The 72,089-nt window shown below is 37.0% G+C and overlaps 1 protein-coding gene across 1 annotated transcript; it reads right to left on the reverse strand.

Annotated features, from left to right (window-relative positions):
- Positions 1-7,461: 7,461 nt before the first annotated feature.
- Positions 7,462-57,578, reverse strand: LOC147503325 (golgin candidate 1-like). The gene is made up of 8 exons (XM_086604788.1): positions 57,219-57,578; positions 56,421-57,094; positions 55,671-55,744; positions 55,338-55,504; positions 55,037-55,240; positions 54,662-54,715; positions 11,068-11,130; positions 7,462-7,647 (listed from the first exon to the last, which is right to left on the reverse strand). The coding sequence occupies exons 4-8, from the start codon at positions 55,419-55,421 to the stop codon at positions 7,462-7,464; spliced, it is 591 nt and encodes a 196-aa protein (XP_086460914.1). The 5' UTR covers positions 55,422-55,504; positions 55,671-55,744; positions 56,421-57,094; positions 57,219-57,578.
- Positions 57,579-72,089: the final 14,511 nt, after the last annotated feature.

A 72,089-nucleotide genomic window follows, 5' to 3' on the forward strand; every position in this document is an offset into this window, starting at 1 on the left:
CCGTATGGATTATGTATATATTTGTATAAGTATATGTTGTTTTTAGAGCTACTCACACCAGCATTTTTATAATGCTGACCCGATTTGCATGTTTGCTTATCGGGTGTGTTCATTCAATGAACATAGTTGATAAGTTTTGACGGGTTTAGTGTTGAAGAAGAGTGGTTGCTGCTTGTGGTTTGCGTTAGCGTTGCATCTCAGGATTTGTTTTGTTTTCCCTTGAGGTGATATAGAATTTCAGTCTAGACAATGTTTTTGTATTTTCATTTGTAAATTTTATTAAAGAGTTATTGAAAGGAGAGTTGTAACCTAATCTTATTTGTGAATCTTTGTCATGAAGAAGACTTTTGTTTAAGTTAAAAATTTTATTGGTTTTTATTATCCGCATATTTAAACTGCTTATGGGTTTTTGGGAGTTGAGAGTGCGTCACACCTCGGAGATCGAAGAGTCGGGAACAAATAATATTTTTCCGAATTCTGTCGAAATTCGGGGTGTGACACTTAGCCACATGGCCGGCTTGCCACTAATGTACATTGATTTATGTCCAGATTCATTTCTTATCAAAAAGATAATTATCAGTTGACAGTTATATTCTATCACAATTACTCAAGCAACAAGATTACTTGAGTTACAAGGATTCTCTACTCTACCTATATAAATACCACATTATTTTTCATAAGGAACTACGTTGAAACTTGATCCCTAGAGAATAGATCTTGGTTACATAGGCAGCCATTATTTGGTTCAGTTTCATCTCCCCCAACATCAAATTCCTCTGTTTCTTAGTGTGTTCTTTACCATTGCTCTCGTTGTGTTGAAGCAGTTTACTGCTGAAACACGGGGCTAGGGTGATAGTTTAGAAAGAAAAAGGAAGGGAAAAACAACAACTGATAAGTTAAGAAACTGGCTCTTCAAGATACGTGTAACCAGAGAAGAACCTCATTTTGTTCTTTTGCTTTCGAATTGTGATACATTCTTTTACCCCTTTGGCTTTATGACTTCATATAAGTTTAAATTTTTTGGTAGTTCTAACTTTGCTTTTTTTTCTTTTTGTTTATGATATCGTCTCCCTTTGATTTTAACTTTTGGGATATTTGATATATGATTCCTTTGATTTTTTTTGGAGTTTTGGTTTTTTGATCTGAGCGGTCGGGTTTGTCTTTTCGTTTGCATTTCAATAAAATTGCAAAAGTTTATTTATAAACAAAAACTAATTTGATCACGTGATGTTTGTGAAAGTGAATTTAGGTGAGAAAATGATGAAAATAAAAGAAAATAAACTTTGATTTCAGAGATAGAAAAATCCTTTTGAGCGAATCATATCTCTGTTAAAAGAGTTAGTCTCGATTTTTAATCCCTAATAACAACTCTTCATCTCTGAATGAGCGTTATTAGCATGTGGAATTGATTCAGAACCCCATCTCTGGGTGAACTAACTCGGTTCCTAATCATTATAATTATTGAAACACCCCTAACTTAATATAATCCTACTCGGGCGAAAAATAAAAAGTGTTATTCTAATTAATAGAAAAATAAAACTGAATTAAAAACATTTTAATTAAAAACTGGAAATGAAATTCTTCATTACACTAGGAAAGCAGTAAACTACTCTACTCTTACTGATGGAATGCTAACCATTCCATCCGAAAAACTGAAACTAGACCCTTCTATTTATAGTTTTTTAGACGGTCTAGATTCAATTTATCTAATCTAAATCTAACGGTTACAAATAAAATATAATATCCCAGGGAATATTCTAGGAATATTTTATAGAATATTCTAGAAATATTCTAGGGAATATTCTAGAAATATTCTCTAGAATAGTAATAGGCTTGGACTAAATAGTAACAGGCTTTGGCTTTATCTTCATATTCCAAACCGTACGACCATTTTTTGAAAGCTAGATACTGTTGCGTAGAGTTTTCTGCGCTGATCATTTTAGCTGGTCAAATACTTGAATTAGAGTTAAGAGACAGAAGATATCGCCGTTTGAAGTTTTCTCCTGACTTTTGTAGCTGGCTTAGGGACTCAAGTTTGGATTCTTCAACTTGTTTCATGGTTCTCTGAGTCCATGAGCTTTGCTGGCAGTTTGGAGCTTTAAATGAGCTGATATTGAAGATTTCAAGTTCAAGCTTTATTCGGCTGTATTTCTTGCTAAAACGCAGGTTTTGTGTGTATTTTAATGTTGACTGTCGAAACCTGTGAAAACATGAAAATACAATTAATTTATATTTATTAAACACATAATTGACCCAAATGTAATGTCTCTACGGGGTTTAATACACAGTTTTGGGTACTTATCAACCACCCCCAAGCAACATTTTGCTTGTCCTCAAGCAAAGAAGAGACACTAAAACAGATAAGTGGCCAAAAATGTGTAGTCTTAAGCTAATTCTCGTTTTGCAGAGTGCGATTGCATTGACCGTATGCAACAAGGCCTTAAACCACTAGGAATTCCCTAATGGACGAGTATTAGCCTCGTGAGAGTTTTCTTTAGAAAATACCTACAAACTTCACCTATATTATAACGACTCAGTAACAAAGGCTTGTTCTCTAAATTAGATATTAGATATCTATACATCTCACTAGCGGGGAATGAGGATTAATTCATTTGAAACCTACGTTAATAAATGTACAATAATCAAAACATCTACATATGAATATGTATGCAATGAACTTTACAATGAAATGTACAAGCAGGGCCGTTTCTGGATCCTTTGGAGAGCATCCTTAAGTAGGTTCTCACAGGTATGTGTCGAAACACAAATTCTCTCATAATTTTTACCACTCAGGTTTTGCTTACTCCAGTGTGCAGTGGGCACACGTGTCCTCGCATTCTCAATGACATCCAAGAAAGCTGGGGTCGATCAATCACGTCTACCACTTACAATCACACTAACCTATCCTAATTGAGCTAGAGGACTTTTATTAGGTATTACGGGGCTTAGGAAGTGGTTTAGAAGGAAAGGAAGGGATAACAAAATAATGAGTTAGAGAAAATATAGTTTTCAAATATATAATTATTGGAGAAAACCTAGTGTTCTTCTGTTTCAAAATTGTTCCATACTTCGCCCTTTTTGGCTTTTCTACTCCAATTTATTTTAATTTTGGAGTTTATAACTTCTGATTTTTTTTTTTCATGGAATTTACTTTTTTCTTGGTTTTGATACAACTAACTGGATTCATCAATCGGCGCCAACTGATAAAACGAATTTTCGTATTTGTATAGGTCTTTCTCTTCTCTTTTATGCTCTTCATCATATTTCTCAAACTCATCAGATATGGATATGGGTAAGGAAATAATGGTTGAAAAATGAAATGGCTAATATGAAGGCTCAACGGGGAAAACTAGGGGAAATTTATTATTATTATTTTTTTTGGTTTTGTATATTTTTTTATTTGGTTATATCGGTCCAAAGAATGCCTAAATTCTCGCCTAGAATATGGTATAGTGATCAAGTAAGTGGACGTGTGATTTCTTTCTACTCGGAATTGCTTCATCCTTGGGTCATTACTCAGATACACTTATGTTGAGGCTTTTTGGCTAGATTCTCACTGGATCTGGAAATTAAGTATTCTAACCATGGGTCCCAGAAAATTACTACAATGTACAGTCATTGACACTCATTGCATGAATATTCATGAAAAGATGTAAAAATTATTGCGTACCTATTAACATAAGTTTCTAAGAACCAATCCTAATTCTAATGCTAATGTGAGATTTCTAGACAATTTTCATCATATAAAAGGAAACAAGACCTTTATTACTAAATACGACTAACTAATTTTTTTTTTTTTATTTTTTTGAATTTTTTTTAAAAAGAAAGAAAAATGAATAACTTGAAAGTGCCTAATTTTTACAAAATGTTTCTCTCTCACCCCCCAAACAGATGGTTGCTTTGTCCTCAAAGTATTAAGAGAGATAGGGAAAGAAATTACCTGAGAAACGTGAGAAAAAATTCGGCTGAAAAAATTACAGCATGCAACAAGAAAATTCAAAATAGGAAACCAATCAAAGAAAACAACCTAAATACACACATATATAGACATAATAATTTAGGTCGTTTATAGTCAGATTCCTAAGACTTTTATCAAGCATAAGGGTTTGTAGAAACTCTTGGCATTCGCATCCAGATGGTGGAATGATTTAACAAATACAGATTATTCGCTAATATGTTGAACAAATAAACTAACATCGTTGATAACCATTACCTTACCACCCATCAAGTACTAAATTGGAATACACGAGTTATTTGGATGAAGGAACTGACACTTACAACTATCTCTCCAAATAGAATAGCGCGGTTACCTGATTGTGGCATTACTTGAATGTAACAGAAAATGAGTCGTTTAAAGTCAGATACTCAAGACTTTATGTTGGGTCTTTTTAAGTCAGATTCTCGAGACTAGGTATGTGTGGTCTTTTTACGTCAGATTCCCCTAGACTATGCACACCCCCAAACAAGATGAAATTGGGGTGGCATGCTTCTAGATCAACTATTAGGTAATAGTTGAAAGATTTTGGGGTTTAGCGAGTACCCCCACAAAATGGTATTTTTACATACCCGTGTCGAGATAGAAAATAAAAAATGCATCAGAAATTGTCCTTCATGAGGTTTAGATGTAAAATAGGACAAATTAACATTTTTTTTAGATACTCATTCGAGAGATTGGTCACAACAACGGAAATTATGATTTATCTCTTGTAAGGGTAAAGGTTTATTACTCTTAGGTTGGTCTACATTTTGATTTACCGTGATGGTAGGAAATTTTGCATGTGGTAGATTCCCTAAAAGTATGTTTCATATACATGATATAAAAGCATGTGTGTAAAGTTGATCATGTTTGCAAAATTATTAATCATTCATAAAATTTGAATTCTAATCATGTTTGCTAATCATACGTTATAAACATGCATTAACGTTAAATCGCAATTCTAAACATGCTATCATATCATTTCCAAAAGGCTAAAATTGATTTTCGTTTAAGTAGCCTAATCATGTATGGAAATTGCATATAACCCTTTGACAGGAGATTCAAGGGGGAGATAAAAGAAAACGTACCTTCCCAAGTTGTGCTGACACGCACTTGGGTCGAAGATGACTAGAGTGGTCATTAACCTGTTTGACAAGTCGGGGTCAATACCACTCACCTGTTTTAGAAAATTATTTACAAACATATAGAAGCCCACAACTAGGCCGAAATGATAGCACAAGGCCAATAAGTTACAGAGTTTGCCTTCGAGGGCTTGATTATACGAATATATTTAAAAATAAAAACAACAAAATTACAAGTAAAAAATCAAATAAAAACCTAATAATTCTACATCCTAATTTATTATTATTATTTTTTTATTATTATTTTTTTAAATGTGTGGTGCTTGGACGATGAAAATCGGGGTCTACAGTCCTTGTGCGTTCAACACAATCAAATGTGAGAGGCATTAGAATCTGGCGAAAAGGCATTAAGTTTGAAGTCCAAAGTCCATTTTTCGTTGGCCCATTAGGCATTGTCTAGTGTCCTCAAAGATTAAATCCTAAGCACACACAAAAAATATTTATTATTATTATTATTATTATTATTATTATTTATATTTTATCTTATTTTATTACAGTTATTTACAATAATCCATAGGCATGCGCTTATAATTTGGTCATGAAAAACCGGCGCACGCTCTTCATATTAGGCCGCAGCCATGACAGTTGTAGGCAGGTGCTAGCACTAGTACACTCACCACAAAAAATTTCCAGCACGCACTCTAGCTTGCACTCACTTGGCATAGACACATATCCATTCACAAAGCATTACACTTGGCAGTAGCACATTCACAAACACAGCCACCAACACTTCACTCACTACCGCAACAGCCATACAAACACACACTCATCCAGTCTACGCACATGTATCAGCAACAGCAACATGAGCGTAGCACTTCACCCATCCTAAACAACACCTTTTTCTCTTTACAGAACTTCACTATACCAACCACTCTCCAGCACCGTCAGAGAGTCATTTCAACAGGCGGACCCATCATGCTCACACGCACTGCGCACACAAAGCTTTGCAGCAGCAGCAACACTATGGCGCAGTCCTTGCCGTCACGACACAAGCAGCATGCCTTTAACACCAAACCAGTCCATCACCACTAGTAGTTCATCTCTTCTACCTCACACACTCACGCAGTCAAGGAGAGCAGGGCATCCGGCCCTCATACAGACTTCCCACTTCACCACACACAGAACAACCATCACTACACCTCCATCCGTTCAAACAACAGTCCACTTACCATGTACAGTAGCAGGTGTAGTAGTCGCGGGGTATGCGGCATGAAGAAGTTGCAGTAGAAGCAACACCGACCTTCAGTCATTCACCATCTCTTTCGCAGCAACAAAACCGCATTGTTAACATTTTAGCACCTCCAAAATAAAATAAATAACAGTCAGTACTTCTCCTTAACAATCACTCCGCTTCTCACACCTTTATACTAACACACTTTACACTTGGACAAAACCGTAGCACAAACTTAATTTAGAACCTGGACACTGCATGCACTAGTGCACGTATTTGCATAGACAAAACTTCGAGGGCAATAGAATTAATCGCCAGAACAGTCTTGCCAGCCATAAGTAAACTTTGTTCAATTTTTTTCGATTCTAGAACAAGTCGCAACATGTGAGGTACTGGCAGTAGGGACATCTCCACACTCTTCATACTCTCTTGGCAGCACAAACCACCAACATCAAAAGTAGAATTCAAAAGCAACAGCAGGAGAAGGCCCATCAGTCGCGGAGCACCAACATCGAACTTATGTAGGAGCACACAGGCACAATTATCTCAATTTCACTTTCTTTAGCACAATTATGAAGCGCGCAGAGAACACTCTCGGGCGCAGCCATCTCAGTAGGTACACATTCAAGTAAACAGGAGCACCACACCAACCAACAACCATCAATTCATTGAATACTCACTTAATTTTAAAACCCACACACTATCTTTACTCACTACACTTTGCCAATACCTACTTCCCACATTTTCAATTCACCCACGCACACTGACCTAACACATTTCGTCAATCAACACACACTTTCAAACACTCAACATCACTACACCTCACTTCACCTAGTCTATCTTTACACTCACATTTTTTAAACACTCACAGACACACTTTTCAACTTCATCTTAACTCATTCACAACTCCAGCCACCAACCCTTCATTGTCTCCTTTATCAGGCAGCAACCTCCTTCTTCAATTCAGTACCATGAAAATCAGCTTCATCCAGCAGCAAGACCTTCACCTTTTTCTCAAACCAACACCACCAATATAGCACTACGGAAACAACACCGACTATAACAATTCAAATACCCCAAACACCACTACTAAACAGCACCACCGAAACAGCCAACATCCACTGCACCGAACAACTCCTTCACTATGCATCAACATCCCAATCAACAAGCAGCTACCAATCAGCACTACCAACCATCTTCACGTCCAACTCGCAACCAACTGTCACCCCCACAATACAACCACCATCAAACAAAGTCCCACAATCTCCAATCATCAACAGCACCGACCAACCACTGTGACCGCCAACTCGCAACCAATAGCCACCATCCCAACGCCTTTCCAGTTGCAGCAGCAACACCTTCAATAAGAAGAAATCATGATTTAGAAGTAGAAATTAAGAGAAGTTAGGGGCGAGATTAAGTTTATGTGAATAGAAGAAGAAGAAGCAGGATGATGAAGCGCAGAGAAGAAGAGAAAAAGGAAGGAAGAAGAGAAGAAAGAAGAAGAAAGCAGTTTTTTTTTCCCGCTACTCAAGAAGAAAAAGGCAGTGGGTACGATTTTTTTTTTTTTTTTTAAACTATTGTTTAGAGGAAAATGAAAAAATTGTGGAGGGATTAGAAATGATTATGGAGTGTCGTGACCAAATTAATTAATTTTGCTAATTTTAATTTTACTGAAAACGCAGCGGCGCCATTGATCTGTTTGTAAAACAGCGGTCGGGTTTGTCATTTCGTTCGCATTTCAATAAAATTGCAAAAGTTTATTTATAAACAAAAACTAATTTAATCACGTGATGTTTGTGAAAGTGAATTTAGGTGAGAAAATGATGAAAATAAAAGAAAATAGACTTTGATTTTGGAGATAGAAAAATCCGTTTGAGCGAATCATATCTCCGTTAAAAGAGTTAGTCTCGAATTTTGATCCCTAATAACGACTCTTCATCTCTGAACGAGCGTTATTAGCGCGCGTGGAATCGATTCAGAACCCCATTTCTGGGTGAACTTACTCGGTTCCTAATCATTATAATTATTGAAACACCCTCCCTAACGAATATAATCCTCACTCGGGCAGAGTTTCTGCTCCGAGATCACAGAAACTAAAGTGTTATTCTAATTAACAGAAAATAAAACTGAATTAAAAACATTTTAATTAAAAACTGGAAATGAAATTCTTCATTACACTAGGAAAGCAGTAAACTACTCTACTCCTACTGATGGAATGCTAACAATTCCATCCGAAAAACTGAAACTAGACCCTTCTATTTATAGTTTTTTAGACGGTCTAGATTCAATCCATCTAATCTAAATCTAACTGTTACAAATAAAATATAATATCCCAGGGAATATTCATGGAATATTCTAGAAATATTCTCTAGAATAGTAATAGGCTTGGACTAAATAGTAACAGGCTTTGGCTTTATCTTCATATTCCAAACCATACGACCATTTTTTGGAAGCTAGATACCGTTGCGTACAGTTTTCTGCGTTGATCATTTTAGCTGGTCAAATACTTGAATCAGAGTTAAGAGACGGAAGATATCACCGTTTGAAGTTTTCTCCTGACTTTTGTAGCTGGCTTAGGGACTCAAGTTTGGATTATTCAACTTGTTTCATGGTTCTCTGAGTCCATGAGCTTTGCTGGCAGTTTGGAGCTTTAAATGAACTGATACTGAAGATTTCAAGTTCAAGCTTTATTCGGCTGTATTTCTTGCTAAAATGCAGATTTTGTGTGTATTTTAACGTTGACTGTCAAAACCTGTGAAAACATGAAAATACAATTAATTTACATTTATTAAACACATAATTGACCCAAATGTAATGTCTCTACGGGGTTTAAAACACAGTTTTGGGTACTTATCATTTTTTATGGGTCTTTCTTTTCTTTTCTTTTTGAAACAACTAACTGTTCTATTTTTGTAAAAGGTCTTCTCTTTCTTTTTTCTAATATCCATCCATTCTTAACTTGTCAGCTGGGTAAGTTTTTTATTGTGTGTTGTAACGGGTTAGAGAAAAAACTATTTTTTTTGGTTTTTAACATTTACTTGGCTAAATCGATCCAAAAAAGGCCTAAATTCTCTCATATGATATGGCAAAGTGATCAAGCAAGTGGATGTGTGGTCTTTCTATCCGGACATCTTTTGTGTCATCACTCAATAATCATTCAGATGAGGCTTTTGGCTAGATTCTCACAGGATATGGAACTTAATTGTTTTAACCTTGGCTTCGAGAACTCACTGATATATGCAAACAAATGTTAATGCATGTCATTCATGAAAAAATGCAAAAACTATTGTACGTATATTAGTCTAAGTACGAAGAACGAATCTTTACTCTATTGCTATAATGGGACTTCTAAACTTTTTATTCATCATAGAAAAAGGAAACTAGACTTTTTAATACTAAACAGAAAAATATTTTTGGTCTTTTTCGAAACTTTTTTAGAAATGAAGAAATATACTATTATATCTATTATATAGAAAATGCATAGTTTTTGCAAAATGTTACTATACAAAACCCCCCAAATAACTATGCTTTGTCCTCGAAGTATGAAGACATAAGGAAAGAGATTACCATAGAAACATGAGCAAAAACGGTGATACACCTGTATTTTGTTCTTCATGATGAAAATACGCCACCCCAAAATAAGTTTGGGGCGTAGGTTGTTTGATATAAAACAAGAAATACATGGTTTATTATACTAAGGATATTTCTTCTACTATGAATATTTTTGGGTTTTTGTATTTTTGAAAACATATATAAAATGAATGAAAGAAAAATGGAAAATTTTGGCATAATGTATCTGTTTTACCTTCTACTCATATACCAAATTCCACAAAAAAACAAAAAAATAAGCATATAATATTAAACATATAATTAAACGTATACTAACGCCATACACGTAAGAAAGAAAAAGAAAAAGAAATATATCCAACTATACGGACACTAGGGAAATGCCTAGTCAGAATCTGTGCGTGATTTGTCGTCTCGACATCGAGAAGATCCTTCTCCTTGATGACGTCGGGTCCTAGCATGTCTATCACTACGCGGGAGCACGTCTCTAATGCTCTGCAATGTTCTAGTGACACTGCTAAAAACATCGATGCTCCTGCTGGAAGGACCGTTGCTCCTCTCTGATGGTCCCCTGTTCCACTATAATGTTCCCCTAAGTTTCCTTGAGCTGGTGGAGATACAAATGCAGAATCCTCTGGCCGCTATGGAGGAACTGAATTCTATCCATGGGATGAGTGAACTGTCGAGTGGCATCTTCAGCGAAGTAATCCACTTTCTTAGTCGGGTGTGCTTGCTCAGTGACTCTGGCTTCAGGTGGAAAGCATAACTTCAAAATGCAGTGGGCATATATAGGACCTGTGATAACGTCCTTGACCTCCACTAGGGCGTCTGTGGCCTGGAACCCCTAGTGCTGCATGATCCTGGTGACCAGCACTGGTAAATGAGTGGTGGACTTCTTCGGTTTACAGAGTTGCTCCTAAATGAAGTGACGATGTAGAAGTTGTTCTTCTGCTCTTGAAGAATCCATAGAATATAGAGCATCACCTTACCAATATCATAAGGCTTGGCTGAGCCTAGCAGGTTGTAGGTTGTCCATTGAGATACTACCAACTGATTCATTCGCAGTGAACTCTGAAAAATGCAGTGAGACTTGGGGTTTTCCACCCCCTCGAGAAGTGTCTCTACCATCATCACATTGATGGTCTTGTTGTCTGGGGACTGTTCTGTCTAAACATAGGCTTCAGAGGAATCCCCAGAACTCCACTCACCACCTCCTTGGTGAGCTCCAGCGAGCGACCATCCTTGACAATTGTGATGTGGTCATCCTCCCTCTAAGCATACAATTATAAAATGAAAGAGTAAGAAAGGGAGAATAAGCCACACCTTCCAACAAAACCAATGGTTCCCACCCTCTTCTTCTAATCTCAGCCTTGAAGTGCACTTCAAATAGATCAGAATTGAAAAGGTTTTGATAATTTTGCTTCGGCACGATTTTAAAAACTCGAGCCATTTAGAATAGGGATTGATAAAATTGGGGTTTTAAATTGGAATGAGGGTTAAAAATGGAGCATGCTGTGAAAAAAATAGGTGGTGATGTGTATGGGAAAACGGGCGGTCGCAAGCTAGGAAGGGGCGATCACTAGCTGGTATGGGCGGCTATGGTTGGGGATTTTTTGAGGAAGAAGATGGGAAGTTGGGCAGTCGCGTGTGCTAAGTACTTTAATGGCACATGCCTCGCACGTGCCTCTTTAATGAAATTGAAATTTTGGCCCAAGCCTAAATGAAATTAGGAAATTTTGATCTTGTCCTCAGTGTCTTGCCAACTTTAATAGCCGATCCGCGCTTCGTTACTTGTCCAATCTTGACCCGTGAGGTACCAAAACGATTAGCATTGATAATGTAACGTAACAATATAGGGTACACTCACATCCAACGGTGTATGAAAAACAAATGATGGAAAGAACAAAATGGAACTGTAAGGAAATATGTACAGATAACAGAAGGAAATTTTAATTAATTTTTTTTGGGTTTTGAATAAATTTGACTTGAAATTTTAAAAAGGTGGGTCATTTTTAGTTAGATCCCCAAGACTTGAAAGTTTTTAAAACTTGAGTCAATCCCAACCAGGTGGCTGGCACATGAAAACTTTAAAAATTGAATTCTCACTATGAGGTTGAAGACCGGGGCAAGTTGATATTTGACAATTCGAGCACCTGCCTCCTCTCATAGCTCGTCTCTTACGTGCATATGAACTCTTATCTAAACCAGGAATTATTTTTGGTATATGTGTCCATATCTTTAGCTGCAGTTCTCTAGGAAGTGCTTGCACACGATCATTGAAACTGATCCATCTAGTCTTGCTAGGTGGAGCGTTTTTGTTCGCTACAGAAGGCATTTTTGAAAGCTTTTTTAGAAAGAGATAGATTGAGAAGGGGGAAAAATTTAAACGAAAGGGAAAGGTTTTTTAAGAAAAGACTTTTTTTTTTGAAAATTTGTACAAGTTGAGTATTTTAACGTCAAATTCTTGAGATAAAATAGAGAGGTGGAGGCAAAAGATAGAATTAAACAGAGAATAGTATCACTTTAGGTTACTCTATTTGTTTAATTCTCATTTGGAGACGCTTCATTTTTTTTAGTTGGTTTTCTCAATCAAAATATATCTCTAACCATATAGAGGTTTTGACAAGAAGATAAAGTTATACTTGAATCCAGTATTATTTTGGTTACTCCGGGGCGTATAAATTTCATTTTTATATCCTCTGGTTTTGAAAACTATGGAGAGATATTTTAAGAAACTCGTACTCAAAAGCTGTGATTCTTGATGCTACTACTTAAAAACAAACCATAACATATAATATTAAGCAACTTTCATGTTGGTTCTGTGGCGAACCCAATCTAGACTGACAGAGCTTCAGCTACATTAGTTTGGGGATTTACTGTGCGAGACATGGAATGTCTAGATCTGGGCAAATAGCTCGGTGATATAGGCGACCCTTAGTAAGCAAAGCTGATCTCAAACCGCCCCTAGATTGCATTGTTCTACGGGTTGGTCTGTGTAAAATTCATTGCCCGTTTTGTTTTTGAAAAAAAAAATCACTTAACTATTGATGTATTGAGAATCTATCATTAACAGAACAAAGAAAACAAATATTTTTGACAAAAAAAAAAGTAAAATAAAGAAAATAAAAATGGTATACTCGCTCCACAGGTTCACACTTACTCCAACGATGAGTAAAAAGTGTCTTACAAATAATATGAGAGATATATTGTAGACTAAGGCTTCGACACTTACAACCACACCCTCCAAATGCAGAGGTCCGGTTACCTTATTGATATATCCCCTTAAAGCAAAAGATGGAATGGAATGGGAAAGGAATACATCGGAAAATAGGATTCAATCCTTATAGATGGGATGATTAAGAAAGAGTTTTTAGCGCTCCAACTTTATTCACGTCATTTGTTGCTTCGAAGGCAGTGTTTGCTGGTTTAGGATTAGGAATAGCTTGACCTGGGAACAGACCTTTCTGGGTTTTATCTTAGGCTAACAAGTTCAGAGATTGTTGCATGGATGCATGGATTTAAGTTTGTTGTTGCATGACAGATAGCATTATTTCGGTGGGTTTATTTGTTTGGACATTAGTTGATGGTGTAATGAGAACTAGGTCTCTTTGGTTGTTGACAGGTGGGTTTTAGTAGTTCTGGTTAAACTGGGATGGAACCAATGCTCTGTTATGATGTTTATAGGTACCTTGTCCTTGTCCTTGTCCTTGCTTGAATGTATTTGTTGGTTTGCTGAAACCTAGAGGTGGTTGGTTTTGTGGAATGTTGGTCCATGCGAAATTTGGATGTTGTCTCCATGGTGCATTTGGTACATTAAAAGCACATACTTCTTCTGGCTGAAGTGATGATAGGTTTGTGATCAAGGGACAGGTGCCATCTATATGATTTAAGCTTAGACAAAAATTGCTTGGTTGTGAGGGCATCTATCTTTCTTGTGAGGGTTTTGATTAAGGTTTTGATTTCTAGATTTGATTTCACCTCAAAAATACCACTAGCCTTAGATGTACTAAGTTAGGCTGTTCTGGAATTGTTTATATCGCCCCAATGGGTACTCTTTTCATCTTGGTTTTCAAGAAAGGTTAAGGCTTCAGTTGCTCCTCTATCCAAAAGTTACCATTACTCATGATGTCAAAGGTTACTTTTTGTTATGGGAGAAGGCCTATGAAGAAACATTGGACAAGAGTGGATTTTTCTAGTTTATGGTGAGTACATGAATGGAGTAGGTCAAAGAATCTATCCCATGCTTTAGAAAATGTCTCACTCAGACTTTGTATGAAGAAATGTATCTTGCTTCTTATCTCTTCTATTTTCTTCGGCAGAAAATACTTCTTCATGAAGGAGAACACAACATTTTCCCATGTATCGAAAGAGTTGGCCTTCTGCGAAAGAAACCAATCGTGACTCTTACCAGCTAGAGTGAAAGGAGACACTCGTAGCTTAACCTAATCGTCGGTGACGCCTGGATGGTGGAAAGTATTACATACCTCATGTATCCGACGTAGATATTCGTACGATAACTCGTGTTCTAACCCGTGGAAGATGGGTAGAAGATTGAACACGTTCAGTGGCATGCGAAAATTGCTCATGAGCGGTGTGAATCATATACAAGATGGAGGCCCATCTTGCAATGCTGTGTAGAAGTTGGAGAGAGGCTCTTTAGCTTGCACTACTTCGTCGCCCATCTTAGTAGATGGAAGACTAGACACAAAAGATTGTCTAGGATGACGTGCTCTCCTATGTGAGTAAGTTTTATTCTTGCTAATACTAGTAGTGCCTGAACGCAGTATCATGCATTTTTAGCAAGACCCCAAAACTATCCTAACATGCGCAAACGGTGCAATGTATACTCAAGAATTCAAAATTTGTTTTTGCAAGTATGGAGTTTTGAAAACTTTGCTTTGGTCAATAATTTACTATGCCCTGTTTAGGGGAACAATTGGGTGCGAGAGTAAGATGGCTCTACTACATGTCTCAGAAGAGTAGGTAGTTACTTCACCAAGTGGTGTGCTACCAAGAATCTCACTCACGATGAATCTAGGGGAGGGGAGTAGGGAAGGTAGTTGGTCCACTGGAATCTGGTAACTAATTACACTAAATCCTCGTGGCTATATTTTTGTCCTTTTCTGGAGGAGCGTGACTACTTTGCACTCTAGTTGATTGATTTTAATTCATTTTTTTGGTCTAGGGCTTCAAGAATCAAGCAACGTCCAATTTACTTACATTGGGGAATAACTTCCCAATGGTTGTTAAGTGGTCAGGTTCAGCCTTATGCGTGAATGTAAATTGTAGTACTGAAATTAAATTTCAAACAATCACGTAAGCATGCTTGAACACAGAAGGTATCCTCTTACTTGGGCTTCGAGGAGGGTTAGAATTTACCTCTTAAGCCGTGCTTGCACACTGCTTGAGGAGAAAGCGACGTCGATTGGCGCGTGATCTGAGAATCAAGCCCAACCTTTCGAGCTTTACCCTGTTTTAAGTTACAATAAAGGTCCACTGAAGAAGCTCACAAGTTAGGTTTTTGATAATTTAGACAATTTTGCCTTCAACGGCCCAAAACTTAAAACTAAACTTATACTATACTAATCTACTATATTAACTAGTTTTAGATTGATAATCTAGATTAACTAGAGTCAAATGGACTTAAAGTGTTGATTACCAAGTTGATTCAAAGTGTGTGAGCTATGATTCACAACTTACCTCACACACTTGAACTTCCTAAAGCAATGAAAACTTTAATCCCTTGGTAAGTATTCAACTTCAACCAAGTTCAACTCATGTTCATCTACAAAAATCAATCAAAAACCAATTTTTTCTAATTTTTTTTTGTTTTTCTTTTTATCTCTACCTATTACAAACAAGTTTCACTGATTTATCCTACTCTATTACAAAATCCGGGCATGGAGTGCAACTATACATCAAACAACAACTGAACAGGCAAAAAAATTAGATGTTGGTATGCTAACGCAGGCCCACAGTCACCCGCTGACACTCACTCTTTTTTGTGTATTTATGAGATGATATATGGATAATGTAGATAAATGATGGTCGTTGAACAAATAGAAGCATATCAAAACCTAATTATCCCTCAATAAGTAAAGGATGAGTAGGGTATCGTTCCACTTTTAAGTGTATGTTTATATGAAGGACAAGATTGGAGAGGGGGTTTGAGAGATTAAAAACTATGATTATAGATATTATAGATTCTAATGCTAAACTAAACTAAACTAAACTAACTAAACTATTGAGAATTTATAAGAGAGGGAATTCAAGATATTAAAATCCACTGATACTTTTGATCTGTGACCTTATGCTTCATGGTTGTTCTCACAAATAGACTACAATTAGGCAATCGAGCGAGTGTCGATGCCCTCTTAGACAAAACATCGTGAACGAATAATTCTACTTAAGGTTGTTCCTCTGTTTATGCTATTAATATCTTCTTTCCTTTTATGTGAGTTTGGGCAGCTATTCAATGAATCACCATATAAGGCAAACACAAGGAATACTTCTCTTACTCTAAAACAATACACAACTAGAAGAAAAGTAGAGAATAATAGTATAATATTCAATTACAATAAATAAAATCCTATTCTAACATTATATTCAATTGCAATAAATAAAAGCATGTCACTAACAAATATTCAATTGCAATAAATAAAACCCTAAACTAGCATGATATTCGATTGCAATAAATAAAAACCTTAATCTATACTTCCATCCCATGGTCTGGGCAATGGAACTAATAACTAAAAACACAAAGAACTAACCTGATTGAAGAACACTATGAACTAGAAAAACCATCAAACCTTAAGCATCGGCTTCATATCCTCCCTTGAAGGAGAAGATTAGCCTTCCATAAAGAAGGAAGAACACGAAGAATGAGAAGAAAAAGAGTCGAAAAATATAGGACTAGAAAGACTAATTTATTAAGACTCGACTAGTTAAAACCGAATCTTTTATTATTAATCTCTCTTTGCCTCAAGTTCTAGAGACAAGAGTATAAGTGAATTGGCAAATTACATGAGGCACTTAGGTCCTCTATTTATAGGGGTTATAATGAGTTATAGAAGCATTTCAAACCGCCATTTGTTTTCTAATACAAATCAACTTCTTTCAGAGTCCAACTTCGTCTCCAAAACTGAGAAGGAATTGGCTACAGTGTCGTTTCATGCATCTGGACGCACGATCCATGCATCTCAGACGCAAGAGTCACGTCTAGACGCACGATAGTCGCGTTTCAGACGTGAGACTCTATTTTTCCTCTTTTGCTCCATCCTTCTTTCCTCTTTTGCGAGCTTTGGTCCAAGCAACGAATCATTTTGCCTTGGGCTTCCAAATAGGCTTTAAAATAGGTCCAAGTTGCATCTTTAATAGTTTCAATTCTTTGGCCTTCTCCATGATTGTCCACGGACTTCCCATGTGATCCTTAATGCTCCGAATTGCTCCGTTTTACCCCTTTTTCTCTAATATTCTACAAAACTCTCTTTTTCACCTGTAGAATCATAAAACATAACATACAAACACTATTAGTCAACTAAGATGACTAAACAAGAGGCATAATCGAGGGTTACATTGCACTTTTTGAGCACTTATCACCCGCACGGTTTCGTTAAACTTCTGTTGGCTTTTGTCCACTGCTTCAGCTTATCTCCAGCTTGTTGATCCTGAACCCTGATTTGCAAGAAAGTAACTCAGTACTGAAAAACAACAAAATAAAATAATGAATTTAAAAAAAAAACAAAATAGAAACGAAAATATAAGAATGGTGCTTCCTCCTTAAATTCTTAACCAAGCACTCTTGCTCCTTCAATCCATGACGGCGATGCCATTTAAACTGTAAAATATGGTGTAGTCTTCAAAACATTAGAAGTGAGGTTCATCCTAAATTGTTCGGAGTTTGAATGTGGGATTTGAAGAAGAAGGAAGGTAGACTCTTAGTGTAGTTTTAAGCTAATGAAGAACTTAAAAGCATAAGTTGTTTAAGATGCAAATGACATGAAAATATTGAAATAAAGCATTGAAATGAAGATTGAAACAATGAACAACAAGATATGATTGATTGATTGATTGAAATAAGCAAAAACAACAAGATTAAAAAGAAGGAAATAAATAACAGTAAAGTAAAATACTTGAATTGAAAAATAAGACTAAATCCTACAAACCAAATGATTTAGACCCTAAAACAATGGATGCCTTCACTCTCCCAAACTTTTAGATTATATACCCCTACTTTTGCCTTTTACTAATTTGCCATCCTCCACTACTTTTTAGACACCTCACACTTTAGTTTTGCTTTTGCTTTTTCTTTTGCTTTTTGATTTCTTCTTGACTAAGGTAGGTTTTTGAGAATGCCATATTTTTCCATCTCTGGCCATCTGACTTGAGGGCTTTGACTTTTGACTTTTGACTTTGACTTTAACTTTGACTGTTGACTTTTTCAGCACTTTTTCATAGCAGCTTCTGGTCTTCATAATAAGCGTGATTAAGGCTCCTTTAGGTGCTAAGACACAACTTTTTTGATAAGTGGCCTGAAATTCTCCGTAACCTGAAAAAAGCAATAAAAGTTATGAGTTATCTTTTCATTAAACGTAAGACGGGCTGTAATACAGTGATATAAGGATAATAAAACACACATTTGAGAGCTAATTATGTCACCAGGATCATGTAGAATAATTATCCCTAGTATAATAAACCATATATACTAGGGATAATGCAGTGATATGAAAAGATGCTATTAGCTGTAATGCAGTGATATAAAACGCATTACAGTGGAGGTCAAGGATGCTACCACAGGTCCTATCTATGCCCACTGCGTCTAGAAATTATGGCTTCCACCTACTGCCAGAGCCACCGAGCAAGCACACCCGACTGAGAAGGTGGATTACTTCGCTGAAGATGCCACTCGATAGTTCACTCAGCCCATGGACAAATTTCACTTCCTCCATGGAGGCTAGAGGATTCTACATGCGTATTTCCACCCGCTCAAGGAAACTCAGGGGAACATCATAGCGGAATAACAGACTATCAGAGAGGAGCAGTAGTCCTTCTAGCAAGAGCAGCGACATTTTCAGCACAGTGTCACTAGAACACAGTAAAGCATTAGAGACGCGCTCCCACATAATGGTCGACATGCTAGGACCCGACATCATCAAGGAGAAGGATCTTCTAGGCGTCGTAATGAGTCACGCACGGATTCTGACTAAGCAACTCCCTAGTGTCCGTATACATAGTTTATAGTTTATGTTTTATGTTTTATTGTTGTTTTATTTTTCTTTTTTTATGACGTTTAGTATATGTTTAATATTATGCTTGTTTTATTTGTGGAATTTGGTATATGAGTAGAAGGTAAAACAGATACATCATGCTAAAATTTCCATCATGCATTTCATATGTGTTTTAAAAAATACAAAAACCCAAAAAGATTCATAGTACAATAATTATCCCTAGTATAATAAACCATATATTTCTCGTTCTATATCAAACAACCCACGCCCCAAATTTATTTAGGGGTGGCGTATTTTCAACATGAAGAACATAATATAGGTGTTTTGTCGTTTTTGCTCATGTTTCTATGTTAATCTCCTTGCTTATCTCTTCATACTTTGAGGACAAAACATAGTTCTATTTAGGGGTGGTATAGTAACATTTTGCAAAAACTAGGCATTTTCTGTATAGTAGCTAGATATAATTGTATATTTCTTCCTTTCTGAAAAAAAAAATTTCAAAAAAGACCAAAAATATTTTTCTGTTTAGTATTAAAAAGTCTTGTTTCCTTTTTCTAGGATGAATAAAAAGTTTAGAAGTCTCATTATAGCAATAGAGTAAGGATTCGTTCTTCGTACTTAGACTAATATACATACAATAGTTTCTGCATCTTTTCATAAATGACATGCATCAACATTTGTTTGTATATAGTAGTGAGTTTCTGATCAGCTCCCAAATGTGTATTTTATTATCCGTATATTGCTGCATTACAGTCCCTCTTACGCTTAACGAAAAGACAACTCATAGCTTTTATTGCCTTTTTCAGGTTAAGGAGTATTTCAGATCACTTATCATAAAAGCTACGTCTTAGCACCAAAATGAGCCTTAATCATGCTTATTATGAGGACCAATAGCTGCTATAGAAAAGTGTTAAAAAAGTCAAAGTCAACCTGATTAACATATAATTTTATCTTCTTGACAAAACCTCTATATGGATAGAGATATATTTTGAATGAGAAATCCAACTAAAAAGAAGACGAGGCGTCTCCAAAAGAGTATTAAACAAATAGAGTAACCTAAAGTGATACTATTCTCTGTTTAATTCTATCATTTGCCTCCACCTCTCTATTTTGTCTCGAGAATCTGACGTTAAAAGACTCAGAAATTTTCAAATTTTCAAAAGTTTCCTTTCTTAAAAATCTTTTCCCTCTCGTTTAAATCTTTTCCCCTTCTCAATATCTCTCGTTTCTGAAAAACTTTTCAAAAATGTCTTCTATAGCAAACAGAAACCCTCCACCTAGCAAGACTAGATGGATGAGTTTCAATGATCGTGTGCAAGCGCTTCCTAGAGAACTGCAACTTAAGATATTGACACATATACCGAAAATCATTTCTGGTTTAGGTAAGAGTTCATACGCACGTAAGAGTCGAGCTATGAGAGAAGGCTGGTGCTTGAATTATCAAACACCAACTTGCCCCGGTCTTCAACCTCATAATAATTCTGTTTATAAAGTCTACATGTGTTATCCCCCAGTGCATTACGCTCGGTCTAAGAGAGTAATCCAGCCATCTGGTTGGGATTGACTCAAGTTTTCAAAAATTTCCAAGTCTTGGGGATCTGACTTAAAACGACCCACCTTTTAAAAATTTTGTCAATCTTATTCAAAACCCAAAAAAATTAATTAAAATTTTCTTTCTGTTATCTGTACATATTTTCCTACAGTTCCTGTACAGTTCTTTACATCATCTATTTTTCATCCACCGTTAGATGTGAGTGTATTCTATATCGTTACGTTGCATTTTCAATGCTGATTGTTTTGGTACCTCATGGGGTCAAGATCGGACGAGTAACAAAGTATGGATTGACTCTTGAAGTTGGCAAGGCACTGAGGACAAGATCGGAATTTCCAGATTTCATTTGAGCTTGGCCCAAAGATTCAATTTCTTTAAAGAGGCACGTGCGAGGCATGTTCCATCAAACCATTAAGCCCACGCGACCCTACCTCAACACACATCCATCCAATTTTTTTTACTACCTACCCTATTTTTAACCCCCATTCCAACAAGAAACCCCAATTCTATCAATTCCTACTCCAAATGGATCAAGTTCTTAAAATCGTGCCGGAACAAAATTTTCAAGACCTCTTCTATTCCGATCTATTTGAAGTACACTTCAGGGCTGAGATTAGAAGAAGTGGATGGGAACCCTTGGTTTTGTTGGAAGGTGCGGCTTATTCTCCCTCTCTTATTCTTTCATTTTATAATTGGATACTTAGAGGGGAGGATGACCACATCACGGTTGTCAAGGATGGCCGCTCGCTGGAGCTCACCAAGGAGGTGGTGAGTGGTGTTCTAGGGATTCCTCTGAAAGCTTATGTTCAGACGAAACAGTCCCCAGACTGTAAGACCATCGACGTGATGATGATAGAGATGCTTCTTAAGGGGGTTAAAAACACCAAGTCTCACTGCGCTTTTCAGAGTTCGCTACGAAGGAACCAGCTAGCAGTCTCTCAGTGGACAGCCTACAACCTACTAGGCTCGGCCAAGCCTTCGGATATAGGTAAGGCAATGCTTCATCTTCTATGGATTCTTCAAGAGCAGAAGAATAGCTTCTGTATCGTCTCTTTTATCTTCGAGCAACTCTGTAAACTGAAGAAGTCAACCGCCCCTCTGCCAATGCTAGTCACCAAGATCATGCAGCACTATGGGTTCCAAGCCACAGACGCCCTAGTGGAGGTCAAGGATGCTACCGCATGTCCTATCTATGCCCACTGCGTCCAGAAGTCATGCCTTCCACCTACCGCCAGAGCCGCTGAGCAAGCACGCCTGGCCTAGAAGGTAGATTACTTTGCTGAAGATGCCACTTGACAGTTCACTCAGCCCTTGGATGGAATTCACTTCCTCTATGGAGGCCAGAGGATTCTGCACTCATATCTACACCAGCTCAGGGAAACTCAGGGTAACATTATAGCGGAACGGCGAACTATCAAAACGGAATAGCAGACCCTCAGAGAGGAGAAGTGGTCCTTCCAGCAGGAGTAGCAACTTTTTTAGCATAGTGTCACTAGAACACTGCATAGCATCAAAGATGCGCTCCCGCGTAGTGATAGACATGCCAAGTCTCGACGTCAGCAAGGAGAAGGATCTTCTAGACGTCGAGACGAGTCACGCACGGATTTTGACTAGGATTACTAGTGTTCGTATAGTTGGATCTATTTTTTTTTTATTTTTTTTTCTTACGTGTATGATGTAGTATAAATTTAACTTTATGCTTAATATTATCTGCTTGTCTTATTTTGTTTTTTTTCTTGTGGAATTTGGTTTATGAGTAGAAGGTAAAACATATACATCATGGCAAAATTTTCCATCTTTCTTTCATGCATTTCATATATATTTTCAAAAATACAAAAACCCAAAAAGATTTTATAGTAGAATAAATATCCCTAGTATAATAAACCATATATTTCTTGTTCTATATAAAACAACCCACGCCCCAAACTTTGGGGCGTGGTGATAAACGTAAAATGACTATTCTACCTACGATATGAACTATTGATTCAAAACGTAAGTAAACTAGAACTTTAACTTTTTACGTGTCTAAGTTATCAAATATTTCTACTCTCAATCCTATGAGATATAGTGGAGTAGATAAGTTCGTTCCACTCCTAGTGCTCTAGCATGGATGTTTTCTAATCTAACTAGTCGTTTTTAAGTCTATGAGAGTTTTACGAAGGGAATTATACTACGATGCAACTACCCACAAGATGCAACTACCCACAAGATGCAACTAATCGATTATCTAAATAATTATGGGAATGCTACGTTGATTCTATGATAAGGAGTTAGAGGGGGATTGATTCCACCTTAACTCAACTTAATCCACTAACGAATTTAATCGTCAGAATCCGAATCAATCGCTTCACAGAACAACAATTGGTTATTCCTAATCCCTAATTATACATGGCATTTCTACCAATTCATAACTAGCATGTGAACAATTAAACCCATTCTCATGGTGAACTAATCATTTCTAGAGTGGAATAGAAAATACGACGACTCTACGATAATCGGAATCAAGCTTTCATCAAGGCTTCACAACCCCCTCTAATGGAGGTTTAGCCTTGAATCATTCCGCAATCATTTCCATTTAGATTAAAACTAAACATAATATAAAGCATTAAAATTTACTTAATTTAACAATAATGAAATCTAATTTAATGACTAAATTGAAATAAGGACATGAATTGAAATTAGATCTAGAATTGGAATTGACAAAATCGAAATTGATAAAGAATACTACTTTATTGATCTAATCAAATTGAAGAACAAGATCCAAAGGTTTAATCTAATAAAGGATTTGAAACTAATTAAATAAAACAATTAAATCTAGATCTAGAAGCTATTTTAATGGCTACTTTCTATTCTAAGCTATCTACCCTAATTCTCCACTCATTAATCTACCATTAACAAAGAATTAAGCTTTTGTTTTTATACATTCAGATCCAAAAATCGTGCATGGGCTTGGAGCCATGTTTTGGGCCAGAGAATCAGGCCCAAAAACCAATTCTTTCAGTCCAAAAAGGCCTCTTCAGCTGCAGTTGGCTTCCACAGACTTTTCGTCCACTTCTGCTCCTCTGATTGGGTCAAGGCTTGGACCATTGCAAAGCTCTTTCCGAGCCGGTCGTTTTGACATAAGGTAGGCCTCATTCCGAGGTCTGAGTCCAAAGATATGGCATTCGAAGTTCTCACTGACTTTTGCTCCTTTATCTCGCTAAAATGGCACATTTCTCGCACATAATGGACTTTGAAGCCCGAAATGCATAAAAACACTTAATCAAGATTAACTCTTACTTATTATTCACATAATTGGTCTAACAAGATGATTATTAAGGGGTTAAAACTACAGTTTTGGGCTCTTATCAAACCACCCCAAAAACAAAGATTTTGCTTGTCCTCAAGCAAAGATGAGAAATTAGAATAAGTGACCAAAAATGGAGTTCTACCTAATCTCGTTTACTGAGTCGCGATTGCATTGACCATATGCAACAAGGCCTTAAACCACTAGGAATTCCCTAGTGGACGAAGTTATAGCCTCGTGAGAGTTTTCCAAAGAAGGTACTCACAAACTTCATCTATACTACAACGACTAAGAAAATAAAACTATTGTTTCCTTATTCATGCTCAACTATCTATACATCTCTAGCAATTACATAAGAATAACCAAATAAAACCCTAAGTTAATATATGCATAATAATCAATCATCTACAATAAACATATATACAATGAGTAGTACTATCAAATGTTTAGCAGGTTTTGTTTATGAGAACTTCGGAATAAGCGTCCTTAAGTAGGTTCTCACAATAATAGTCAAGAAACAACACTCTGATTTTTCCACTCAAGTTTCACTACTCCAATTAATACGACAAGCACACTTTACCTTACAATCTCAATGACAACAAGGAAGCCGGGTCGATCAAACACATCTGCCACTTTACTATCACACTAACCTATTCCTAATTGAGCTAGAGGTCTTTATTAGGTGTTACGGGATTAGGAGGTGGTTTAAGAAGGAAGGAAATGGATATTCAAAAAGGACAAGTCCGAGATAATAGAGTCTTCAGATTATGTAACTTAGAGAAAACCTTGTTATTTTCTTTGCTTCTATATACTTTGTTTCCATCCTTAGCCATATTTTTCTTTTTTTTTCTTTGGCTTTTGACTCCCTTTTATTCTATTTTTTTTTTTTTTTTTTGGAGTTTTTATTTTATTTCTATTTTTTCTTTTCTTTGGATGGAAACTTCTTTTCTTTATTTTCCTCAAGCCACTAACAATTTTTTTGTTTACACGTGTTTTTCTCTTCTTCTTTCTTCACTCATTCTATTCTCGGACTTATTCTAAATTGGGTAGGTTGATTTATTCTCTTTTTTTTTTTTTTTTGTTTTTGTTTTGCGGGGTAAAGGAATTGTGGTTTATGGAAGGGCTAATGAAAGGCTCAGAGTGGCGACTAGCGGAAAATAATTCATAGGTTTGAATTTCTCGCTATATCGATCCAAAGAGAGCCTAAATTCTCACTTAGGATATGGTTTAGTGATCAAGCAAGTGGACGTGTGATTTCTCTCCGGATTTTACTTCTCCCTTGTGTCATTTCTCAAATGTTTCGCTTCATATAAGGCTTTAGGCTATATTCTCACAGGATTTGTAGAATAAGTACTTTAGCCTAGATTTCGAAACTTATCGCTAACAATCATAGATACTCATGTAATATATTTATAGATAGATGCAAAGATTATTACCTACGATTAACCTAAGTTTCTAACAATTATTCCGATGCAACATGCTATGTGAGACTTCTAGATTGTTAAAAGCATGGAGAAAGAAACAATACCAATATTCCTAAGTGTATAGCATGACTTATTTATTTATATTTTTAAATTTTGAAATTTTAACTAGAAAACAAATGCATATTATGTCTATCTATATCGTAATGATGTCTTAATTACACGTGTTTCTATGCCCCCAAACAAAAAGCATGCTTTGTCCTCAAAGCATTTAAATAAAGAGGGTAGGAAAAATACCATTGAAACGCGTGAATTTCGTGACATCCGCAAAACAAAGTTAGAACGCACTAATATAGGAAATAAAACCCACACAACTCTATAAGAGTTCTACCCATTATGGGGTTAACATAATTAAATTGCTTGGGACATAAGCGGACACTAACGTAACTAACACTTACCTCCACCGGTTGTTGTTATTCGTCATCTTCGCCATCCTCTACTTCTATAAAGAAGTGAGGTTCCTTCGCGATCTGCCATGCTATGATAATTTGCCGGGCTTCACGCCATTTATCATCTATGGTTGCTAACCTATTAAGTGCCACTTGGTCCGATGGGGTGTAGGGTGCAACCTCGTGAGGTTATATCCGCCACCCATGCCAAGTCATTGCACGGAAAGATCGAATAATACTATTGGTGGGTCGCACCGTGTCTACCTTAATCCAATCCGTGAAACGTGTACAAAAAAGAAAAAGAAACATAGCATAATACGCGAAATTAGAACAGGCATAAGAAGGTACTTATGCCTATGCCTCATGGTATGGGCTCGTGTTAAACTAGACATCAAAGTCCTAGGAAGGTCATAGAACCGGCGCCCATTGGCTAAAGCAAGGAAAACGCCGCAAGTGGCGCCATTCACGTAAGAAAAACGCTTATTCCCTAAAATGTTTAGCATAATCCAAAACATAACAGTTCCTATGTTCATGGACGGGCTACCAAGGGCAACGCGTTATAGTCCCCTTGGTCCTCAATACGAAAATGCCCCCCCCATAAGCCTCGTGCAAAGACTCATAAGTATAGACATGCATATTATCGAATCTAATAGCACCATGGGTCTTGTATCTCAAATGGCATAGCAAGTCCAAGAACAAATGCTAGCAAGAACCCGTAATTTCCATTGGTTCATCGTCAATGGTGATGGAGAACACTTGTTCTCCATCCGGTCTCTCAAAGAAAATGCAGTTATTATAAAAATAAGATGCAAGTCTTTGGAGAATAAAGTTCACCCGTCTTACCATAAGAGGTTCCCAGCCAACATATGTGATCACCTCAAAAACCAAGCACCGTAAAGTAGTGCTTTGGAACAAATCTTCGAAAGACTGTTCGGTATTATTATGGGAGATGTCATCTCAAAACTACGCTCTGGAATAGTTGCAAAACGACCGGCACAACGCGAAAACCGAATTTTGTGGTCCAGAGAAGTCAGGTAGCGGCGGCGCTTTTGTATTTTTGAATTCCAGTAACTTAAGCTGGTCGCTTTGACTGTAAGCTGGCGCCGCTCGAACAAATTTTTCCGACGACAAGTGTAGAGCGCTGAAAGGCCTTCAACTAGAAGCGGCGCCATCCGAAGTTGCGATTTTGTGAAAATGGAGACGAAACGTGGGAATCGCGGGTGTGAAGGGTGAGTGATGGAGTTTAGGTGTAGTGTGAGTTGTGAGGATAAATTGTATCAAGTTTATATAGGTATAAAGTTGCTAGAATGGATCGGAAAGTTGCCAAACTTAATTACGGCAGCTTCCTGGAATCCAAAAATTTCCAAACTTCAAAACGGAAACAACTCATATCCCGGATTCTAATTCAAACCCAAGATTCTTATTTGGATTTTATGACTGAATGTGCCTATTTAATCTAGATTTCATCCTACAATGATTCTCAATCATAGATATGCCTAAACTACCATATTTTCACCTTACTCCGCAGTAAATTCTAACACTAGGGTTTTTTATAAAAAATACAGCTTGACATAATCAAACCCCCCCAAACAAGTTGGGAAGGTGGGGTCAATATGAAACAAGCACACAAAACTGAAAATAACCCCTTATATTAAAATTTTCATTCGGAGGTCCTTTCACTTACAAAAAATTCAAATTACGGAAATAAAAGTTACATTACAATAAAACAACAAAAGTAAATAAAACAACAACTTATAAAACAAAAATAACTACGACTATCACTCCTCATCCTTCTAAACACCTCGCCCGGTGGTGGCCGAGGGCACGATCTCTAGTGGTGGCTCCCGGGCTCCGAAGGGTCCAAAGCAGCAGTCGCCCTTCGTCGACGACACTCATGCCTCGTAGTGTCCCTCGAGGCGAGTCAGATGAGGTGGGAAGCGTGCTAGCATATCCACTCTAAACCGGCGCTGGGCTTCCATCTCACCTCCTCTCCCATCTCCCATCTCTCATCCTCCTCCGGTGCGGATCTCGAAGTTGTGATGAATGGTCGCCTGTCCGAGTCCGAGGTCCGCAGACAGAGAGAGTGTTGAGTGAACGCGATGCCCCTATGAAGCATAGTCATGCGCCGAAGATCGCACCAACACCTCTGGAAGGCATCCGTATCAAAGCAAGTCCCATCCTCCTCATCCTCCTCCGAATCATCCTGCTGTCCCCCAGCCTCCTCTTCTTCTTCCTCTCTATCCTCAGCCCTCCTCCATACTTGTTGGGCACACTCCCTATAGATACGCGGGTTACGGTGCAGGGTAATGTAAATCCTCTCAGATGCAGGAGTTGCTTTCATCTTCAAAGATGATCTTAGTAATAAGCACGAGGGGAGAGGTGCCAAAGACCTTCCGAACCCCCTAATAATGTTCAGCAAAAACTCCAGGATGCAGAAATCATACTTCTGCTCCTGGAGTACCCATAGGACGTGGAGGCAGGTCAGACCGATGTCACTGACCTTGTCCTTGCCTAGGACATTCCGACCAATCCACTGAGCTGTAGCCAGTTGGTTGGTCCTGAGGGATGCCTGGCGAACACAATGGGAGTTTGGATTGTAACTCCCATTGATGACGATGAACGCCCATCAACGCTCTACCCGTCAAACCGGGGCTCTGTAAGGTGGCATCAGATTGATTCTAGGCGGAATGCCTAGAATCTCACCAACGATCCGTAGTCAACTCCCTTCTCTTCTTCCTGACCATCACAAAAATCCTACTCCCCTCCAACTCCCTAGTGTTGTAGAATCGTCGGACCAAGTCTTCGTGGTAGAAGTCTTCGGTCGAGTACCAGAGACTATTCCAGTCTCTACTAGCCATTTCGTCACCGTGAAAAAGCGGTAAAATGGTCGGCAGTGAAAACTTGCTCCGGTATGATGATTCGGCGTTGAGCCATCTAGTGTTTGGAATGGAGTGAGGGTCTAAATATGATGTGGTGGTGGTGGATTAGCTTGACCGACCTAAAGAACAGTGGTGGTGATGGAGTGGTGGCGGCGCAGCACCAATTTTTATAAATTTCGGTGGTTTTTAGTGCTTAAAATCGGTGGGGGTTGTGGTGGTTTGGTTGTAGAGAAGATTTGGGTTAGGATTTGATATTGGGCGTGGGTTTATTGGATTTTCTTTTTAAATTTTATTTTTGCTAGGGTTTTGAACTTTAAGCTTGGCGTTAATGGCGGTGGAAGATGAAGAACGCGATGAACTGTTCGTGAGAAGGTAAGAGCGCGAGCGCGCTCTCCATGGGCGCGGGTGGGCGCGGGTTGGGCCCAAGCCCAAAATCGAAATTTTTGATTTTTTTTGCGAATTTCAAATCAAAATTCCCGCTTCGTTACCGGTCCGATTTTTGCGAATGAGATATGGAAATGATCAGGAGAGAATTTCCTATCCATTGATCCATAAAACACTCTATTCCGACTTCAGATGACATACGTGATAGTGGAAAACGCCTCGAAATGCGTGCATGATGTAAGTTATGCGAACGAATGAAATCTAAATTAATAGATTATGTCAATCCGAATCGTAATACAATAAAACGGCCTAAGCAACTCTAATGGGACATAAAACATTTTAGTATGCGAAACATTTAACACTTCCCACCCCCAAACAAATTTTTACAACGGCTTAGAAAATTTGTTTTTAGCGATAAAGGTCTTTTAAAGTCGATTCCCCGAGACTTCCTAGATTACTCTGTTTATTTTTATTTTTATTTTTTATGTTATTTTTAGAAGGAAAAACAATAAGCAATAAAGACATAATTCCACCATAGAGAAACATGACTCAAAAATCCTAGAAAAACATGCAAGAGTGGAAAACGTGACTATGTGAACCATGGACTTAGGATCCGGTACTTACAGCCACACACTCCATAGGGAGGGGCCCGGTTACCTTAATGGTGCACTCACCAATATATTAAAGTGAAAAGGAAGTGCACCAAACACAGAAATTGAGTCGTTTATAGTCAGATACTCGAGACTTTATCTAAAACATATGTATGAACATGCAGTTGATCATATATCAACAACCGAAATAGTTGTGGATCATTCCATATATAAATATCACAGAAAACATATCCAAACACAATGAAGCACTTAGATTTCCTACGACACAGCCTAGTGGAATCCAAACGAAGTCGGATAACCCTATTGTGTAACCTATCATGCACCTTCTTTTTCATTTTTGAATGCGTGGGTGTTTTAGTAAATAAGTGTGGAAAAGTGAATGGTTGTGGAGGATATGGTGGATATGGATAAGTTTTAGAAAGACAGCCCGCACAATGAGGATGTGGTTTTAGCAATCAACTCATTCATTGTGTGTGTGTAGGGACTGCCTCAATTCTGAAAATGAAGGTGTCAAATAGTTTGTCCTTCAAGTATCTGTTTGCTAGGAGGATTTAAAAAATATGAAGCACGAGAAACAAAAGGATCGAGTGCAAACTCGAGATTCCTTTGAAAGGGTGGAAGGAGGGGAATCGAGGTGGATGTTGTGCAAGTTAGTTCTTGATAGGGTGAAATTTCACCTACTTCGAAAAAAACTCATCAAATTCCTCATCTAGATTGGTCATATCCACATTACTATGGTAGTCCTCTACATCTTTGAGAAAGTCATCTATCCCGGCCCTCATCAATAATACGTGTATCGACTAGTGTAGGAATGGAAATATTGGAGTCTGACTTTCCAAAGGAAAGAATTTTGGGCATATGACTATCAGGGAACGTGTTGTTGAAATAATCTCGAGCAAAGCTCTCGATCATGCTAACCTCTCCATCCATAGACGAATCGGGTAACTGTGTCCTTGTTTTAAAAACATTGACTTCAACAGCAAGATGGCCAAAAGACATGGACATTGAACCATCACGGCAATTAATGAGCGCATTGGCGGTTGCCGTGAAAGGACGCCTAAAATAATCGGACAGAGTCGTTAGCGACTTACGATATCGAGGACTACAAAATCAGCCGGATAGTAGAAATCCTGAACTTTTACCAGCACATTTTCGACTACACCCTTAGGGTACTTAATAGACCGATCGCCTAATTACAACGCCATTTTAGTGGGTTGCATTTTGTCTAGACCTATTTGTCTATACAAATAAAATGGGAGTAAGTTAACACTAGTCCCCGTGTCTAATAACGCCGGTCGTCGTCGATAGGAATCTCCTAAGGTGCATTGTACAGGGATCTAACCGGTGGTCCTTGTACTTAACAATTCCATTATGTTCAGATAAGGTTGGGAATTGTTATGTTAAAAAGGCGTCTTTTGGTATATTTGTCTTACGCCTTAGTAGTACACAATTCCTTAAGAAACTTAGCATGGTGTGGTAGCTTTTTATAGCTTCGGGGAAGGGAAGGTTTATAGTTAGATTCTTGAAAACGTCCCTAATCTCCTCGTAATTTGTATCTCTAGTTAACATGGCTAATTTTTGTGGAAACGGTGGTTTCTGTCTATATTTAGCAATGGTATCACCTGGATGTTTAAAATTGGCTTTATGTTTCTTAGGTTGTGTTGTAACCGGTACCTCTACAAAGTAGGCTCTTCAGTTTCTATTTCGCATCTAGTAAAATAGCAGTGTAGGAAGACTCTTGGTGGGGTAACTATAGGCATAGTTACCTTGTTATCAACCACTCTGCCGAATCGGAGAGTGGTGATGGCATTTATCTCACCTACATTTTCATATTCATTACTAGTATTATCGGTTACCTCAAAGGTCATGTTTGTTGTTTTAGGATTAGGTATTGCGTTACACTGAAACACACCTTTGGGTTGGGCTTTATCTTGAGCCAACCGTTGGGTTAAATTATTAACGGATTGTAGAAGCTGTTGGTTAGATTGAGCCATGGTTTGGAAAAGTTTTGGCTCACTTGTATGAAGGTGTCAAGACGATCCGGTTGGGTAGGTGTAGTGTTCACGGGTGTTATTCTTTGAACTATTTCCGTGAATTATTTATCGCGGATTTTGATAGTTATTATTTACCGGAACGATACCTCTATTAGCATTATAATTATTATAATTACCTTGACCTTGTGCTTGACCTTGTCGAGGTTGCACTTGGTTGTTATAATTATTAAAATTACCCGGACTCTCGTCCTTGTCGTAGTGGAGCTTGGTTAAAAGCCGCGTGCGTTGGCCTAACATATTGATTATTGTACCCTTGAGGTGTGACTTGTTGGTTATTCCTCCAACCGGTTTGGGATTTTGTCTCCAAAGGGCGTTAGGTTCACTATTAATGGAACAAGCCTGTTCATAGGCTATAGGGCCGATGGGAGTCGGGATGCTCGGACTCCAACAAACTACATGGGTTTGAATTTACATTCATGATGGGGATAGGCTTTTGTTGTACGTAAATGGCCTCTACCTTTTAGTGAGTGATTCGATTAGAGTTTTAAGCTTGGAATCGTGTTTAATTTCAAACATACCGGGCGGCCTTAACTGTTGAAGAAGAACTAGGCTGAAGCGGGATATCATCACTACCCCCAATTATTATTTCGCTTAGTTTGGTCTTCTAAAAATTTATAAGCCTCCGAGGCTCCTTTACTTAAGAAACTACCCCATTCATAATGTCAAGGACTTCTTTATGGTGATGTTGAAGTCCTTTGAAAAGGCACGAACTAACGTGTCTTTTGCTAGGTTATGGTGTGGACACTCTATAAGCGGATCGGTGAAAAACGATTCCAAGCCTCTCAAAATGATTCATGAGGATTTTGTCGAAAAGAAATGAATCTTGGAAAGCATCTCATCCGTCTTTAGGGGTGGGTAAAATGTTCCATAAACAAATTGAACAAGTTTAGCCCACGAGTCCACATAATTAGGCTTTGGGCAGTTAACCAAGACGCCTTTATCGGCTAAGGTGAAAGGGAATACCCTTAATTTAATTTGTTCCGCACCAACCGTAGGATGGTGGAATGTTGTTAAGACTTGTTCAATCCTACGATGTCTTTGGTAAGGTTTTTCATGGTCTAAACCATGAAAAAAGCGGGTAACAAATTAAAAATATTTGGAGGGATTCTCAAATCCCACTGGTCCGCTAGAACGATGCAAGATTTGGGGCTATCGCCAAGGCTTTGTAGAAGTCCGAGAGAGGAGTCTCTTTCTTCCCCATTATATCGGTGGTGTGTGTGGAATAGTAGCTAGGGGTGTAGTTTGTGGTATACTAGATAGACTTGTTTGTTGATGTTGTTGTGTATTTACGTTAGGTGTTTTGTTCGGCCCGCACCTTAATCTCATGCAAGACTAAGTCGAGCTTAACTAAACATGTAAATGTCCAAACAATTCTGATGTACTAGTATAAACCTCTAACAGAGATGCGAGGTGTGGAAGAAAGGAATACCTGATTAGGCCCTTGCTTCGCTTATGAATAGCGTCTTGGTAATGCGTGTTCGGTGTATATAAGAGAATAAAACACTGAAAAACTTGACAACTCGAAATTCAAGCAAACCGTGGAAATCCGAAATTTCAGCTAAAGGCTAGCTGCTATTATCTTCAGGCGCTATCTTTTGTAAATTCGAAAGTCCAAGAACTTAGCTGGTCGCGCTCTCTTTGAAGCGGCGCCGAGTGTGTATTGATCAAATTCCAAGAACATAGCGGGTCGCGCTTTTTGCTGGCGCTTCGCTGTATTTCCTCGCGAATTTTTCCAAAAAATGAAACGGCAACCACAAGATGAATCAAACAAGGGTGGGTGGGTGAAATGGGACTTAAAAATTACTAATTCTATTATGAAAACAATGCTAAAGTGCAACTAAGATGGCAGCGGCGCCATTTGATAAACGTAAAATGACTATTCTACCTACGATATGAACTATTGATTCACAACGTAAGTAAACTAGAACTTTAACTTTTTACGTGTCTAAGTTATCAAATATTTCTACTCTCAATCCTATGAGATATAGTGGAGTAGATAAGTTTGTTCCACTCCTAGTGCTCTAGCATGGATGTTTTCTAATCTAACTAGTCGTTTTTAAGTCTATGAGAGTTTTACGAAGGGAATTATACTACGATGCAACTACCCACAAGATGCAACTAATCGATTATCTAAATAATTATGGGAATGCTACGTTGATTCTATGATAAGGAGTTAGAGGGGGATTGATTCCACCTTAACTCAACTTAATCCACTAACGACGAATGATCGTCAGAATCCGAATTGAATCGCTTGGAACAATTGGTTATTCCTAATCCCTAATTATACATGGCATTTCTACCAATTCATAACTAGCATGTGAACAATTAAACCCATTCTCATGGTGAACTAATCATTTCTAGAGTGGAATAGAAAATACGACGACTCTACGATAATCGGAATCAAGCTTTCATCAAGGCTTCACAACCCCCTCTAATGGAGGTTTAGCCTTGAATCATTCCGCAATCATTTCCATTTAGATTAAAACTAAACATAATATAAAGCATTAAAATTTACTTAATTTAACAATAATGAAATCTAATTTAATGACTAAATTGAAATAAGGACATGAATTGAAATTAGATCTAGAATTGGAATTGACAAAATCGAAATTGATAAAGAATACTACTTTATTGATCTAATCAAATTGAAGAACAAGATCCAAAGGTTTAATCTAATAAAGGATTTGAAACTAATTAAATAAAACAATTAAATCTAGATCTAGAAGCTATTTTAATGGCTACTTTCTATTCTAAGCTATCTACCCTAATTCTCCACTCATTAATCTACCATTAACAAAGAATTAAGCTTTTGTTTTTATACATTCAGATCCAAAAATCGTGCATGGGCTTGGAGCCATGTTTTGGGCCAGAGAATCAGGCCCAAAAACCAATTCTTTTCAAATCAAAAAGGCCTCTTCAGCTGCAGTTGGCTTCCACAGACTTTTCGTCCACTTCTGCTCCTCTGATTGGGTCAAGGCTTGGACCATTGCAAAGCTCTTTCCGAGCCGGTCGTTTTGACATAAGGTAGGCCTCATTCCGAGGTCTGAGTCCAAAGATATGGCATTCGGAAGTTCTGCTGACTTTTGCTCCTTTATCTCGCTAAAATGGCACATTTCTTTCACATAATGGACTTTGAAGCCCGAAATGCATAAAAAACACTTAATCAGTATTAACTCTTACTTATTATTCACATAATTGGTCTAACAGTATGATTATTAAGGGGTTAAAACTACAGTTTTGGGCTCTTATCACGTGGGTTGTTTCAAAACCATATATTTCTCGTATAATAAACCATATATTTCTCGTTCTATATAAACCAAATAAGTTTGGGGCGTGGGTTGTTTCAAAAACAAAAAAAAAAAGGTAAAGTTAGAACTCCCAAAAATTCAAAATCATATGGAGTCACAAATCCAAAAGGCTAAAAGAATGTATCACAATTCGGAATCAAAAGAACAAAACGAGGTTCTTCTCTGGTTACAAGTATCTTGAAGACCAAGTTCCTCAACTTATCAGATTTTTTTTTTCCCTTCCATTTTCTTTCTAAACCATCACCCTAGCCCCATAACTCCTAATAAAAGACCTCTAGCTCAATTAGGAATAGGATGGTGTGATAGTAAGTGGCAACCGTGATCAATCGACCCTGGTTTCTCTGGACATTATTTAAGTATACGAGGAATATAAGTGCCCGATGCACTTGAGAGAATGAACCTTGAGTGAAATTATCAGAGAGTTGTGATTGCAACACTCCCCTATGAGAACCCACCTTAAGGACGTTCTCCAAAAGTCTCAAAAATGACTCTGCTTTTGCATTTCATTACTTATGTTTTGCACATTAATCTCTAGATAATTAAATTACTGTACATATATTATTCTAAGTTCAAAGGAGCATGTCCTTGTTCCCCGCTAATGAGATGTATGGACTTCTGAGAATAAATAAGGAAACAAGACCTTTTGTACTAAATAGAAGAAGTTTATGAGTACCTTCACTAAAAAACTCTCACGAGGCTTAAAGCTCGTCCACTAGGGAATTCCTAGTGGTTTAAGGCCTTGTTGCATATGGTCAATGCAATCGCACTCTGCAAAACGAGATTAGTATAACTTATAATAAATCACTCAGTTGTGATCTGAGTTTTTTCTCTTATCCTTGCTTGAGGACAAACAAGCTGCTATTTTGGGGTGGTGATCAGCTCCCAAATGTCCGATTTATTATCCTTATATTACTGCATTATAGCCCTTCTTATGCTTAATGAAAAGACAACTCATAGTTTTTATTGTTTTTTTAGGTTACAGAGAATTTCAGACCACTTATCATAAAAGCTGCGTCTTAGCACCATAAAAAACCTTAATCATGCTTATTAGCAGAAGTTGAAAGAAATTCAGGACCAAAGCTTAATTACCCTATTATATGTATGACCAAAACCTAAAAACCCATGATTTTTACATATATCTTGTTTGGTCACATTTATTGTTCAATGAACAAATATACAAAAAAATTTGAACACTTTCACTACGAGTCCAACTATATAACCAATAACCGATTATTAGGACTGCAATCCAGTAACCATTGCAAATAGAAAGCCACGGGTCCAAGATTTAACACCAATACCTTTCTCTGTTCACTATTTATGTGTTTTCTTTTATGTTTTATTTCTAACAAAAAAAAAGTCTCAAACCCGCAATAAGAACTAAACCCCTTCTTCTTCCCTCCCAGACAGACTATTCCTTTTATTTCGTTCTCAACTTCTTCCTACTTACCGAAAATTGCACACCGATTGACACTTAACAAATATAGTGAAGATATTTTGGTGTAAAGGAGTAGGCATTTAATCAGGAAAACATGTGAGTTGAATCTAATCAGGATAAAAAATAAATGAAGATATATATTCATCAGGAGCAATGAAAGAGTTGTTGAACAAATAACTCAAAATAAAAGGTAAATTGATCAACTCCCAAATGTGAGCTTTATTACCCGTATATTGCTACATTACAGTCCCTCTTACGCTTAACGAAAAGACAACTCATAGCTTTTACTGCCTTTTTCAGGTTAAGGAGTATTTCATACCACTTATCATAAAAGCTACGTCTTAACACCAAAAGAAGCCTTAATCACGCTTATTATGAAGATCAGTAGCTGCTGTGGAAAAGTACTAAAAAAGTCAAAGTCAACCGGTCAAAGTCAATGGTCAAATGACTTAAATCAGAAGACCAAAGATGGAGGCCCTTATCTCAAATTATGAAGACTTATCCCTAACCCTATCTTGGTCAAGATAGCACCTATAAAGCAAAAGCAAAAGTGAAATGGGTGAGTTGTCTAGTTTAGAATGGATGAGAGCAAATATGTAAATGGCAAAAGTAGGGGTATATAAACAAAAAGCAAATGAAAGAGAACTCATCCATTGTCTTAGGATCCAAACCATTTGGCTTGTTTATTTTCTTGTCTTATTTTTTCAATTTATGTTTTTAATTTCTAACCTTTATTTCAATCAACTTGTTATTTCATTTCCTATATTTTAATCAACTTGTTACTTGTTCTTTGTTTCAATCTTCATCTTGTTTTTGTTTGCTTGTTTCATTCCAATGTTTTAATCAATCTTCCTTTTATGTTTTCAAGTCAGTTTAATCAACAATCAAATCTTTCAAGTTCATTAGCTTAGAACCATTCTAATATTTAAGAGTCTACCTTTCTTCTTCTATCTCCCGCACTCAAACTCTAAACAATTTAGGATGAACCTCAACTTCTAAACACTTTTGAAGTATACTTCCACCACTACTAAAGCTTTAAATGGCGCCACCGTCATGGATTGAAGGAGTGAGAGTGATTGGTTAAAAATTCAAGAAGGGAGCATCATTCTCACCTCTCCATTTCTATTTTTTTTTTTCGTCATTTTTTTTTTATTGTTTCTCTATATTGAGATAACTTTTTTGCAAATCAGGTTGCGGGACAACAAAGGTGGAGAGGAGCTGATCCAACATGCGAAAGACGACCGCCATGCACTGGCGTCGGCGGGCGACTGCGCGAGGCGGAACAAGCGTGACCGCTGGGTCACCTCAACACAAGTGTGTGCGATTTTTTCAAGGTCCAATTCATTTGTGACACACTATTGTACTCCGAGCCCAAATTTTGTAATATAGTAGGAGAAAACAGTGGAACTTGTTTGTAATAGTTAGTGATAAAATGAAAAATGAAAAAAAAAAAGAGGAAAACTTGGTTTTTGATTGATTTTTTATGATGAACAGGAGTTAAACTTTGTTTAAGCTTAATAATTACCAAGGGATTAAAGTTTTAATTGCCTTGGGAAGTTCAAGTGTGTGAGGCAAGTTGTGGATCATAGCTCACACACTTTGAATCAACTTGGTAATCAACACTCTAAATCCAATTGACTCTAGTTAATCTAGGAGATTAATCTAAAACTAGTTAATTAGATTAGTATAATCCTAGTCTAGTTTTAAGTTTGAGCCCTTGAAGGCAAAATTGCATAAATTGTCAAAAACCCAACTTATGGGCTTTTTAAGTAGGCCTTTATTTGTAACTTAAAATAGGGTAAAGCTTGAAATTAAGGTTGGGCTTGATTCTCAAATCAAGCGCCAACCGACGTCGCCTTCTCCTCAAGTAGCGTGTAAGCACGGCTTGAGAGGTAAATTATAAACCTCTTCGAAGCCCAAGTAAGAGGATACTTGTGTGTTCAAGCATGCTTTACGTGATTGTTTGAAATTTACTTTTTGCACTGTGATAAGAGCCTAAACTTGTAGTTTAAACCCTTTAATAGTATTTCTATTTAGCCAATTATGTTATTAATAATATAGGTTTATCACTAATTATGTGTTTTTGAGTATTTCAGGCTTTGAAGTTGAATAAATGTAAATTCGTTACTAATTAGGTGCTAAAAGGAGCTAAAGTGATTGCTAAAGAAGTTCCATGAAAAAAGCCCAAGTTTAATGGAGAAAAAGCCCTTAAAAAAGCCCAAGTCAACATTGTTAAGTGAAAGTCAAACCGGATTAGAGAGCTGAAGAAAAGTCAACAGAACTTCAAGAGGCCATATCGTTGGACTCAGGCTTCGGATTTGGGCCCATTTTATATCAAAATGACCGACTCAGAAAGCTCTTTCTAATGGTCTAAGCCTTGACTCGATCAGAGCAGTATAAGTTGGTGAAAACATGAGCTACAATAATATAACCAGAATTAGAAGTCTTGGATTCAACCAATTGGGCTATGGACTTGATTTATGGGTCCATAACCTAACCTAAAAACCCATGCACGATTTTGTATCATTATATAAGAGAATAAAAACCATAAACTATCTCTCTCCCTTCCATTAGTTAGAATAAATTAGGGTTCTCTCTCTCTCTCTCTCTCCTTTTTAGTTTTAGTTTATAAGTTTAGTTTGTAGCCTCCATTAGAACCCTTTAATAAAAGCTTTAGTTTATTCAATTCAATCACTTCTTCTTTACATTATGTATTCCTTTAATTATTTTAGTTTAATTAATCCAATGATATTAGGCTAATGCCCCCATTAGAGGGAGTGATTATGAAGCATAATGAGGAATAGATTGCTTAGTAGAATTATTGAATTATGTATGTATTTCAATGAGTTTAATTTATTATATGACTTCCAAAATAAGCATATGGTAAATTAAACTAGGTATTGTTATAATTAAGTCAAGAGACTTGGTTATAATAATCCTACATGCTAGTAATAATGACTATAGAGATGTAGGTTGTTGTTAGGGATGATAAAGTTTAAGGCTTTAGGTTGGATCATTGTGTGAAAACCTAAAGATGATCTCTTTTCAATGAATAAGTATATTCTTGATTGAAACTAATCATTAGGTAGATTGATTACTCTTCTCTATAACTTTCTCTTCCATTAAAACCATATTTCTATTAGTTTAGTTAATTTAGATTTATTTGAATCCGTAGTATAATAGTAGAATAGAAATCTCTCAACGTAATATTACTCTCACCATTGTTTCTTTGTGATTTAAATTAGTTGAATTTCATTTATGTCTTGGTAGTTTAGGAGTGGAACGAATCCGTACTCTTTATATTACTTCATTATTATTTGAGAGTAGGAATATTGATCTAAACACTTGTTTAGTTGATTGATTAATTGTGTTTACACATAGATAGTTAGTTTACATAAATTGGTGATTATCACACTACAATTTACATTCGCGTATAAGGTTGAACCCGAGCCATAACAACCATTGGGAAGTCATTACCCAATATAGGTAAATTGGACGTTGCTTGATTCTTGAAAGCCCTAGACCAAAAAAAAATTTAATTAAAATCAATCAACTAGAGCCCAAGTAGTCACGCTCCTCCAAAAAATGACAAAAATATAGTCACGGAGATTTAGAGTAATCAGTTACCAGATTCCGGTGGTCCAACTACTTTCCTCACTCTCCTCCCCCAGATTCATTGTGAGTGAGATTCTTGGTAGCACACCACTTGGTAAAGTGACTGTCTACTCTTCTGAGACATGTAGTAGAGCTATCCTAGTTTTGCACCCAATTGTTCCTTTAAACAGAGCATAGTAAAATTATAGACCAAAGCAAATATTTTCAAAAATCTAAAAAAATGAATTTCTACTGTTTGTGCATCATCATTGATTAAGCATTCATATCTTATCAATATGCATTGCAACCATCATGGAATTACAATGCAAACCCAGAACCTTGTTCTTTTTGTAGTAGTCCTTATCACTAGTTATCCCATTGTCCATCATATACTAAATTCGAGTCTACTACGAGAAATCCTTACGATTACGAACTTCAATTTTCAAACTTCCCAAATACCCCATACACTCAAGAGTTTTCTAATCATGCTGACAATTCATGGAGTTCCACAACAAATAGTCAACCACCATTCTAATATCCATATGGTCAGTCATAGTACGGTTTCACCCAAAGCCCATTACCATTCACATCACCATCCATATCAAATTTATATCCCACTCCACCATCTATCACAGACCAACTTTACCATGAAATGGCCAAGCAAATAATACTAACTCAACAAATAGCAACTACCATATGTTTTCTCCAATCCGATTCAAAAGATTCCACATCTGAGACTAATATTCTTCCTACCAGTCCAGAACCTAACCAACAAGAGAAACAAGGTGTTACTATAACAAAGCCCATTGCTAGAGCCCATCTTGATTTTAATGACCAATTAAAAACCCATCATCCTCCACCTGACTATCGTGTGAATTCAAGATCTTATGATGATGACTATTTGCCTGAAGTCACAATATCTTTTACATGCTGATAAGAGCCCAAAACTGTAGTTTTAACCCCATAATAATATTACATTTAGACCAATTATGTTTATAATAAATAAGAGTTAGTATTGTTTACGTACTTTTACGTATTTCTTTGAGTCAACTATGTGAAGAAATATGTCACTTTTGCAAGAGAAATAAACAAAAATTGGTTGCTAAGAAGTTCTATAGTTAAAGCCCAAGTTTCAAGGATAAAATGCCTTTTTAAAGCCCAATCAAAGCTGAAAAGTCAAAGTCAACGCGGGCAGAAATAGAACATAAAAGTTAATAGAACTTTCACAGGCTGTATCTTTTGGACTCAGACCTTGGAATTGGGCCAATTATATGTCAAAACAACCAGCTCGAAAAGAGCTTTCTAATGGTCTAGGCCTTGATCCATTCAGAGGAGTAAAAGTGGACAAAAAGGTTGTTGCAGTAATTTCCAATAGAGAAACCATTTTGGACTTAAGTAATTAAGTTTTAGGCTTTATTTAGTGGCCTAAAACATAGTTCCAAAGCCCATGCACGAAATTGTAAACCTAGCCCTATCCTATATAAAGAGGACTAAGGCAAAACTCTAACTATCTCCTTCCTCTTATCTTTAGTTTAACCTAGTTTATGTTTTATTAGCCTAGCCACCATTAATCCAATTCAAGTTATTTTAATACAAGTATTCCTTTAATTATGTCTTTTTCTTTTCATTATTTATTTCATGATAGTCTAATAAACCATAGTTAAACCTCCATTAGAGGGGTTTGATTGAAGCTTTGATGAAGACTTGATGTGTCAGTATAGAATAGTTGTAGTAAAGAGCTTCAAGTCTAGGGTTTTCTATTTAGCAATAAGTAAAATAAACCTAGACTAGAGGGTAGTTCATTCATCATGAGAATGAGTTTCAACTTCCTTTCATGCTAATTATTAGTTGGCTAGAGATACCATAAATACTTGGGGATAAAAAGACTTAACCTTTATGTTGAACCTTGTGTGAAAACATAAAGATTAGGGTTACAACAAACTTTATACTAGCATGTTAGGGATTAATTAAAGTGGATTTCAAATCTCCCTAATTCCTTTTTTATATTCACATCTTAATATTTATTTTCCCTAGTTTAATTTAAAATATATTCAATATTAGTTTTCACCATATTAGTTATATTTAGAATCATTACTCTCATGTTGTTTAATTGTTCATCATTAATGGAATTAGTATTATCTAAAACAATTAGGAGTTGAACGAATTCTTACTATAGTTTATTACATGATAATTGAGAGTAGAACTTTGATATAAAAAGACATGCAAATTATAGTTTACTTCTTCCTAGTATAATTAGCTAAGATAGGGTAAAAACTTTAATTTCCATTTTATCAAATGGTGCCACTGCCATCTTAGTTGTCTTCAGAATTAAATTCTCTTAGTTTTTTCAATTCTACAAATAGCCCAATTCACCCACCCACTCTATTGTTCGAAAGTGTTTGTGTTTTTTACTGTGTTTATAGTTTCTTGAAAATAGGATTTTGCTCCTAGAAGTCTACTGGAAATTTTACTTAAGTTATTATTGAAAAGTCTGCCCTATTTACACTATATATGAGCCAAGACACTCTTTCTTCCAATAAGCTTATCTTGTGTTTTCTTTCCAATTTTAAGGCCCAGCCCATTAAGAAACCGCGCGAAAGCCTGTTTCTAAAAAAATTAACATAGCGCGCACGCGCCCTTGTTACATTATAATTGAGCGCGGCCGCGCCCCTCTGAAGAAAGCCCGATTTACACAGGTTAGTTACATGCCATCTTTTCGTTGGAAATAATTGCTTATTCAGTGTTCGAAAAAATTATTGATATGGGTACTGAACTATAGTGGATTTTACATGATGGGTACTGTATTATTATTTTTGCAAAATAGGGTACCGTAGATTTCAAATATTGCTAATATGTGTACCGTATATATATACTGTGAAGTATGTATACGTATTTAATGATTTTGCATACTCAATACTCATTATGGCCTAATAAGGCCTCAATTCAGGCCCATTGATTGCACCCATGATCAATTCAGGCCCTTCCTTCAGGCCCATTGATTGCACTAAAAATCCCATCTTCGTTACCATCTTCATCTACATATCAAGATCAGCTCTGTATCTCACTTACACCTCAAGCTTCACTTCGTTTTGCTCAAGAGTTTAGTTTAAAACATACCATTTCGAATGCTTTAGCTATTAAGCTTCAAAAGCTTCTTCTGTTACCTTGTCATAGAAGAATTTTACTTTCTAAGCTTGTTCATTTAGCTACTGATCATAGGTTTCCACCAAATTTTCATTTTAGGCTTTGTAATGATTATCCAAAGAGGTTTAAAACTGTTGAAACGTCGTATGGCTGCGCTCTTGAGCTCGTTTCTTAGGACCCCGACCTTGCGAATCCGCTTCCAATGGCTTCGAGTAATTGTGATTTGATTGTGGATAGGCCATTAAAGTTTAAGCAGTTGAGATTGAGAAAAGAATTGAATGTGAAGAGGAAGCATAAGGAGTTTTTGATAAAGTTTGGATTATTCAGGCTTCTTCTTCCTCTGCTATTAGAGAAGGTGGATCAGTGTCATTAGAGAGGAATTATGTCTGAGTGGGCTTTTGGGTTTTATGGAGAGGTCATTGAAAGGAGATAGAATAAGTGATTTTGTTGTTAAACTTGCTGCTGTTGCTGCTGCCATTAAAGCCAGACAACAACTTATTCTTCTGTTTTCTCACTCTTCGGAAATCTAGTCTTTGTGAATTGATCATGGGTGCAATCAATGGGCCTGAAGGGCCTAAATTGATCATGGGTGCAATCCATGGGCCCGAATTGAGGCCTCATTAGGCCATAGTGAGTATTGAGTATACCAAATCATCAAATATGTATACATACTTCACAGTATACATATACGGTACCCATATTAGCCATATTTGAAATCTATGGTACCCTATTTTGCAAAAAAAATAATACAGTACCCATAATGTAAAATGTACTATAGTTTGGTACACATATCAATAATTTTTTCTTTAGTGTTCTAAGCTTCTACAGGACACTGATGTTCATATTAAAGATGTTATTCATAAGCGTAGCAAGGAGGCATTCAGGTTCTCCTTCTTTTTCTCCTCGTCTCTTCTGTCAGAGGAGTTTAAATTCTAGTATATCAGGTTGTTGTTTGACTGCTGTTAATGTTTCTTTCATATTGGACTTAGCCTTGCATGAGATTAAGGTCTGGTAAGATAAAACTGTTTAACGTTATCTATCGTAAATATCAACGCACATGCCTATCTAGAATATCACACACTACACCTGCATCAATGGCTGAAGAAGCAAAGACTCCTCTCTCTAATTTTTACAAAACTTTAAACGATGGCCCTAAGTCATCCATCATTCTTGCAGACCCAGTGGGGGATTTTTGAATTCCCCCAAATATTTTTAATTTGTTACCCGTTTTTCATGGTTTAGACCACGAAATGCCTTATCAGCATATACGTAGGATAGAACAAGTTCTCACTACATTCCATCATCATAACGTAGGTTCTGAACAAATTAAACTGAGGGTGTTTCCTTTCACCCTGGCCGATAAGGCGGCGTCTTGGTTAACTGCCCAAACGCCTAATTTCGTAGACTCATGGGCCAAACTTGTTCAATTATTCATGGAACAGTTTTACCCACCATTGAAGATAGATGAAATGATTCAAAAGGTTTATTTCTTCCGCCAGAACCCTCATGAATCCTTTTCAGAGGCCTGGAACCGGTACACTGATCTTCTTATAGAATGTCCGCATCATAACCTTGCAAAAGACACGTTTGTCCGTGCCTTTTTCAAGGGGCTTTCACATCATCATAAAAAGGTTCTTGATATAATGAATGGGGGAAGTTTCCTTAGTAAAGGAGCCTAAGAGGCTTATAGGTTTTTAGAAGATCAATCCAACCGTAATAATAACTTCGGGGGGGGGGCGTAACGACATCCCTCACTCCACTACTTCTTCTTCCACAGCCAAGGCTGCCAGTATGTTTGAGGTTAAACCTGATCCCGAGCTTAGAACTCTAATCAAATCCCTCACAAAAAAAGGTAGAAGCCATTTCTGTTCAACATAAGCCTACTCATGTCATGAACATCAACTCTCTTCCATGTAATTTCTGTTTTAGTCTTGAGCATACCGACTCCTATTGTCCTCTCATTTATGAACAACCACCCACACAGCTGGACAATGTTTGCTCTTTAAATAGCCTTCCTAACGCACCTTGGAGACAAAACCCCAACTTCAGTTGGCATAATAATCAACCAGTACGAGGCTCTTCAGCTTGCACTACTTTGTTGGCCATCTTAGTAGATGGCGGACTAGAAATAGGAGATTGTCTAGGACAACGTGCTCTCCTACGTGAGTAAGTTTTATTCTTGCTAATACATGTAGTGCCTGAACGCAATATCATGCACTTTTAGCAAGACAGCAAAACTATCCTAACATGCGCAAACGATGCAAAAGTATGCTCAAGCAATCGAATCTCGTTTTTGCAAGTATAAAGTTTTGAAAACTTTGCCTGGTCTATATTTTACTATGCCCTGTTCAAGGGAACAATTGGACGTGAGACTAGGATGGCTCTACTACACATCTCAGAAGAGTAGGCAATCACTTCACTAAGTGGTGTGCTACTAAGAATCTCCTCGCGATGAATCTGGGGGAAGGGAGTGAGGAAGGTAGTTGGTCCACTGAAATCTGGTAACTGATTACTCTAAATCCTCGTGGCTATATTTTTGTCCTTTTCTGGAGGAGCGTGATTACTTTGGGCTCTAATTGATTGATTTTAATTCATTTTTTTGGGTCTAAGGTTTCAAGAATCAAGCAATATCCAATTTATCTACATTGGGGAATGACTTCCCAATGGTTGTTATGTGGCTCGAGTTCAGCCTTATGCGTGAATGTAAATGACAGTGCGGAAATTAAATTTCAAACAATCACGTAAGCATGCTTGAACACACAAGGTATCCTCTTACATGGGCTTCAAGGAGGTCTAGAATTTACCTCTCAAGTCGTGCTTACATGCTGCTTGAGGAGAAGACAACGTTGGTTGGCGCGTGATCTGAGAATTAGGCCCAACCGTTCGAGCTTTTCCCTATTTTAAGTTACAATAAAAGTCCACTTAAAAAGCCCACAGTTTGGGTTTTTGATAATTTATAACTTTACCTTCAAGGGCCCAAAACATAAAAGTAAACTAATACTACAACTAATCTAATATATTAACTAGTTTAGATAGATTATCTAGATTAACTAGAGCTAAACTTAATTAGAGTATTGATTACCAAGTTGATTCAAAGTGTGCGAGCGTATGATTCACGACTCGCCTCACACACTTGAACTTCTCAAGGCAATGAAAACTCTAATATCTTCGTAAGTTTAGAACTTTAACCAAATGTTCACTCATGTTCATCCATATAATCAATCAAAAACTCATATTTTCTATTTTTTTTTTTTTTTTTTTTTTTTTTCTTTATATCTCTATCTATTACAAACAAGTTCCACTGATTTATACTACTTTATTATAAAATCTAAGCATCACAGTATAAACAAGCACAGAAAATAACTGAACTGTGAAAAAATCAAATAGTGGTGTGTGGAAGTGATTGGGTGGTTGCCCGCCGGCAAGGATGCGGTCTCCCGTGCGGTTGCCCGTCGAGTTCCGATGAAGTTAAGTCGTCTTTCAGCTACAGCTTCAACTCCTCTCCAGCATGTTGATCTCGAACCTGGATTTGCAAAAAAGTAAGTTAGTAATGAAAAACAACGAAAATTAGAAAAATAAGAAGTGAAAATGTGAGAGTGATGTTTCCCTCCTTAGATACTCAACCAAGCAGTCTTGCTCTTTCAATCCATGATGGCGGTGCCATTTGAAGTAGTCTAGAGTTGAGTATCTCATAGTATTTTGATGTGGTTCACCATAAATTGTTTGGAGCTTGAATATAATGATTTTGGAGTTTTAGAAGAAAGGAAGGTAGAATTTTTGGTTTAGGACTTGTATTGGTTTACTAGTTTATGAAGAACATTGAAAAGATTTAGTTGTTTTAATAATTGAAAGAACACAAACTTGAAAGAAAATGATTGATTAAAAGAAAAAACAACAAGAAAGAAGATTGATTGATTAAATAACAAAAGCAAATAATAAGTTTGAAATGAAGAACAATAAAGTAAATGACTTGAATGAAAAAAAAAAAAAAAAAACTAGAAATTAAATCCTAAATGACACTAGATTAAGTCTAGGTGCATTCTCTCTCCCTAACTTTTAGTTTTTATACCCATACTTTATGCAAATGACTGATTTGCCCTTCTCTATTACATTTGAGACACCTCACCACTTGCTTTATGTTTTTGTTTTTTTCTTTTTGCTTTTTGATTTCTTCTTGATCAAGATAGGTTTTAGAGAAAGTCATCTTTTGTGTTAAGGGCATCTATCTCTGGTCTTCTGAGTTGAGAACTTGACTTTCAGCTCCTTGGTTCTTATGAGTCCTTGACCTTTGACATTTGACCTTTGACTTTTTCAGCACTTTTTCATAGCATCTTCTAGTCTTCATAATAAGCGTAATTAAGGCTCCTTTTGGTACTAAGGCGCAACTTTTATGATAAGTGGTCTGAATTTCTCTATAACCTAAAAAAACAATAAAAATTATGAGTTGTCTTTTCATTAAGCGTAAGAAGGGTTGTAATGCAGTAATGTAAGAGTAATAAAACACACATTTGGGAGCTGGTCAGCTACCTACCGGATTTTAGTTTCGTTTATTTTGCTTTTCAGTATGCTATCCATTTATGTTGAAGACGACAATGTGAGACACACCATAGTATGTGAAGCAGATGACTTTAGAGAATTGGGCATGAATATGAAAATGTTGGCATTTTGTGATAAGAGTCTACCCTTCTAACAACGCACCAAAGATTTGGTGGATCGGATGACATTAGAAGAGAAGGTTGCCTAGCTTGGAAACAAAGCCGCAAGGGTGGAATGCCTTAATCTTCTAGCGTACGAGTGGTGGTCCGAAGCTCTACATGGAGTCTCAGATATTGGACCTGGCACTCGTATTATTCTATTAAACAATCATCGAGGTTAATGTCATTTAGTTGATAAAAAAAAAAATCATATTTTTAAATAATAGTAAAAAACCATCACATAATTCGCATTACGCTTTCAAAAAGTGCGTGTCTTTTAAAATTTTATATGTAAATTTAGTTAGCCACAATATTATATAAAATTTTGTATAGATGCCCAATGTTCATATTCTCTTATTCCAATTCGTATTATAACAAAATAAATTGGAACAATGAGGTTCGCAAGTTTGATGACATCGATCTGATTTGTGTGATCGTGATGTTTTGCAAATCTTTGATTTCGATGTTGTGCATATTATACTAATTTTCTGCTTATGTTCTACTATGGTAACACTTAAAGATTTTTTATATATCTTTACTGATGATTTTGTTTTCAATCGATGTTCAAATCGAAGTAAAAACTATTATTGCATGTTCAAATTGGTAGGAAAAAAATTCAATGGCTATGGCTGGCTAATAACATGTTATTGTTTGAAAACTATTTTATCACATATCACACTAAAAATTATATTATATGGACACCTCAAATTCTCATCTATATACTAAAGTAGAGATCTCATGGCTTCATGGGGAGATTTTTCTTTCTCCTATGTGGCACTCTATTATGAGAGAGAACATGCCACGTGACTCTCTCCTATGTGGCACTCTATTATGAGAGAGAACATGCCACGTGACTCTCTCCTAGGTGGCTCTCTAATATGGAAGGGTTTCAATTTGTCATGCCACGTGACTCTCTAACACAAAAGAGTTTCAGTATGAAGTACACTATTCCACGTATATCTCTTTCTAAATTTTCAATTGAATTCTCTTAAGCCAAATCGAATAAGGAAACCAATAAAGAGTTTCAGTTTGTCATGTGTGTGCCTATTCCACGTAGATCTCTTTCTGAATTTCCAATTGAATTCTCTTAGCAAATAGAATAAGGAAACCAATTTAACAAACATATATTTCTTTTTAAGTTTCCCATTGCAAAAACTAAGTTTCCTAATGCCTCCATAATGTACATCAAATTTGGTAATAAGCAATAAAAGGAAACAGGAGAATAACCGTATAAAAGAGAAAGCTATGTTCAACTGTGAGTGTGAGGTCGCTCCTAAAGCGACAACAGATCAGTTTAAGTGCTGATGATGAACCCATGACTACCTTTGTCCTCACTCTTACTTGGTTTTGAGTTTTGACCAATTACCCATAAAAAATCTAGCCACGGGCAATTGCGCTGCATGGGAGTATTATGCAACAGAATCTATAAGTAAGCACAACCGAGCACAGTAGTTAGTAGGAAACATCAAACATAAACCAAACAAAGCAAGATTACTATGAGAGACATAGTTATGCCCCAAAAATTTAGTTGATGATACATAAGCAAGATTTAATATTAGACTGTGATTTGTTACAGAGATCTAGAGTGGCAACCAAATGAAACAAGTTAAAAGTAAATGAGATCTTCTCCACACTATACGCTAGAGCTGGAAACCATACAGTATACACCCAAATACCCAATTTGTCCAAACAAGTAAACAACAACAAGACAGATATAACAAAAAAACAGAATGCATTTCCACCAGTGCCTTCTCAACATAAGAACATTGAACTGTGTAGGTTTTTAAGAAGCCTGGGCAATTCCAGGCACTGTCACCCCATCGAAGCTCATAGTTTGCGAAATCTGACTCACACGTTCGAATGAAGACTGGGCAATTCCGGCACTGCCGCACTTTCACCCTATCAAAGTTTATAGTTGGCAAAGTATGCTTTATTATGAAGTTTTGTATTATTAGTATTAATTCAATAACAATACTAAAATTTAAGGAAAATTTCCGGTTTTAAAACTTCAGATCTATTTATTATTGAGCTTCCATCCTGTGTGTAACGCATGGATCTGAGAAATTGAGCTATGAATCTCTCTCCGTGTGGTATGATTCAAACAATTATGAGTTTGGTTTTCATTTTTAGTCTTTTCTTATTTTAGCATTGTGAATTAGTCTTTCTTCGTTAAGGTTGTTAGGCTAATTCATTTTATGTAAGTTCCAACTACTGTGATGTGTTTGGATTTAGGAGTTCTTTCAAACTTGAAGGAAAAAGTATCTCTGCCTATTCTTTTAAAAAAGTGTGGGTAATAAGTTCAGATTGGTTTGATTTGATTGCTTTAATGATCATATATATGCGACATGAATTTGATTAGGTGAAGCGATGGACCAAAACCTTGCCTGAAAATGGGGTTTTTGCTTGAACGATACCCGAACTTCAGTGGCGCTTGGAAAGGACTCAAGGGCACACGGAACTGACTGATAGAGTCTGCGTTGAACACACTTGGTCCAAATAAATACTTTGGACCAAATGTAACTTTTTTTTTTGGGTTGACCGAATTTTTTTTGTGTATATTTGGGGGGAGACCCTAATTTCCCATCTAGTAGGGGGGAAATCCTAATTGGCTCATCTAGTAGGGGGGTAACACTAGTTCACCCTTATAAAAAAATCTGAAGAAGGGAAAAGTTAAATTGAGCAAGGAAATTGAAGGAAACATTTAATTGTTGCGATGGCCAAAAGTTTTCAAATTGAATATTGAGCGGGAGTAAAAAAATATGTAAAATAGCATGATGGGATTTAGTCTCCATCAATCATTTGTGTTGTGGTTGGGGTGTGCATGTCTGGTGCACTGGCGCCAGGAGTTGCTACCAAATGTGTAGTTTAATCTTTTATATAATTAGAGGGTTTAACTATACATTTTACACATTTTGTGCTTGAATTAGGTCGTAAATTTTGTTCTATCAAAATGAAAATGAAATGTTTCCTCTACATCACGGAAAATATCTAGTGTTATTAACTATTAAGAAACCAGGACATAGCTTGTATTGTCGTTTGATGGTTTATAAAGTACGGAACTATGGACGTCACCTAAACTAATGTGGGAAGTTATAACTTTTCATTTTGGCGACGACCCATGACCATTGCTATTCTTTTTTTCTCTTTCTTTTTTTTTCAGATTTTTTAAAAAATGGACGTGGTAAAAGTGATGTGTGTTCTCTACCAAATTTCACTTTTCAAAACTTGAGATCGTTAATGTCTGTTGTTTACTCTTGGTTTCCACACTACCATTGGAAGAACCATGGGGTGTATCTTTATACACTTCATAAATGAGGGTGTAAAATCCTAGTGGCGCTTACATAGAGCATATGTAGAGGTGTAGATTTACACACCCCATTAGAGATGCCCTTAGCAAATTAAGACCTTTTATCAATATAATTTTTTGTAAGTTGCAATTTAAACTAGAGTTAACTAGTATTATCTCCCCATTACACTACACTACACATCCAAATAAACTTGAGCTGAATATTAGGGGGTGTTTGGATCCTATTTATTTATTGTCAAAAATTGTTTATTAGTGAAAAAACATTTTTTGAAAAAATAAATGTGTTTGGTTTCTATTTAAAAAAAAAATAGTTTTTCATTCAAAAAACACTTTTTGGTCTCAAAAACTTGTTTTTATGATAATTAGATAAAATTTGTTTTTCAAGTTAAAAAACTATTTTTCTTTGAAGAAAACACTAAAGGCAAATGAACTCCCAGATGTTTTAGACTTTAGTGATTTATGCCACCATATGCCAAAATATATCGAGAAACATAGTGTGAAATCTGATTTTATAAAATAGCTTTTAAGAAACCAACATCCCTTCTCAATTAAAAACCTAACTTCCGATAAATCCTTATTATTTAATACTCTTATTTGCTGAATCTAGATTAAGTCAAGAGATTACTGCCTTGCAAAGGAGTTGGCAGTTATAGTAATACGACTTTTGGTAGGGTTCTTTTGATTCATCAAATGGGGAAGTTCCATTCTGACATTTCTGGACGATTGGAAGAAGATGGATGGAACAGTGGAGCCACGGCATCGTGGTGCAATAGGCTTTGCCAAAGACACTATGTGAAATAGCCTCGTATGCACATTCTCAACGTTGGCCACTAATATGAACACACTGCAGTTACCATAAACTATGACTTGGGTATCACTACCTGGCTCAATTCAATGGTAATATTGGTAAGTTATTTTGGACACTTTATAAATCTGAGCTTCGACTTTGTTATGTGTATAATGATTAATGGTGTTCATGGCCATTCATTATGTATTTTATTTCTTAGTAGTTAGTACTAAATGTCATTCTATGATTATACAAAGTCTTAGTCAAATATGGTTTTACTTGTACCTTGTAGGTGAGTGAAACTTTTCGATAGCATTTGTTTTTTCAGCAGATGGATTCCTTCGGTAATGTCTGGTCATCCTATGAAAAAAAATGGAATACTGAAAATTTCTTGCAAAGTAAAATTTTTAGCAGTATGCATAGATGAGATCTTATTGGAAGTAATTAGATGCAATTCAAGATAGGTGCACTAATGAAAATCTTCAATTTAGTGTTCGTATCGACAGGATGTTGTTTGTCTCTGATATGCTAACACTTACTGCCTTGTAGATACTCGTTTTTCATATAAAAACAGGTGGTCGAAATATTGATGATGCACTGATATGCTAACATACTGCCTTGAACATCTATAACTCGTAATATGTTCGTCTTTTATATAAAAACAAGTACTCAAAATTTTGATGCATCTTTTGCGTAAGCTATGTGATGATGATGATGATGCATTAGTGCAAGAAATCTTTAACGTGAAATGATCTCCAAGTTTTTACACTTCATCCATTCTCTCGAATTGTGAGGGATCTTACATGTGATCCTAAGGGTTATTAGAAAGAGCCTCTGATACATCCCCTTGGTTTCCCTGATATAGCTTGGTAAAATATTTCTCTATAATATTATTCTTCTATTAATTCCATTGTTTTGTTTCGCGGGCTTTCGAGTTGAAATGGGTTCTTGTTGGTTACCGGGTGTAGCTTGTGTAACGATTGACGCGTCAAGGTCTACCTAGAGAGCATAGAGGGGGCCTCGATTCACTTATTAACCATCAAGCTTCTTGTGTATGCGTCATGCTTCGATTTTGATAGAATGTCGGATTTGTGCTTATTAGCATTCAGTTCGAAGATATCAGTTTGTCGGATAAAAGAAATAATGAAGGTTACTACACCTATTTATCAGAAAAGTTTATGTTAGATTAGCATATAGTCGTGGGAATTTCCATTATTAGAGGATTGATTCCAAATATACTCTTAGGAAGAATTGTAAACTAGAGAATAATTTTGATGAAAGTATTACAAAGTTAATTCATTACTTTTTGTTATTGATCACCCTCCATCGAAAGCTTTGATCTTGCTCTGTGTATTATACTGTTATGTACTGTGAGCCACTGGATGACCTTGTCTATTATCTGGTGTAGTGTGCTTTTCTTAGACTTCACTTCAACCTCACTGCTTTGTTCCTTTATTAGAGTACTTCCATACGTGGTGCATATGCTACAGTATTCATTACACCTGCTTGTTAGTTCTTCTTCCTCAACCGTCAACCACCAACAGATAAACCTGGAAATTAGGAAAATTGAAGAACAGACCTCTCTCATAGCAGTTTCAGATTGCTCAGTGGAGTTGTGAGGCTACATTTGGCCTGTGGTGTCTGCTTTCTGACGAGATGCTCATCTTGATTTGGGTGTATCTTAGTATGTAGTTTGAATTACTTATAAGGTGCCGAGTGTTTACGTTGGTTTGCCAATCGGAGCTATATAAGATTTCTAAATAAGTTGCTATTTGAATAGGCTTTAAAAGAAACGGATAGTGTAGTAGATTGAAGTGGGTGTATTACTTGTATTACTTAGAGTTGAATGCTAATTAGGAAAACAGGTAACATCACCCATGCATCTTCTAACTGGCACAGAGAGCAATGCCTAACTAACATCTTATTTTTGTCAGAGGGATTCCTTTGAGACCAGAAGTATGGAACATGACTACAGAGCACCGCATGGGATGTGGTGTCCGTAAATCTTTGCTTAATCCTTGTTGAGCTAGTGAAATCGACTTACTTATTAGTCATTGAGCTAGGCTCTAGTTCATAATGCAGCAAATGCATCTCTCCTTTTTTCTTTGAACTTAATCATTTATACAAGAAAGTTTTACAAACTACGAAAAAATTGCCGAACAAGAAGAAAGAAAAGAATATCCCAATTTACAATCACAGCATGGACCCCAATTTACAATCACAGCATGCACTGACGGATGAGATCCCAACTAGTATGGCATACCAAATATCATGTATATAACTTCCCTCACAAACCTAGAACAGATAAGGATATCCGACTTTTGGCTACTGTTGAGAAGTGGAGGACCTCTACATTATGACATCTCTTGCCCCACATGCATCAAAGACTAAAATTAAGCCTCATCAAGTAGCTGAGAATTAAGTAAAAGCTTTTAGCCAAAACTCAATCAACATGAATTTTTTGGTTGTCAATGAAGGACACCTCCCGTTGTGTCTTTTGACGTTCTTCTTCTCGCTCTACGATCTGCGAACCCAAATCTTCCCGGAGAGCCTAACAATTGAATGGTGTTTCCGTGGTCAACTTCCCAAAGATAGGTGAAAAATACAAAGAAACCGCTTATACTCCAAACAAGAGACATTTTTTAATTTTGACTAAGCTAACCGAGATACCGCATCATCCGGTTTACGCCAGTTCCGATTTCTCATGATGGACTCCATATTTACCTGATCGACAACATACATGGACACTATTATGATGACCACAAACATCTTCTAATCCAAGGCAAGAGCCTCCATAGCTAGCACATTCAAGATAATTAGAGATATCAAGGTATCCGGGTATAGTTATCAAAAAGTAAAATTCTACATATTATTCGTAAACAGCAGACTTGATTCCCTCTCGTTCTAATGATTAAAACTTCCACTTAAATAAATCGAGTGCTGACAGGGTATAGCACAGGAACCTTCCTTGCCAATAGGGTGCCCTCATAAAGATCACACTTCAAGTACATAATATATAGGTGTAATTAGATACATGAATAATACCTGTAAGGAAGCCAGCTTTCCTTCAGAAACTGAAGCCTGTTTCTTCAGTGTATCCAACGAATTGACTAGGGAATCAATTTCTGAGTTCTTGGCAGCCAAAGCCTCAACCATATGTGATTCAACTCTAAACACTTCAACCTTAGAAGTGGACAAATCTTTTTGTAGCTGCTTTACGCGAGATCCATTGGAGTTGCTCCTTTCTCTCTGAAATTATAACGCTTCGTAAGTACCGGATAAATCAATTTATGATTCTACTAAGGTTTGGTTTATCCACAAATGGAAAAACAATATGATAACTCACCTCTGCAGTAAGAAGTTCTTCCAGCTGTGCATTTTCGGATTTGTACTCTTGAAGGCGGGAAGAAAGTCCAGCACAAACACGCATGTATAGCGCAAAGTTTCTGAAGCTTAAGCTCTAACTGTAGTGATCTAACGTGTTCACAAAGTCAGTTATCCATGCAAAAATACCTATCAAGCAGAAATATGGAGTTGAACCTGTGTTTCATAGATGAACGTATACATAATAGCATCATGAATATGACAAAAATTGTATCGTTACAGGTATATGACGGTGAGCAAATATTTCCATATAAAAGATGAGTAGAGAAACTTGACAAAGTTACTTATATCTTACCCTAGCTAACCTGGCCTCCTTTGACTGACCCGTGGAAATGATACTTTTAAGTAGTCCTTGAGCCTGCCAACCAACTAAAGGGACTAATCAGAGATTCACTAAGGCTACGTTTGGTTCGTGGAAAATGTGAGAAAAGAAAAGGTTTTCCTGGAATTTAAAATCTTAGATCCGTTTGGTGAATTGTAGAAAGTTGCAAAATGGAAAACAGATTCTTGAGTACCTGTCAAATAGGGAAAACAACATCATTTTGAAGAAAGAGGAAGTCGTTTTCTTCCTCTGTTGTCTCGACCAAGGTTTATAAACTTTACCAAAAAAAATGGAGAACGACCGACACAATCTACAAATCGATTAATTTCATCTCGAGATAATCTCAAATTTTCAAACCCATTTTAATCGATGTATGTATAAGTAATCTTCCAGCCATTAACGTTCCATTTCGCAAGAAAGGGATGTCGAAGGGTTTCAATGTTGTTTTAGAAGGATACAGAGAGTATGATCCAGTGCTTTGCAGATGGTGTCTCAAAGAAAATATTTTCTAGTCCAAACCAAACAATTAGAAAGTAAAATTCAGGAAAAAGGATTTAAGGTATTTAGATTCTGATATTGTGATTTCCATGTGAAAGAAAAATCTGTGAACCAAAACACAGCCTAAATGTTAAACACTTATATATGTAAAAGGATCCCAATGACAAATTTAATATGTATATATTTGTGATCGGCAATTGAATATGTTCTTACTATATGACATACCTCATCAAGTTGCTCTTGTTCTTTTACGGCTGAAGTCTCAGTTTTAAATTCTTGTTGCTTCTTTGAATCCAAGAGAGGTTCCTCCTTTGTATTGGCATCTTTTGCTTGAGAATGATTGTGACCATGTGTTTCCACACTTCCCAGTTCAGACCCCTCATCATCAATCTTCTGAGAAGTACCCTCATTTTCAGTTTTGATGTCTTTCCCAGCATCAGCCGGAATATCTCTATCTACAGTATCAACTCCTGTGCCTAGTGAATCTAAAGCAAATGGCTCTTTGCTCTCGTCTATTGTTTTCTCAGTGATAGACTCGCCTCTTCTAGATCATTGACAGTAGGGAGGGTTTCCACCTTACTAGCACCATCATTTTTTTCCACCTCATTTGGTAGTGAATCAGGTAGAGAAATCTCCGGAGCAGTGCCATCATGTCTAAGATCCATCTGCAGCTCTTTGCTAGTTTGGATTTCATTACTGCCCACGTCCCCACCATTTTCAGATGACAGACCCTCTGTATCAGCATCAGGTAACAGTTTTTCTTTTGATGCTTTCACGGAAACGTGCTCCTCAATATCAGTGTCAGGCAACGCTTTTCCTTCTGACGCTGTTGTGGAAAATTGCTCCCCAGCACCATCACTTGTTTCAGAGGCATCAATGGTGGAGAGTCGCAACTGAGCCTGTAGACCCATTTTTGGTTAAGTGGGGTGATTAAAAACATTGATGTGTTTAAAGCCATAAACTGAGTTGATTAAAGACAACAATGTACGGAGCAACATATAAACGCGAAAAGCTACAAAATACCTTCTCCTTTTGTTTAATACTCCTTGCTTGAATTTCTTGTCCATTGGATGCTTATAAGTTGCAAAAAGAGACAAAAGGCACCTTATACTTCCCATTGATCCCCCTCTCAACAGATTCATCTACAGATCTTGTCACCTGCAATGGCCTGGGGGAATCTCTGTGTTTCACGCCATGGCTCACTGTATCCTTTTGAGCTGTAGTTTTTCACTGATAACGCACGACTTTCCTTGTATATTGAATCCTTCACCACGTCTCTAAAATCGGAAGATTTCCTCCTCAAATGAGCAGAAGAATTTGCTTGCCCATAAGACGGGGCTTTTGATGCTTGTTCTTGGTTAATGGCTCGATCAAAGGAGTAGGTCTCTGTGTCACACCCCGAATTTCGACAGAATTCGGAAAAACATTATTTGTTCCCGACTCTTCGATTTCCGAGGTGTGACGCACTCTCCACTCCTCAAAAACCCATAAACAGTTTCACTACAAGAAAGCTGATTGTTAGCCACGGACGAAAACTGTGGGTAAATGTCTTTAGCCACGGCTATCGACTGTCGCAAGTCCGTGGGGTTTTGACCTGTCGGGAAAAGTTTAGCTACAGCTAATGACCGTAGGTAACTGCGACGGTCTATGCTACAGCTCAAGCTGTAGGAACTTCCCACTGAGAATGACCGTGGCAAAGCCGTAGCAAGTGCCCACGAAGATGGCATCTATCTGGAGAGCCGTAGCAACTACCCTACCATTCGTTGCCGTGGCATAAGCCGTAGCAAGTTCCACTACAACCGTGGCATAAGCCGTGGCAATCATTTCTATGAGGGATAATAGCGTAGCAATTTCGTAGCTTTGCCACACATATCTTTTTGTTATCTACGGATATTAGCCGTGGCTAAAACATTTCAGATTTAAAAAAAAAAATTAAAAATTAAAAAAAAAAAAAAAAAATCTATATATATATATCCTAGGTCCGCTTTTGCCTTTCAATCAAACTAATAATTTATCTATCATATTAACAATACTACAAAGAGCTGAAAGAAGCCACATTCTCAATCAATATTTCTTTGGAATATTCATACAAGTATAAAATAATAATAATTAAAAAAATTAATCCATAGCATTTATGATCACAAGCTCAATATAATATGAATTTTCAAATATTTTTCAATACAATTCATCACCCGTAAAAGTAATAATGTCTTAGTTCACCACGCCGCATGTTTCTCCGTTCGTTTTATCATTCCCTTGCATTTCAATACCTTTGAAAAATGATTTGAAGCCTTAACCTTTTCACGAGCATCCACCTACATCCAAATGAATCATAAGGAAATTATATTAAAATTAAAATCCCATAAGTCTAAAAAGTCGGGGACCTAGCTTAATGGTAAAAGCCATAACACATAGCAAGATCATTTCTACGTTAACTTGTGCAATTAAAACTTAATAAACTAGTCTCCAAATGGGGCGTGAGCTCATACTCTATTATTTGTTTCCCATACATATGATCCTAACAATCTTAGAAGCAGAGATGTAAAAGTTAAAACTTGTGGATCATCAATTGTGAGTAATAATTATGATGTCAAATTATGATGTCGATGCAACTTGAACAAAGGATGTGAAAAAGGAATGATACACTTTAAACGGTCTTTGCAAGAAGAATTATCACGAATAGACTTAAAAGTGTGCTTCCATAAAAGCAGACACTTCTTATTCGATCCTCAACGATGTAGCATAACCGCTTGTGCGAAACAAAAGCAGAGAGCCAAAGTGCGTGGATCGATCAACCATTGAACTGGTGAAACCAATATAAATAATCAAGTATATATTAGAAGGGGAAAATTACACATAGCTAAAAACATGGGGGTTCAAACTAAAACATCAAACTCAATACTATATCCTAGTGCAGATTATTAGGCCACACTTCAACATGGGGGTCTACTTGTAAAACAATACTTAAAGAAAAAAAAATCGACACACCACGAAAAACATTCTTGATCAATATTTGTTTAACCAATATGTCATCTAAGAAAACTACATTATAATGTCACAAAATTTCAAAGCATTGCATGCCTAGAAAGTTGGATGAAAAGAACTAAAACGGACTAATGCACCAGCCAGAAAACATGTTGATGCGACACTAATGATTTATCCATAAATAAAAAGAAAGTCCTTTTCGATTTTGTTTGAGAGAAGGAAATTTTAGAGCTACGTCTGGCGCCCAAACCTCTCCAAATAATTTTCCATAACCCGTCCGAATTATTGCCGTGGGTTAAAATCCACGCCTATCACATACTATCAAGATCTGATCCGACGGTTCAAACACAGGAATACCAACGGCTATGACTGTGGGGAAAGCGTGAGCCAAATAGTGTCACGTCGTCCTACAACTATTATAAGTATACCATCAGCTACCAACCGTAGGAAATGATTCTACAGCTTGGAGCCGTGGCAAATGTTCCGGTCATCCGTGGCTAAAGGCCCATTTTCTTGTAGTGTTTTAAAATATGCGGATAATTAAAACCAATAAAAATTTTAACTTAAACAAAGTCCTCTTCATTATAAAACAATTTACAACTGAAAATGCAAATAATATTATCTCAACTGAAAATCTATATCACCTCGAGGAAAACAAAACACAACGAGATCTTAATGCTAACGTAAACCACAAGCAAAGAACAATCTTCTTCATCACTAAACCTGTCAAGACTTATCAACTATGTTCATTTAATGAACACACCCGATAAACAAACATGCAAATCGGTCAACATTATAAACAATCTGGTGTGAGTAGCCCTAAAAACAACATATACTTATACAAATATAAACACCATCCATAAGGCAGTTAGTTCCTCCATCGAGGCGCCTTAACTTTTAACGACTAATACAACATTCTTAAGTACAATAATCTAGGCAGGTAGTTCCTCCACTGAGGCCTTTTAACTTCCCACTAACCACACAACAAACTATACTCATAATAAATAAGGCATGTAGTTCCTCCATCGAGGCGCCTTAGGTTCTAACTAAACTATAACCAAACAAACATATTATATACGTACCTCATTTCATGCTCAATCACAGAGTGGGTCGTCTCTGCCCAAGTAATTAGTTTGACCCACCCTTCTGCAAAACCATATATAATCATCTATCTACATATACATCATTAACAAACCTATTACCATAATTATATTAATTAAGGTTTTCTTTGCGTGTCCCTAAAATCACGTCGTATCTATGTCTTACCTAGTTTCCCTAGCTACCACAATCGCTACCCAACGCCGAACATGTACATCCACATGCCTCCCTTACATAATGAGCCACTCCGTGCGTAACCACCCTGAGCGGGATGCCGCACACCAGGTAAATCCTCACACGGAAGCCAAATCTATGTAAGCACTGCCACTATTCGGCATAAAATATTAGCATCATCGTTCTATTTTGCGAACGGAATAATCAAGCCACTATTCGCTTTCGCCGGAGGGGGCCATTCAAATTTTTAAGCTGAAACGCCAGGAGGGCCGCCCGAAGGCCATTCAGCTTAACTGAAACGCTAGAAGGGCCAATCACATGAGTTGTGGTAGTCAGGTTCTAGGATTTTCGTTACGTAATTTATTCGGTGTCATACATTAATGACTCATAATCATTTCTACTATACCACCTTGCAGGTCAATTACCTTATTGCACTAAGCCACAATACATAGAAATATCTCAGTTACCTCATAACCATTTTCATTCTTTCACGTGCCAATATATTATTGCACTACACCACACTCCCGTGGGCAAATATTCACCAATACTATAATAGCATCTCACATATAAAATAATGGAATGTATATACATTTCTCCATGATATTGCATTAATATAAATATCCCAGCATATTATATCATGTCACAATGCTTCAACGTATCACATACATTTTTATTATAACGTATTAGGAATATAATATCTCCTAACATCTCAATATCGTCACGTGTCAAAAATACACAACATCAATGTCAAATCTTTCTTAGATAATGACAACCAAATATATACAAGCTTCCACAGCATTTTATTACTATATGTGTCCATATAATATACAACATAAAACGTAGCACAATTAGACAGTCCACAGTCCACAATCAAAGCCCAATATATATATGCTTTACACATTACTCACGTCAAATCTAAATTAGATAATGACAAACCCAAATTATATAATATCCGACAACGTTCTATTATTACCTTTATCCATATAGTCAAATATGTGAAAAACTGGAAAAGTCAACATTTACAGTCAACGGTCAAAGGTCAACACATCATGGTCAAGGTCAAAGTCAACACATCATGGTCAAAGTCAACACATCATGGTCAAAATCAAAGTCAACCCATCATGGTCAAAGTCAACCTGTCATTGTCAAAGTCAAACTGGCGTTTCCGTGTTTGACAAGTTCAGGGTCATAGCCATGGTTCATGGCTAAGGTCAAAGGTGTATGGCTCATGGGCTCATGACCAAGGTCATGGTTCGGACCCAACTGGCCAAGCCCAAACCTTAAAACCCGGAAGTCTAAAACCAATTTATTAATTCTACCCGACCCAAATGGGATCTATATTAAATTATATGGACTGGCCCAAGCAATATTAGAAACGGGCCCAAAACTTTAGGATCGAATCGGCCCCAAAATGACTAATTAGTTTGGCCCAATCCGAATATAACTTCGCCCACAACTAACACTAAACTGAAATTTCGGTCCAACCACTATTGAAATTTCGCCAAATAATAAAACATTTCGGCCCAACAACTTAACTAAAAACCGGCCTAACCAAACTAATGTTTTTGGCCCAAATAACTTAACCCACACCCGGGCCCAACCCAAACAGCTAAGGCCCAAGCCCAAATCGTCTACAGTGCTTCTCCTTCCCCAATTCTCCTCCACCACCACCAAAATCGACCGGCCACCACCTCTCACACAACCACCAATCTAACCAAGCGGTTTTACTCCCCATAACAACCCATACAACTTTAAAGAAACCGAAAATCACAAATCCTTAAATCCAACATCGCCAGAACTAGATCTGGAACTAATTTCGGCCTCCATTAATGGCTTCCCCCAAGCTTCCAACAGCACCATTAGCATCCCCCACACCCACACGACCCTACCCCATCAATCAATCAATACAAAACACAACACTCACAGTCCCCATCCTTTTACTGGCGATTTCTGGCCGCCATTAACGCCATTTGGGAGCTTCGACAGCACCATTCCAACCTCAAACACACCCCCCTCACACCCAAACATCAACCCAATCATCCACAATCAAAAACGAAAAACCAACCATCACAGTTACATAAACTTGTATCGGCGATTTCTTGGTGCGCCACAAATGGTTCTTGAGCTTGAATGTCATCCAAACCATAACAACCAACCTCAAACCTATAACCCCCCGCATAATTCAACAAATTCCAAGCCACATTCCAAGCCACAAGAAAGAAAACAAACAAGAAGTTCAAATAGAAAACAGAGAAACAAACAAAAAAAAGCGATCTATAGCCTTGGGCTTAAACGCCTTAACCGCCATAAAGCTTGGGCGGTTCAAAGTCGTTTTTCCTAGCCTCAACAGAGTTTCGACAGATTAACCAATATATAAAACAAAACCTATACACCGATATCTGGAAAATCAAATCCGTGATATAGCAAAATAGCTACTCACTGTATGAACGAATTCCTACTTAATTTCTCCGAGTCCGAGCCGCCGGCGGCTCCACCCTCCGAAAATCCAAATTTTCATCTCTGCCTCCATTTTTTAATATTCTATTATTCTCTGAACCCTATTTTCTAGAAAAATGTGTTTATATACTTGGGTCCGAAACCCAAGCCCAACACAGACTCGGGCCCAAAACCAGGCCCACGTATTCCGAGTCCAACGAATTTTGAAAATAAATAATTTAATTAATTAATAAATAGAAAAATACGTATTTAAAAATACGGGCGTTACAGCTATACACATCTCAAAAGAATCTCGTCCCGAGATTCGGAAGTAAAGCTATACGAACAAAACGTTGGTTATTAACTTAGAACCTATACAAGAATGTACAAAGATGAAACTTAAACAAGGTAACATTGGTATTAATTATTTTAAAATAATTCCAGAATATATGTCCTCATGCCATTACAAAATCTATCATAGTTTACTGTCTATATTAAAACAAATTATTACTGTCACTTAAACACAAGACAAATATATCATATCTTTTTAGCATGCAGTTTCTAAACACGTAGCAGCTCTACGAAAAATTAATATTCTACTTAACTAATCAATAATACAGGGTAAGTTCATCTCTGCATAAAACATTATGGAGTCTTTCATATCATGCATAAAAGAAAATTAGTGTCCTAATACACTTAAAACAAAAATCACTCATGTCATTGATACTACAATAAAACTTTATATTTACTTTAGTCATGCTCTCAGAAATATTAAATTTTAAAACCACCCTTGAATCCTAATTCATGCTTGCAACTAGATCAAATATAGCACGTATTCAAAAATAATTTTTCATATTCATCTATCAAAATCATATAGACTGAAACAAAACAATTCAGAATAAATACTCGAATATGCAAAAATCATGTGAAACTAATTTAACGATATTAATCAATCATATACGCATGGTAATAGTTCACCTATATATAATAATATAAAAATGTGTATACGCAAGTATACACATCTCAAAAAGAATACACGTGTATACGCAAGTATACACATCTCAAAAAGAATACACGTATATTTTATTATTATATACTTTCTATTTATAATTAATCACATCTAACAATTAATCTCTTATACTTTAAAATACTATTCATCCATTAACGCGTACGAGTGAGGCGAGATAGTTCCTCCAACACAGAGGCAATTAGTTCCTTACTTAGTACGTCATAAAGTCATCAGATAATACAACTCATTCAATATATATTAAAATATCTTATCGTTTCTTGAATAATAACCTAACACTCAAATACAAAGTTCACAAACAGGTTGTCATACTTAATCCATACTCCATGTGAAAATGATCACCAACAGCAAAACAACATTATAGCAGTACACATCATTTTGATCAAATCCATTAATAATTAACATATTACACATACAACCACTCCTCATATGATAAGAAAAAATAAAAGCATTTCATATGCACTCCACCCGAGTAACTAATATAAATATACACATTACACGTACAAACAAATCAAGAAAAAAAACATTGACTCTCTTTGTTTCTATATCTCTTTCATTTTCTTTGTAAAAACGAAGCAACTAGCGGAAATAGTTTTGAAAATAAAACTTCTTAAACACTACCCATAAATCACGATCCGAGAATCACTTAGACTCACCTAAGTCTAAGCTAACCAAATGCTCTGATACCAAACTGTCACACCCCGAATTTCGACAGAATTCGGAAAAACATTATTTGTCCCCGACCCTTCGATCTCCGAGGTGTGACGCACTCTCCACTCCTCAAAAACCCATAAACAGTTTTAAAATATGCGGATAATTAAAACCAATAAAAATTTTAACTTAAACAAAGTCCTCTTCATTATAAAACAATTTACAACTGAAAATGCAAATAATATTATCTCAACTGAAAATCTATATCACCTCAAGGGAAAACAAAACACAACCTGAAGATGCATTGCAAACGTAACCCACAAGCGCAACCAATCTTCTTCATCACTAAACCTGTCAAGACTTATCAACTATGTTCATTTAATGAACACACCCGATAAGCAAACATGCAAATCGGGTCAGCATTATAAACAATGCTGGTGTGAGTAGCCCTAAAAACAACATATACTTATACAAATATAAACACCATCCATAAGGCAGTTAGTTCCTCCATCGAGGCGCCTTAACTTTTAACGACTAATACAACATTCTTAAGTACAATAATCTAGGCAGGTAGTTCCTCCACTGAGGCGCCTTAACTTCCCACTAACCACACAACAAACTATACTCATAATAAATAAGGCATGTAGTTCCTCCATCGAGGCGCCTTAGGTTCTAACTAAACTATAACCAAACAAACATATTATATACGTACCTCATTTCATGCTCAATCACAGAGTGGGTCGTCTCTGCCCAAGTAATTAGTTTGACCCACCCTTCTGCAAAACCATATATAATCATCTATCTACATATACATCATTAACAAACCTATTACCATAATTATATTAATTAAGGTTTTCTTTGCGTGTCCCTAAAATCACGTCGTATCTATGTCTTACCTAGTTTCCCTAGCTACCACAATCGCTACCCAACGCCGAACATGTACATCCACATGCCTCCCTTACATAATGAGCCACTCCGTGCGTAACCACCTGGAAATGATGCCGCGCACACCGGGTAAATCCTCACACGGAAGCCAAATCTATGTAAGCACTGCCACTATTCGGCATAAAATATTGCGCATCATCGTTCTATTTTGCGAACGGAATAATCAAGCCACTATTCGGCTACGCCAGGAGGGCCATTCAGCTTAACTGAAACGCCAGGAGGGCCGCCCGAAGGCCATTCAGCTTAACTGAAACGCTAGAAGGGCCAATCACATGAGTTGTGGTAGTCAGGTTCTAGGATTTTCGTTACGTAATTTATTCAGGTGTCATACATTAATGACTCATAATCATTTCTACTATACCACGTGCAGGTCAATTACCTTATTGCACTAAGCCACAATACATAGAAATATCTCAGTTACCTCATAACCATTTTCATTCTTTCACGTGCCAATATATTATTGCACTACACCACACTCCCGTGGGCAAATATTCACCAATACTATAATAGCATCTCACATATAAAATAATGGAGTGTATATACATTTCTCCATGATATTGCATTAATATAAATATCCCAGCATATTATATCATGTCACAATGCTTCAACGTATCACATACATTTTTATTATAATGTATTAGGAATATAATATCTCCTAACATCTCAATATCGTCACGTGTCAAAAATACACAACATCAATGTCAAATCTTTCTTAGATAATGACAACCAAATATATACAAGCTTCCACAGCATTTTATTACTATATGTGTCCATATAATATACAACATAAAACGTAGCACAATTAGACAGTCCACAGTCCACAATCAAAGCCCAATATATATATGCTTTACACATTACTCACGTCAAATCTAAATTAGATAATGACAAACCCAAATTATATAATATCCGACAACGTTCTATTATTACCTTTATCCATATAGTCAAATATGTGAAAAACTGGAAAAGTCAACATTTACAGTCAACGGTCAAAGTCAACGGTCAAAGGTCAACACATCATGGTCAAGGTCAAAGTCAACACATCATGGTCAAAGTCAACACATCATGGTCAAAATCAAAGTCAACCCATCATGGTCAAAGTCAACCTGTCATTGTCAAAGTCAAACTGGCGTTTCCGTGTTTGACAAGTTCAGGGTCATAGCCATGGTTCATGGCTAAGGTCAAAGGTGTATGGCTCATGGGCTCATGACCAAGGTCATGGTTCGGACCCAACTGGCCAAGCCCAAACCTTAAAACCCGGAAGTCTAAAACCAATTTATTAATTCTACCCGACCCAAATGGGATCTATATTAAATTATATGGACTGGCCCAAGCAATATTAGAAACGGGCCCAAAAACTTTAGACTGAACTGGCCCAAAACAGCTAATTAGTTTGGCCCAAATCCGGAATATAACTCGGCCCACAACTAACACTAAACTGAAATTTCGGTCCAACCACTATTGAAATTTCGGCCAAGCCAATAAAACATTTCGCCCAACAACTTAACTAAAACCGCCTAACCAAACTAATGTTTTGGCCCAAATAACTTAACCCACACCCGCCCAACCCAAATGACTAAGGCCCAAGCCCAAATCGTCTCATCTTCTCCTTCCCGATTCTCCTCCACCACCACCAAAATCAACCGGCCACCACCTCTCACACAACCACCAATCTAACCAAGCGGTTTTACTCCCCATAACAACCCATACAACTTTAAAGAAACCGAAAATCACAAATCCTTAAATCCAACATCGCCAGAACTAGATCTGGAACTAATTTCGGCCTCCATTAATGGCTTCCCCCAAGCTTCCAACAGCACCATTAGCATCCCCCACACCCACACGACCCTACCCCATCAATCAATCAATACAAAACACAACACTCATAGTCCCCATCCTTTTCTTCATGATTTAAAGCCATTAACGCCATTTAGGGAGCTTCGGCAAAGACCATTCCAACCTCAAACACACCCCTCACACCCAAACATCAACCCATCATCCACAATCAAAACGAAAAACCAACCATCACAGTTACATAAACTTGTATCGGCGATTTCTTGGTGCCGCCACAAATGGTTCTTCAGAGCTTGAACAGCTCATCCAAACCATAACAACCAACCTCAAACCTATAACCCCCGACATAATTCAACAAATTCCAAGCCACATTCCAAGCCACGATAAAAAAAACAACAACTGAGTTCAAATAGAGAAACAGAGAAACAAACAAAAAAAAAGATCTATTGCCTTGGGCTAAACCGCCTTTTTTAACCGCCATAAAGCTTGGGCGGTTCAAAGTCGTTTTCCTAGCCTCAACAGAGTTTCGACAGATTAACCAATATATAAAAACAAAACCTATACACCGATATCACGAAAATCAGAAATCCGGTGATATAGCAAAATAGCTACTCACCAGATGAACGAGCTCCTCTACGAATTTCTCCGAGTCCGAAATGCCGTCCCACCCTCTAGAAATCCAAATTTCATCTCTCACCTCCATTTTTAATATTCTATTATTCTCTGGAACCCTATTTTCTAGAAAAATGTGTTTATATACTTGGGTCCGAAACCCAAGCCCAACACAGACTCGGGCCCAAAACCAGGCCCACGTATTCCGAGTCCAACGAATTTTGAAAATAAATAATTTAATTAATTAATAAATAGAAAAATACGTATTTAAAAATATGGGCGTTACACTCTGGTTGGCTTGTTCTGTTACACTCAACTGAGGAGAATGAAGATGAACAAGAGGAAGATGAGAAAGAGGCCCTTGCTGACTCCATAGAAACTCTATGATTCTCAATCACGTTCTAGCTCGAATTTTTGTCCTGCAATTGCAAGTCAGAACTATATTATATATCCCTCACATAATATTATGCAGATTCCAAATACACCAAAGTGAAGCCGTTAATAGTTGAGTTAAGTTTTTTTTTTTACTTTAGTCATGCGCAGTCACTATGACACTCATCTCCATGGTTGCTATTCTTTGAAGTGAGAATGGATCATTAAAGAGAGATGCATGCATAGAATATGAGAAAAAAAATTAAAATGTTAACATACTTGAACTTGGTAATACAACAAACGAAATGGGAAATAAAAAGAAATCACAAGTCCATTAACCCTTCCTGAACAAGCAATTTGGCCTCTCGATCCGAAAATGTATATAGGATAGCTTACCCGATAAAGAGGACATCACCGATTAAAAATAAAATTCTGTATCCATAAAGTGATTTTGTAGCAAATCAAACATTTCTGGATTTTGTAGGAACAAAAAAAAAAAAACATGAAAAGCTAAAACTTCTAAGCAACGGGAAATGGATACGTGTACCTCGGAAATGTTAAGTCCACTGATATCCTTTAATGAACCAATGCTAACAAAATTGTCACCTCTTAGGGTAATGATCGTTGAAGACGAAACAAATGAAGAAACGACTAGAGACGTGGGGGTGGGGGGTGGGGGGTGGGTTTGAACCTTGAACGTGGGGGTTGGGAGTTCCGAAATACCTCCAAAATAACCTCAGCAGTTTCTTTTTAGCTAGCGTCTGTTTACATTGTCAACGTTTTCAATATATGGATTCGTGGGCTTTTTATCTTTTGGACTTTTTTGTGGACTTAAATTTGAGTACTACTAGTATACTGCTAAGCAGTGGGGGCGTGACCGGAGAGGGAGAGGGAGGAGTGCTTATATGACCTGAAAATGAAAGCAACGACTGAAATCGGCTGACAAGATTGAGTGCTTCAATGATATATTAAACTTAAACACGACACTAACTATAAAAAGCCTTATAGCATATCCACTGTAAAGTTTCGCAAGCACCAGCCTAGATATATTTCATCATTTTCTTGAGTGGTTATACATATAAAATCCAAGACAGGCATTTTCATAGATTGAGCTACAGCATTGCAAGTGAAGAAAGAAAGATACATACCAAAGCCACGAGGTTCTGAGTTCCTGATAAGAGCCCAAAACTGTAGTTTTAACCCCTTAATAATCATACTGTTAGACCAATTATGTGAATAATAAGTAAGAGTTAATACTGATTACGTGTTTTTATGCATTTCAGGGCTTCAAAGTCCATTATCTTGTGAGAAATGTGCCACTTTAGCGAGATAAAGGAGCAAAAGTCAGTGAGAACTTCGAATGCCATATCTTTGGACTTAGACCTCGGATTGAGGCCTACCTTATGTCAAAACGACCGGTCTCGGAAAGAGCTTTGCAATGGTCCAAGCCTTGACCCAATCAGAGGAGCAGAAGTGGACGAAAAGTCTGTGGAAGCCAACTGCAGCTGAAGAGGCCTTTTGGACGAAAGAATTGGGTTTTGGGCCCGATTCTCGGCCCAAAACATGGCTCCAAGCCCATGCACGAATTTTGGATCTGGATGTATAAAACAAAAAGCTTAGCTCTTTGTTAATGGTAGCTAGTTAGACCTAAATTAAGATATAGAATTCTAGATCTAGTTTATTTAATTAAATTAAGTTTTAGCTCCATTTAAATTCTTGTTTTAGATTAAATCTCTGAATCATTGTTCTTGATTGATTAGATAAATAAAGTAGTATTTTTATCAAGTTTGAATTTTGTCAATTCCATTCTAGATCTAATTTCAATTCTTGTTCCTAGTTCATTCCAAACCATTAAATTAGATTCATTATTGTTCAAATTAAGTAAATCTAAATTTCTTACATTATGTTTAGTTTAGATTCAATGGGAAATGTTAGATTGATGATTCAAGGCTAAACCTCCATTAGAGGGGTTGATGAAGCCTTGATGAAACCTTAGTTGTTTAGTATAGAAACGTTGTAGCATCTATTCCACTCTAGAAGGTCGGCGTTTAGCCATGAGAATGGGTGGGCGACCTCACATGCTAGTTAGTACTTGGTAGAAATGCCATGAACACTAGGGATTAGACTTCGAATTCTTGCGCGGAAAACGCATCTAATCGAGATACCACAATCTGTACTAGGTCATTAAGTTGGATTCGAGGTGGATTCAATTCCCCTCTAATTCCTTTATCTAGAGTCAAACAATAGTATTTCCATAGCATTTGTAGTTAATTTCTAGTAATCATCTTAATTAAGTATCGTAGTTTAATATTTCGTAAAGCTCTCATTGACTTAAGACTGATTTCTTAGACTTAGAGAACAATCCGTGCTAGAGAACTAGGAGTGGAACGAACTTCCTACTCCACTTAGTGCAATTCGCATCGAGAGTAGAAACTTTGATAATAGACTCGTAAAAGAATAGTTATAGTTTACTTACGTTGTGAATTCATAGTTCATTTCGTAGGTAAATTATTCATTTTATACTTATCAAATGGCGCCGCTGCCATCTTAGTTGCACTTTAGCATTGTTTTCTTTGTAGAAGTAGTTATTTTTAAGTCCCATTAAACCCACCCACCCTTGTTTGATTCACATTGTGGTTGCCGCTTTTGTTTTGGAAAAATTCGCGGGATTTACACTTTCGAAGGCCAAAAGAGAGACGCGACCAGCTATCTTCTTCGAATTCTCATTTACACCGAAGGCCACGCTTCAAAGAGCGACCAGCGCTATCTTACTGGAATTCTCGTTCTGGTGGAAGCCAGCAGATAGAGATAATAAGCGCCAGCGCGCCGATATTTTTCGGTTTCCACGGTTTGTTTGAACTTCGAGTTGTCAAGTTTTTCAGTGTTCTAACCTCTTTTATACACCGAACACGCGTACACAAGACGCTATTCATAAGCGAAGCAAGGACGCTTATCGGGTATTCCTTTCTTCCACACCTCGCATTTCCGGTTAGAGGTTTTCTACTAGTATATCGAATTGTTTGGAGTGTTGCATGTTAGTTAAGCTCAACTTAGTCTTGCATGAGATTAAGGTCCGCAGTCGAACAAAACAACAAAACGTAATTACACCACAACAAACAAGTCTATCTAGTACACCACCCACGACACCTCTAACTACTATCACACACACCATACGACATAATGGTGAAGAAAGAGAGACTCCTCTCTCCGGCTTTTACAAAGCCTTGAGCGATAGCCCTAAATGGCGTGCATCGTTCTAGCGGACCCGGTGGGGATTTTCGAATCCCCAAACATATTTAATTTGTTACCCGTTTTCATGGGTTAGACCATGAAAAACCTTATCGGCTATCGTTAGGATTGAACAAGTCCTTACAACATTCCACCATCCTACGGTTGGTGCGGAGCAAATTAAACCGAGGGTATTCCCTTTCACCCTAGCCGATAAAGGCGTCTTGGTTAACTGCCCAAAGCGCTAATTCTCGTGGACACACATGGGCTAAACTTGTTCACCTGTTTATGGAACATTTTTACCCACCCCCTAAAGGCGGATGAAATGCTTTCCAAGATCCATTTCTTCCGGCGGAACCCTCATGAATCATTTTCTCGAGGCATGGAATCGTTCACCGATCTCCTTATAGAGTGTCCACACCATAACCTAGCAAAAGACCGCGTTAGTTAGTTGCCTTTTTCAAAGGACTTCAACATCACCATAAAGAAGTCCTTGACATAATGAATGGGGTAGTTTCCTAAGTAAAGGAGCCTCGGAGGCTTACAAATTTTTAGAAGACCAAACTAAACGGAAT

This window comes from Coptis chinensis, chromosome 4 (assembly GCF_015680905.1).
Source record: "Coptis chinensis isolate HL-2020 chromosome 4, ASM1568090v1, whole genome shotgun sequence".
Taxonomy (NCBI): Eukaryota; Viridiplantae; Streptophyta; class Magnoliopsida; order Ranunculales; family Ranunculaceae; genus Coptis; species Coptis chinensis.

What these genes read in the sequence shown, in the direction of transcription:
- LOC147503325 (XM_086604788.1), bottom strand. Translation starts at nt 55,421, where the DNA reads ATGCGTGTTTGTGCTGGACTTTCTTCCCGCCTTCAAGAGTACAAATCC. An exon ending in GAAAGCTGGCTTCCTTACAG is followed by an intron (nt 54,716 to 55,036) that starts GTATTATTCATG and finishes GTTGTCGATCAG; the next exon opens with GTAAATATGGAGTCCATCAT. An exon ending in TGGAGCTCACCAAGGAGGTG is followed by an intron (nt 7,648 to 11,067) that starts GTGAGTGGAGTT and finishes TTCTTATTGAAG; the next exon opens with GTGTTGCTGCTGCAACTGGA.